The sequence below is a fragment of the Gossypium hirsutum genome, chromosome D02 (assembly GCF_007990345.1).
Source record: "Gossypium hirsutum isolate 1008001.06 chromosome D02, Gossypium_hirsutum_v2.1, whole genome shotgun sequence".
Lineage (NCBI taxonomy): Eukaryota > Viridiplantae > Streptophyta > Magnoliopsida > Malvales > Malvaceae > Gossypium > Gossypium hirsutum.
The window spans coordinates 22387586-22459674 of NC_053438.1; the positions used below are offsets into that span (position 1 = coordinate 22387586).

General features: G+C 33.8%; 4 protein-coding genes across 13 annotated transcripts; 1 reads left to right on the forward strand and 3 right to left on the reverse strand.

Annotated features, from left to right (window-relative positions):
• The first annotated feature begins 16019 nt into the window (after nt 1-16019).
• LOC107910721 (B-box zinc finger protein 21) lies at nt 16020-17566 on the forward strand. The gene is made up of 4 exons (XM_041088766.1): nt 16020-16183; nt 16256-16471; nt 16548-16952; nt 17065-17566. The coding sequence occupies exons 2-4, from the start codon at nt 16283-16285 to the stop codon at nt 17332-17334; spliced, it is 864 nt and encodes a 287-aa protein (XP_040944700.1). The 5' UTR covers nt 16020-16183; nt 16256-16282; the 3' UTR covers nt 17335-17566.
• Nucleotides 17567-17651: 85 nt separating this feature from the next.
• On the reverse strand, nt 17652-23234 carry LOC107910720 (transmembrane and coiled-coil domain-containing protein 4). 2 transcript variants are annotated; one of them, XM_016838688.2, is made up of 15 exons: nt 22876-23178; nt 22709-22793; nt 22143-22607; nt 21826-21982; nt 21166-21318; nt 20603-20700; nt 20353-20444; nt 19864-19934; nt 19652-19787; nt 19326-19385; nt 19148-19233; nt 18984-19060; nt 18822-18892; nt 17974-18031; nt 17652-17897 (listed from the first exon to the last, which is right to left on the reverse strand). In XM_016838688.2, the coding sequence occupies exons 1-15, from the start codon at nt 23100-23102 to the stop codon at nt 17733-17735; spliced, it is 2001 nt and encodes a 666-aa protein (XP_016694177.1). In that variant the 5' UTR covers nt 23103-23178; the 3' UTR covers nt 17652-17732. The 2 variants fall into 2 exon arrangements, with proteins under 2 accessions (XP_016694177.1, XP_016694178.1); XM_016838689.2 differs by lacking the exon at nt 21166-21318 and having other exon boundaries at nt 22876-23234.
• Nucleotides 23235-28148: 4914 nt separating this feature from the next.
• Nucleotides 28149-36436, reverse strand: LOC107910719 (lysine-specific histone demethylase 1 homolog 3). 3 transcript variants are annotated; one of them, XM_016838687.2, is made up of 9 exons: nt 36277-36436; nt 34237-36026; nt 33743-33884; nt 31330-33621; nt 31110-31203; nt 30581-30948; nt 29433-30113; nt 29272-29346; nt 28149-28821 (listed from the first exon to the last, which is right to left on the reverse strand). In XM_016838687.2, the coding sequence occupies exons 2-9, from the start codon at nt 35805-35807 to the stop codon at nt 28741-28743; spliced, it is 5304 nt and encodes a 1767-aa protein (XP_016694176.2). In that variant the 5' UTR covers nt 35808-36026; nt 36277-36436; the 3' UTR covers nt 28149-28740. The 3 variants fall into 3 exon arrangements, with proteins under 3 accessions (XP_016694176.2, XP_040944701.1, XP_016694175.2); XM_041088767.1 differs by having other exon boundaries at nt 34237-36134; nt 36277-36426; XM_016838686.2 differs by having other exon boundaries at nt 36273-36426.
• A 30488-nt stretch (nt 36437-66924) lies between these two features.
• LOC107910718 (bZIP transcription factor 29) lies at nt 66925-71282 on the reverse strand. Of its 7 annotated transcripts, none has more exons than XM_041088772.1 (6): nt 71119-71282; nt 70840-70885; nt 69327-70552; nt 69095-69227; nt 68915-68999; nt 66925-67527 (listed from the first exon to the last, which is right to left on the reverse strand). In XM_041088772.1, exons 3-6 carry the CDS (start codon nt 70535-70537, stop codon nt 67265-67267), a joined length of 1692 nt encoding a protein of 563 aa, XP_040944706.1. In that variant the 5' UTR covers nt 70538-70552; nt 70840-70885; nt 71119-71282; the 3' UTR covers nt 66925-67264. The 7 variants fall into 7 exon arrangements, with proteins under 7 accessions (XP_040944706.1, XP_040944708.1, XP_040944703.1 ...); XM_041088774.1 differs by having other exon boundaries at nt 69327-70555; XM_041088769.1 differs by having other exon boundaries at nt 71038-71273.
• Between the last annotated feature and the right edge of the window lie 807 nt (nt 71283-72089).

Sequence of the window (72089 nt, forward strand, 5' to 3'; positions counted from 1 at the left end):
CTTGCTCTTTTCTGTTGTTATAATTCAATCCTTTGGTTTCCAGTTCATGGTGTTTCTCCCAGGTATATTCATTAATGTTTAATTTTTCCAATATTTCCATAACTTCCTTCTGAGGTTTCGTCCAAATACTTCCACCCATCATAATGTCAAATTTTTGTCTATTCTAACTATCCAGCCCATAATAGAAATGTTGCATCTGAATTGCAAAGTGGATATTGCCGCCTAATATAGTTTGGAGAATTGTTTTAAACCTTTCCTATGCTTATCTCAATGTCTCAGAAATAAATTGCTTAAAATGAAATAATTGTGTATAAGTACTTAGTACCTTTGTCATGGGTACTTCTCAGTGAAAGAATAGCTGCACAAACTCAACCCAAATGGTAATAGTGTCTAGGGGAAGCGCTTCTAGCCATATTTTTACTTTCCCGTCCAGTGCAAATGGAATTAATAACAATTTGATAACATCTTATGGAACGCCTACGTAGGTAATGGTACTACATATATGGTCAAATCTCTGTAAAAATGTTTTAGGGTCTTCAATTTTGTGATCAATAAACCTGACATTTTTAAAAATCCATGTTAGTAAAGAAGGGTTTAGTTCAAAGTGTAAGTTATGAATAACACGACGAGAAATAGTAGATCGTACGCAGTCTATATCGAACAAGGTTCCTAATATATGTATAATGTTAGTAATTTTACATACAGATAGGTAAATCGTATCTATAACCTAAAATTTTATTAATTATTATTTTTGAAAGGAAAAATTAAAATCAAACGAGTGATGTTGCCTCCCCAGCAACGGCGCCAACAACTTAACCGCCTCTGGACATACTGACGTCCAGAGTGTGAATACTGCAATAAAAGATATATTAATGAGGCGTTATCTGCAAGCATATGGGTCTAGTTGTAATATAGTTACAATGGAGTAGGTGAGTACTCCGAGGATCATACCCAAGGGAGGCGAGTGCTAGATTAATTTTAACCTAAACATCAAAAGATCTAATTAGTACTTTAGTCAAGTTTATAGTACGAATGTAAAGTAAAAAGAGTTTTTAAGGTTTTTCTTATAATAATAAAAATAAAATAGCATAAAAAAAACTAAATTTAAGAGTTAGAAGGATAGAAATAATCAAATCTGATTATGGGTGATTAGCTCACTTTGGTAATCCCCATCAACTATTGCTTTGGGTTTCTTATCAATCAACTAGTCGCTATCCCAGTAGGATCTTTCGATCTTCCACTCAAATAAAGAGTCGGCAATGACTACTTATCTTCCGACCTCACAGTCTAGATCAATTTAGAGTGAAGGTATTCACAAATGGGCAATACCAATTCTAGGTTAATTCCCACCTTGATGACTTCCCAGGGTTGTCAAGCTTAGGGTTTGTTTCACATTCTTCCTTTCCCAAATAGTTGATCCGTTGAGTTTCTCTACAAAATAATTAACAGATAATACCTCCACTCACTAATCCCCCATAAAGGGATTATTTCCTTATGATCTCTATAGACAATATAAAATCAATATAAAGTTTATGATAAAACCCTGATTGTATTAAGATTTATCAAAAATCTACAAGGTTTAATTGTTTCCACAACTCAAATCTTTCAAAATAGAACAAGAACAAATGAAAGGAAATATAACCTTAGAAAAATTGAATTGAATTTAAAAGACTAATTCAATGCTAAGTGAATGATGTCATTTACATGTAAAAAAAAGAGCCTATTTATAGATTTTAGGTGGTCCTCGTTCTTCACCCTAGGTTAGCTAACATTATTGAGTTTTAAGTTTGATTATGTGAACCAAAACACCCCTGGCTCTTGTTAATTTCTATTCCAGAGTCGGTGTTGCGACACATTAGGATCTGTGTCGCGACATATCATGTAGTGTACTCTTTCTGGAACACCTTTATGGGTATGTTGCAACATCTTTAGGCTATGTCACGACATCGAAGGCAGTTTCACGATTTCTCCATTCTGCTCTCTATGTTGCAACATTGCACATTCTGTGCTGCGACATAGTGACTTGTATCTATCTATTACACCTTTTAGTGGTCTCCTACACATTTATATAGTTCATCAGCTCACTCTTAGGCCTTATTCAGCCCCTAAGGTCAATAAAAGACTAAATTTTCACATTTTATTCACTTTAATAAAACTTAAGAAAATAGAATTAAAACTTACTAAAACTACTTGTTTTCAAGCTCTTAAAGTGTGAAAATTAGTTTAATTTGCTACACTGAATTACGAAAAATTAGAGATTTCGAAAATGTAACCTTAATAAAAGAGTGAATTGCATTCATACAGAATAAGCAACCTCCAAAAATGAACGACCCCGGGATCTTTACTATACCTTGTAACATTTGAGAATCTTACTGTGGTAAAGCTCTATGTGATCTAGGAGTGAGCATCAACTTAATGACAATGTCTATTTTTAAAATGTTGGGTATAGGTGATGTTTGACCAACAATGATGACAATCCAACTGGCAGATCGATCTCTAGCACACCCGAAAAGAAAAATCGAGGATGTTCTGGTACTTGTAGATAAGCTTATTTTTCATGTTGATTTTATTGTTTTAGATTTTAAAGCAGATAAGGAAGTGTTAATCATCTTAGGGAGATCCTTTTTACCAATGGGGAGAATATTAATAGATGTGCAGAAAGGTGAACTCATTATGTGAGTTCAAGATTACCAGGTGACTTTTAAGGTTCTTAAAGCCATGAAATTCCCTGATCCGATGGAAGAATGCTTAGTAATAGAGGAGTTAGAATCCTTAGTCTCTATAGAATGGGAGAGCAATTATGTCGAAGACCCCTTGGAAAACACCTTAGGGTCTGAGCCATTAGAAGATGAACAAGATAAGGAAAATATGGCTTTGAGGGAAACAAATCCAAATGGGTATGTTCGACCAACATGTTTTAAATCATTGGAGTTAGAAGCTCAAGAATACGCACCACCGAAGTTGCCAATTGAGGAACCACCCAAACTTGAACTAAAGGTGCTACCTTCTCATTTGAAATAAGTTTATAGTGGTAACTGTTCAACTTTTTCTATTATTATTTCAGCAGAACTAATAGGTTGCCAATACGAGTAGCTGATTAAAATTTTGAAGAAATTCAAAAAGGCGATCGGTTGGACTTTAGCTAATATTCAAGGAATAAGCGTTTCCTTTTGTATGCACATGATTATATTAGAGGATGGCAAGAAAGTGAGAATTTATGGGCAAAAAAAAACTCAATCCTCTTATGAAAGAGGTAGTTCAAAAGGAAGTTATCAAATGGTTAGATACTGGAATTATTTACCCCATCTCAGATAGTTCAAGGGTAAGTCTGGTACAGTGTGTGCCAAAGAAGGGTGGAATCAAAATTGTAGAGAATGAGTGTCACAAAGTAACCCCGATGAGGACGGTCACGGGCTGGAGTATTTGTATAGACTACAGAAAGCTGAACAAGGCAACCCGAAAGGATCTTTTTCCACTGTCTTTTATGGACCAGATGTTGGACCGACTGGCAAGTAAAGAATATTACTGCTTTTTAGATGGGTATTAGGGGTACAACCAAATAGTTATAGCCTTGTAAGACCAAAACAAAACAAATTTTACTTGCTCGTATGGTATGTTTATTTTTAGACGAATATCTTTCGGTTTATGTAATTCACCTATAACATTTCAATGATGCATGATGGCAACATTTACTGATATGGTTGAAAATTTTGTTGAGGTATTCATGGATGATTTTTAGTTTTTGGTGATTAGTATGATATTTGTTTAAGTAATTTGCTAAGGTACTGAAAAGATATGAGGAGACAAACCTTGTCCTTAACTGTGAGAAATGCCACTTTATGGTTAAGGAAGGGATTATCTTAGGACATAAAATATCTAGAAGAGGGATCGAAGTTGACAAAGCAAAGGTGGATGTAATTGAAAAGTTGCCACCCCCAATCAATGTTACAGGAGTTAGAAATTTCTTGGGGCATGTTGGTTTTTACCAAAGGTTTATCAAGGATTTCTTGTTTACTTTATTAGAGAAATACACTACTTTTGAGTTTAACAAGGCTTGTTTGGAAACCTTTAAAGAATCAAAAATTTAATTAATCTCAGCACCAATAATTGTTACACCAGATTGGAACTCTTCTTTTGAGTTGATGTGTGATGTTAGCGATTTTGTTATGGGAGCTATGATGGGACAAAGAAGAGAAAAAGTATTTCATCCAATCTACTATGCAAGCAGAACTTTGACAAGAGCCCAACTTAATGACATGGTAAGAAAAAAGAACTTTTTGCAATTGTTTTTTCTTTTGAAAATTTTTGTTCATATCTTATTGGTACAAAAGTCATAGTCTTCACGGATCATTCAGCCATTAAATAATTACTCACAAAGAAAGATGTTATACTAAGGTTGATTCGATGGGTACTCTTGCTCTAAGAATTTGACCTTGAGATTCAAGACAGAAAAGGAGTTGAGAATCAAGTAGCGAACCATCTATCAAGATTGGAACAACAAGAAGTAACTCACTCACTTGCTCCTATTAATGAAAATTTCCTAGATGAGTATACTTTTGACGTAAGTTGCATTCATGAAACTCCTTAGTTTTCCAATTTTCCAAATTATTTAGCATGTGGAATAATGCCTCCTAGAAAGACATACCAAGAAAGGAAGAAATTCCTTCATGATAGTAGGTATTACTTCTGGGAGGAGTCATTTCTATTTAAGCAATGTTCAGATCATAAAATTAGGAAGTGTATAGCTAGAAGCAACATAGACGAGATCCTATACCACTGTCATTCATCTCTAAGTGGGGGACATTTTGGTGGTTCCCGCACTGTAGCAAGGATTTTGCAAGCTGGATTTTTCTGACCTACAGTGTTTAAAGATGCATATGCATATGTGAAGAATTACGATCGATGCCAAAGGACTAGAAACATATTAATGAGGAACGAGATGCCCTTGACAAACATCCTAAAGGTAGAACTATTTAACGTTTGGGGAATTGAGTTTTTAGGCTCGTTTCCTTCTTCTTATGGTAACAGGTACATCCTAGTGGATGTTGCTACATGTCCAACTGGGTAGAAGCTGAGGCATACCAAACAAATGATGCTAAGGTAGTCATGTGATTCCTACAGAAGCATGTATTTACAAGGTTTGGGACTCCTAAAGCTAGAATAAGCAATGAAATATCTCACTTTGTAAATAAATGGCTTAAGTTGTTACTCAACAAGTATGTGAAACACAAAGTAGCGACTGCCTATCATCCATAGAAGAATGGGCAGGTTGAGCTTGCAAACCGTGAGATCAAAAGAATTCTTGAAAAGGTGATTCGACCTAGCAGAAAAGATTGGTCCCTAAGACTCAATGAAACTCTATGATGCTAAAATATTATTTCAAATACAAACTCTACTCTCACGGATTCTTATATCGGCTCTAGCGGCTATCATATCGCTAGTTATATCGTATCTTTAAGTTGATCTAGACGACAAACTTGGTTCGATAAAGAAAATATCTTAGATTACCCAATAGAACTCGGATGACTTTAATACAAAATGTGAGAACTTCCAGATTTGGCGGACACTTACACCACCCATAATTATATATATGCCAAGCTTTATTTTTGACCTAGTAAATTACTATGGCAGATACATCACTCGAGTACACTGCCAAGAAATTTTTCAGAAAATGCCTTAAAGGCATACACAAGCTTTCCAAGTAAATCACCACAAAGGCTTTATAGTGGACTAGCTACAGAGGCTTCACGAAAACTGTCACGTTTGACGATATGAATTTACCTAAACTCAGCATCACCTAAGGTTTTCCCATCATCACCCTTGGGACACACAGGAACCCTAGTAGACAATTGTGGCTCATTCGCCATTTCCAAAATATGTCGTGGACGTGGTCTTTTTACATAATTGTCACACTGGCCTTTTCTCGTGTTCACTGTCCCGGCAGACCTCGTGTTTATGGTCTCGACAAACTACATTCCACCATACTAGCCTTCATGTTTACTGTCCCAATGAACGTCATCAAAGCAACACTGCAGGGTCTATTATCGTATCACATACTTTTCTGACACTCCGTCTGTACCCCCTTATCGCCAACCATACTTTGTCATGCGTCACTCAGATAGCTGAATGGACAAATTTACACATATTTCATTCGTACTCTTAACAGAATCTTACTTCCCAGCACATGATTTCCCATACACACTTACCACATATCGTAATTTTCATGCAACACATCATACACGTCAGTACATAGATGGAGATGCTTCACAAATAACATACAAACATCCTTACATACTACTACTCCTCAAGAAGATATACTTATCTAAATGTGTGACAATCATACAAAGAATCATGATAATAAAATATGTATAAGTCAGGTCCAAAGACTCACAATTACCTATGTCTAGGGCTTTTGTTTCAATTGTCTGTCCCAAACCAGCAATAGCAATTGCTTAAAAGATCATAAAATTTCTATTAGAATCTCTATTACAAATAGTTTATTATCGTTCAACCGCATATGACCCCCAAGCAAGGCCTTTCACTCATACCCTATTGTTCTTACACCCTTTGACATCCTTACCCTTTAATAAGTGTAACATACAGAGCTATAAGACTTACCAAATAGTTGAATCATCCACTGGATAAATGAATCTTAGTTCTACCTTAACGAATAAGAAAAGAACATTTTGGTTAGAAAGAAGGACCAGAATGTAGAGTAGAAAGAAAAGTCATCAAGTGTCTTCCCCATTCACTAGATATAAACTCTATGTCCCCCTACTATGGAATTTAACAAGTAACAATGCTTACCTAACCCAATCTCCTAGTTTTGCCACAAAAATCTGGGGGAAGGTAAAGAAAATCTGACTAAGATCTTCATTACGATTTGACTAGTCATAGGAGGTTCAACTCAATCCAATTGACTCCCAACTAATCTCGTCACGAAAACAAACTTGGATACTGCTCAAGCAAACTGAGTATACTATACTTTTGGTGATGACTCGCGTATGACGTAACCTTAAAGACAATTAAGTCTCTTGTAGCATTCTCACACACTTGGTAGGCTCTTTGTGCCCAACCAAAACTCGAATGCGTACTCTTCCTTAGGCATACCTGTTCTTGTGCAACTTATTTCTTTACTTAAAGATACCCTATAATTAAATCTTTAGATACTGCCAATGGGCAAATACTTTAACGTTAATATACGCCAATACTCCGACTCACCATCAGGCAAATAGGGTTGCAAATTATGCTACCACAACGCACCAAGTAGTTTACAAATATACTTTACTCATCTTTTTGGATTCAACGTCTTTGGTGTGTGACATGTGTTTATACCGAGAAACAAGTTTGTGGACGTTTATGGTTGTTGGGGATGAATTTTAACTGTTATAAGCATTTGTTTCACACATTTAATGCAACCTGCATCAATATGTCCCAAGACATAAACCCTTTATCTCGAGACATGAAGAAAAACATGACCTTTATATAGTCATTGGCAAGTTGTGTCTCAAAACATTTGGCCATATGTCTCGGGACAATTACTTAAGTGTCTCGATACTTGGCTCCCTTGAAGCAACCCTTAGCTTCAATGTTTGTCTATGACTCGAGGCATGTCTGTGTCTTAAGGTAAGACTCACTTTATCTCGAGACCAAAGTCTCTAAAGTAGAATTTTTCATTCAAACTTTCATGTCTCGGGACATATGGTCCTATGTCTTGAGACTTGCATACCAAAGTCCCTTAAAAACATTTTAAACACCTTAGAACACTTTGGCATTGACCCAAAAAACATTTAGATGATTAAAGCACATTTAAAACAAGTTTTTTTTAATATATTACAAGCCTTTGAAAATGTTTGATAAAATTTTCAACTATATTTTCGCGAAATGATTTAAGAAATATAATACATATAAAATTTATTTTAAATGTTGTTATATCAAAAGCTTGGGACATTAAAGCTAACATACACTAACCCCTAAAATTTTGGCATTCAATTATCTTTTCTTGCTTCTAGTTCTCACAACAATTATTTTTGCCAATTTCTCCAAGTTCGCACCAAGGCTTCTAGTAACTACCTTTGATGAACCTTTAATACCAACACCACCAATTAACAATGTATTTTTTGGATCTAGTGCCCTGAGGGTAATATATTCATTTGTAAACTTGTAATTTTTTCAAACAGATTGAATAATAAAATAAATTCACGGATTACATTAATATACTTTATATGATTTTCCTCATATGGTTTTTGCATGCAAAGTAAAATGGAAGCAAATGTTGCTCATTGGTTGTTTAAACTAATACTACGCGGTATTTCGTGTTTGAATCGCAATACGGAAAGACACTTATATTAGGAGACAAACCTAAACATGTACTTAGTTTAATCAAAAATGAGGAAATCGATTGAAAGACTAATATGATGTCAATCAAGTCTAATTGGGGAGATACTTTGTCTTGAGCATCGGAGCATGTGACTCCTAAAAGATAGAGACATAGATGTGACTAACTAGACTGATAGTACATCAAACTAGACCCATGAAAAATAGATTCTTAATCCATTTATGGATTTATTCACTTGTGACATTCATAGTGTGGGATACCTAAATCTTGAGTGGATGGCAGACTATGTATGCACGACTCTTACACTTTGATGTAAGTAAAAGCATGAGTTTGAATAGATAAGGAATCAAAAGTTGGTGTATTGGGTGTACAACTTCTATAGTATGTAGCATCATTCACAATAGTGTAATTCATAGCCCAAGACATAGGTAAATGATATCCTCTCATTAGCATTACATGGTTGATGAAAAGTAAATGTGACCACGGGTAGTTCGTCTTTGTGATTGATGACTTGATCTATTTGATAGTGATTAAATTTTCATAAATGAATATGTAATTGATATCATGAAATAAAATAGGATCATATTGGGAGAATGGGTATTATGCCAAAGAGATTAAAAATATCCTATGAGGGTAACACACTTATGACAAGGTCATTAGATGAGCACTAATCAAGTTGCTTTCATAATGGTATGTCGTTGGGGAGAGCTCAGTCACGATATTATAGTGGAATGACTTTGTGACTAAATGAGTTCATAATTAATAGGCGAAAAGTTGGAACTTAATTATAAATCATTTGAGCCTCAATCGTATATGTCCAATCGGTCTCTCCGCTAGCTCGTTGAAACAAGAAATGAATTGCATGATTGAATCGAATTAACAGATATGAATAGAAATGGTGAAATGGAAAAATATGAAATATTTGGAAATGATTAAGGCTTTCTCCAAAATGAGAATGGATAAATGAAACCATTTCGAAATGAACGTCGTTTGAAACCTGAAAAATGAATTTATGTTTTTCAAATTAAATAAAGTTTAAATTTTGAATAAATCATTTGGTCATAATGAACCATTGAATGTGAAAATATTAAATATATTTTCTCATATATTCTTTTACGGTAAAGTCGTCATGATTTTAATGGAATTAGAATTGGGTTGAGAAAATTATTTAATTGGAAATATATTGAAGTTTATTTTTGGGAAATAGAAAACAAATATTGGGTTGGATCAAATTATAAAGTATTAGATTAAAAACCCGGGAAGTACTTCTAATTGGACTCGATATGGAATAGGCTCAAAAACCCCTTATGTAATAAAAGGGGACGACAAACCCTAGTATAATTAACTAAGGTTGTCGCCCCCTACGTCCTAGTTGAACTAGGATTTCATTTTTCTAGTTGAAATAAAATTCTAAAATTCAACAAGGGTTCTATCATCTCTCCCTATAAATAGATGGCATCGATAGGGTTATTTACATAATTTTCAAATATCGTTATTTTGCCTGAAAATAGACCAACTTTTATTCTCTAAGAATTAAATATATTTTTCAAAATAACTTTCTATTTGAGAAGAGAATTTTTGTTTTCACCTCAAAAAGAAAAGAAAACTATTTCTAGTTTTGTGTTTTATTCGAATCATTCAAGCCCACAATCGAAGCAATTCGTGGTACGAAAATAGTGGAGAAGATCATTTGGTTGAAAGTCAGGAACGATAAGGATTCGTCTATTCGAAAATACAGGTGCGAATTCTGTATAGGGTTTATTGCTATAAATATCACAAACCATGTCTTTTTAAAAAAAATCCATTGTGCAAGAAAACCGTTTTCGAACAAGATTTTTTCCAACAATATTTTGTGGTGAAGATTTCATGTTCCCATAATCTAAGCCATTGTTTCCATTCTTAGTTTGGAGAAAATCAAAACTATCAAATAGTCCATTTTTTTAACGAAGACACCCTCATATAGTCCACAAGTTGTCTTTACTTAGTCACCTCTATTGGGATCTAGTGTCCTTAGCGTAGTGATTTCGTCCATATATACTTGTAATTTTTCGAATAAATTGGTTTAATAAAATATTCATCAATATCATTAATATCTTTGTATATTGTCTTCAATGGTTTTATTCACGCAAAGCAAGATGAAAGTAAATATTAGCTCATTGATTATCTAACGTTTAACTAATATTAAGTGGTATTACATGGTCGAATTATAATATGAAAAGACAATTTATATTAGTAGATTATCTAAACATGTTCTTAGTCTAATCAAAATTGAGAAAATTGATTGAATGACTAATATGTCGTATATCAAGTCCAAATGGGGAGATACCTTGTCTTGGGTATCGGAGCGGATGACTCCCAAAAGATAAAGAAATAAATGAGACTGATTAGACTGAGAATACATCGGACAGAACCCAAGTAGAATAAATCTTAGATTCATTTATGGATTTATTCACTTGTGACGTTCATAGTGTGACATACCTTAATCCTAAGTGGATGGTTGACTATGTATGTGTGGCTCGTATACTTTAATGTAAATAAACGCATGAGTTTAAATAAATAAGGAATCGAAAGTTAGTAAGTTGGGTATATAACTTCTACAGTATGTAGCACCATTCCGCAACAGTGGAATTCATAGCCCAATAAAGGGTAAATGATGTCCTCTCTTCGATATTACATGATAGATGAAAAGTAACGTGGTCACAGGTTATTTGTCTTAATGATAAATGATTGAATTACTAATTGATCATAATTGACTTTTCATGAAGGAAGATTTAATGGTCACCATGAGATAAATTAAAATCATACTAGAATAGCAAATTTATCTCGAAGAGATTAAGGATACCCTATGAGGGTAACACACTTACAATAATGTCATTGGACGAGCACTTGAAACGTAGCTTTCGTAATGGTATATGATAAGAGAGAGCTCAATCATGATACTTTAATAGAATGACTTTAGGACTAAATAATGTTGCAATAAATAGGCGAAGAGTCCATAACTTAATTACAAATTATTTTAACTTTAATTATATATGTCCAGTCGGTTCCCTCCTGGCTAGCTTGAGATAACTAGAAACAAATTACAAGTAAAACCAATAATATGAAATGAATGAAAATGATGAAGTAATAGAAATAGATCGCATGTACCACTATCTGCAGTGGATGCATTTTTTTGCTAAGTACAATAGATGGCTTAAAAATTAATTTAAGTTCTTTGAATTATTACTTAATTAATTAATTAATTAAAGTCTGAAGTGTGAATTAAATTAATTAGTCATCACGGATTTATTAAATAAAGTAATTAATTATATTTTCCTCAAATATTCTAATCCGGTAAAGTTGGCATACTTTAATGGAATTAAAATTGGGGTGAGAAAATAATTTAATTGAGAAATTAATTTAGTTAATTAAATTAATTAATTAATATTTTGGAAAATATAAAATAAATATTGAGTTGAATAAATTATAATAGTTGAATAAAAATTCAAATGTCACATATAATTGTACCTAATATATGAAAAGTCCAATAAAGCCTTACCACATGCAAGGGACAACAAGCTCTAGTGAATTAGAGGGCATGTCGCTATCCCTTAATCTTTTACTTAGAGTAGAAGTTGTGTTTTCTATTAGAATATTATTATTTAATTAAACATTATTCGAAAAGAACTTTTTTACTAATTCTCTATAAATAAAAACTATGTGTTGAACTATTTACACATTTCACATACGTCGTTATTTTGTCAAAAAATAATAGTAATTTATTTTACAGAATAAATTCTATTTTCTGAAAAAAAATGTATAATTATGATTATAGAGAGAATTAACTTTTCTACAGAAAGTTAATTAAATTTTTCATTTTGTGTGATTGGTTCAATATACTTTGAACCTACAGGATTTGAGAATAGCGAAGAGACCATTCAATAGAAAGTTGGGTAGACTTTAAACCGCCTCATGTAAAGTATAAGTATAATTTCGATTAATATTTATTGCTACAAATATCATATGACTCGATTTCAAAGAAAATTTTTAATTAAAAATATTATTTTTTAAAAGTGATTTTTTCAACAACCTCCCGATTTGATTCTCCAACCCCACAACTTCCTTATGGTCGAACAAGCGCAACAGGAGCAAACATTGGAAGCCTTTCATACTTCATTAGTCTATTGATAATTTTTCCATCCTTCCCGGTGAAGGACGAAATATAACTATATAAATTAAAATTATTAGCCTCAAAACAAAATTTATTTTAAATCAAAATTAACTTAAATATGACTATATGCATTAGTAGCAAATAAGGTTAGCAAATCTCGATTCGATTCGAAAAAATCTTTCGAGTTAATTGAATCGAGTTATTCGAATTATTCAAGTCAACTTGAATAAGTAATTCGAGTTTCGAGTTTGAATCGAATTAAATTTTACAATTCGAATGACAAATTTGTGTAAGTACTCTTTTAGTCCCTGTCAAGTTTGAAAATGAGTAAATTGGTCACTCTCTCAACAAAAATTACAAAAAATTCAAAATAATTTTCAAAAATTCAAAATAATTTTAAATTTTCAAAATATTTATAAAAATTCAAAATATTGTATTTTTAAAAAATTATAAATATTACAAAAAATTCTAAAAAACATATAAAGAAAGTTAAATAATTAAAAATTTTCTAAAATAATAATTTTGGGACCTATATAAGTTAATTAGTGATTTAAGTTTTATCATACTAAAGTATTTTTTTATTTTTTTACTTTGAAAAATTTTTCAAATATACATGGTTTCAAATTTATGTGCTCCAATATGAGATTAGTTATATTGTAACAAAATTTTAATTTGACATGTTTAATTTTTTAATTTAACTTGAACATTTTACTCGACTTAAATTTCACTTCATTAGACTTGATTCGAAAAAATTTTAAATCGAGTTAAGTTGATCAAATAGGGCTCGTCAACTTAATTAACTCAAAATTTTTTTACTCAATTTAACTCGATTCAATCGAACACCCACTTTAATGGCAAACATTGAAACGTTTCATATTTTAGTGGTCCATTGAAAACCTTTCCATCCTTCCCCGTGAAGTATTAAAGGTTACTAAACAAAATTAACTTAAAATATAACATGCATTCAGAAAACGAATAAAAAAAAGTCTATAAAACAAATTATTAGCATTTAAAATTATATTTATAATATTTTGATCCATGAATATAATACAAATATATATATGCACGAATATTGTAAAATTAACACTTTTATTATAACTATCAATTTCTTTATGTTCAATTTTTGTCGATAATCATAATAATATTTTTTTTAGAAATCTTGGCACATTAATAAATTTTTATGTAGATTTTAATAATTTTTTTTATTTCTCTTATTAGGTTCATATCTTACGAAAGGACGCTGACTGTTTCAACTAAACCTTTTCTGTCAAAGAAAATGTACAAATTTTCATTAGATCAAAACATTTAATTGAATAAAAGTAGCTGAGAAAAAACTTGAAAACTAAAATGATATTTGATCAAAGTAAATTTAGTAAGGTAATGATGGAAAATAATATCTTTTTTAGAATTTAATTAATTAGAAAATAATTTCACCATTTGGTATGTTAATTTTTTTTTTAATTTTGTTTATAAATTACTTTCCGATTAACATAATAATGTGATTTTTATAAGAAAATTACTTTTCCATGAAAAACAAAAAGCTATTGCCTCCTTTCTCCTTTCTCCTTTCTACTAGGGGGTTCATAGTTTGGTTAAAATCAAATAAATCGATCGAACCGATCTAATTCGGTTTACCGATTGGTAATCGAATTTAGTTCGGTCGAAGGTCGGTTAATAATTTTTTAGAATTTCGATTATCTGTTAATTCGATTCAAAATCAGGTAATTAACCTAAATAAATAATATATACTATATATAATTGTTACCTTTTTATTTGGTTGTTAACTTCTAAGATTTATGTAGTGTTTTTAATGTCTTTTTTGTTGTTTTCATCTCCATTTAAAATTTTTTGAACTATTAAAAAAATGAACATTAGTAATGTATTTCTTATATGTTTATACTTATTTTAATCAAAATACAAAAAAACATATAAATTTCGGTTAATTCGGTTAACTGATCGAATTAATCGAAGTATTTTGATTTGGTTAATGTATTTGAAACAACTTCAGTTTGGTTAACGGTTAAAGATTTTTACATTTCAAGTAATTCGGTTAATGATAATTCAATTCAAGTATTAACCGAACCAACTATTTAAACACCCCTACTTTCTACTACTTGGTTTTCCCTACCAATTTAGCATATTCTTTAAAAGTAAGTTTTTGTTCTCTAATTTTATTTTTTGTATGCATATTCTATTTATTTTCTATTTTTTTATCTTTTTGCTTTTCGGTATATTAATTAAAAATCTAATTTTATTATAGTATTATGAATATTTACGAGCAACAAAAAAAAAAAGAAATCTAAATTTTAGGCTTAGCTCTAAGATTGATTTGATCATAACCTTTTTGCATTATTTACTTATGAATTATGGTTTGTTGATGTGATTGAGAATTCTACTATAATGATTTTTAAGAATGAACAAATGATTGAGAGCCCATTTAGAAGTAACATAGATAAGACAAATGATTAATCAAATTTCAAAGCAATTATGTATTATATTCAAGTAAATTATGTGTTTTCCAATATCCTAAGTAAATTATGTTACATTGGGGTTTTGAAAAACTAATATAAAAATTATCAATTAAATTTTACAATTAAATGTTTAATTCAAATATTTGTTAAGAATAAATTTTATTATAAAATTAAATACATGAATATTATATTTTATTTAATAAAAGTAAATTCGTAAATTATCATTACATTCCTAGGAAAGTACTTAGTAAATCAAATATGATAGTGTAACTTTTCTCATATTTTAATCAATACCTTCTCATGTATAGCAGACATTGTAAAGTAACTTTTCTAACAATTGCATTCTCAGGAATCACATTCTATTAGAATCATAACATGAAAAAGAGCCGAACACTATCTAAGTGTCAATTCACTTGACATTTTCAAAAAGAGAACATAGGTTCGAATCTTAAAGATAACATTATAATAACGAACAAACAAATGCACATAAAAATAATATAAAAAAATTTACCAAAAAATAATTAATTTCAAGAAACAACTAACAACCATACAAGTCATTTGCGAAAGAATAAAAGAAAGGAAAAAAGGAACAAGCATACAAATTATAGAATGATTTACTAGGAAAAAAGGAACAAGCATACAAATTATAGAATGATTTATTAATAGGCAGCTACCATTGCATTATCAAATTAAAACTGAGTCTTTTAGTTGATCATTGTCCCCTCAAAATTAAACTTTACTAGCAACTTAAAACCCACGGTTGGAAATAAAATAAAAATAAAAATTGAGAATAAATTCTTATAATCCTTATACTTTCAATCTTCAAGAATCATATTCCATTAAAATTGTTAATTAAACGATTATATTTTATTTTTATATGTAATTATGAAAAATAAAATGGAGATGGGCACAGACTGAATCGAACTAAAATGCTTAGATATCCAAAATAAAAAAAAATTTGTTTTAATTTAATGTTAGAATGAGATGTTCCAACAGGCATCACTCCCTATCATCAAGTCAGAGTGATAAAAATGGTGCTGCTTTTTTACATCATTGCTCAGAATTTGAATCTTTTATCATCTTATCCCCTTTCCAAAATATTAATATAAATCTTTTTAAAATCTTTATCAAATACTTTGCACTCAAATTGGTCGTATTTTCAACTTTCTAAGATTGTCATTGTAACGTAAGACTAGACTATATATATATATAAAATAAAGCAAGGTGCCATCCTTACAGCATTGACACTGTAGCTTATTCTTGCAATCTACTTTGATTGATATTCCTCTCTTTCAGGAATTGGAGCTGAAGATCGAGAAACAGATGAAGATTCAGTGTGACGTGTGTGAGAAAGAGGCCGCCTCCGTGTTCTGCACCGCTGACGAAGCCGCCCTCTGCGGCGCCTGTGATCACCGCGTCCACCATGCCAACAAGCTTGCTTCAAAACACCAACGTTTTTCCCTTCTCCATCCTTCCTCTTCTAAACAAGTCCCTCTCTGTGACATCTGTCAGGTATCTTTTTGTGTGTAGAATTGTGTGGACGATGGTGTTTGTGGTTGATTGATTCTGATGTAGGGTCTTTTTATAGGAGAAACGAGGGTTCGTGTTTTGTGTACAAGACAGGGCAATTCTATGTAAAGATTGTGATGTTCCAATTCACTCAGCAAACCAATATACCCAGAAGCATGACAGGTTTCTTCTTACAGGGGTTAAGCTCTCTGCTACCTCGGCTCTCTACGATGGTGATTCCCTTCCTCAATTCAATTCTCAAAAATTGGTCAACGATCCCTTCTCTGTTTCTCCAGCGAGTTTCAATCCATCTTCAGCGGCTATGACTACAACAGCAACAGCAGCAGTCATTAACAAGAACAGTGGAGATAATAACCTCTTACCAAGTGAAACATGTGCTTCAGTGAGCAGCATATCTGACTACTTGATAGAGATGCTTCCAGGGTGGCACGTCGAAGATTTCCTTGATTCCGGTTTCTCTAAGGTTGGCATTCAATCCATCACTCATCTATTCTAAGAAGCTCATGGCACTGTATACAAATATGATTTTCTTTGGGATCTGAATAATTGTTTGGTTTTGGGTCTGAATTTGTCAGAGTGATGATGGTCTGTTGCCGTTTGTCGACGCTGATCTTGAGAGGAATACGACTACTTTCTCACCAGAAAGTTCAGGGCTTTGGGTTCCACAGCACTCACCATCTTCCTTGTGTACTCCCCATAATTCTTCACAAATAGGAGGGCAAACTGGGTGGTTCAAGGAAACTATCGGCATCAAAGCTAACAGGAGATGGACGGATGATTCTTTTACGGTTCCAGTGATCACCCCTCCCTCCACTGCCTCTAAGAGATTTAGGCCTCTTTCATAACATATCTTCCTATGTTTGGTAGTCACGATGGCTCTCAACTAAATTCGAAATCAAGCTGACCCCTAAACAGGGAATAAGCTCCTAACAATGCTTTTCTGTTCACAAGACTCAAACCCAAAAACTTACTTAAAGGGTATCGAGCTCTTTGCCACTCAACTCAACAGACACCGGTCAATACTACTACTTTTGTAACTAAATGAATATCAATGAAAAGTTATCAGTGTTGCTTTTACCTTGTAATGGTTTTTTCACCTTCAATTGGAGATTGGAATTTAGCAAATGGCATATCCTTTTAGATAAAAACCTCAAGACAACAATTGAAGCGAAGCGTTTAATTATATTATATATATATTATTAAATTCTATATAAACAGTCAAGATTTCCTTTTTGTTCTTTGTTTATATGAAAACTATGTTTGTTTGTTTGGTTTGGTCTTGCAGGGGTTTAGCCTGCTGGGTAGTCCTAAAAATAGCATTATAGTTGTCTACATCAAGCTGTCTCAAGATTTCCTTTGTCATCCAAAGATAAGAAGAGTGTCCCTCCACATATTCAGTTGCATCAACCTGCAAATTTGATTGAAATTTCATTTTCTTTATACCATCCAAATTGAAAAGGAACTAGCAAGAACTCACTACTTACATTTTCAATCCCTCGAAGTTGAACAGGTTGAATTCCGGCCAATCCCGTGGAAAGTACGCTGCTGACAGGAAAATTGACAAAGTAAAAATAAAAATAATGGAGGATACAGGGTTCCGAAGCCTGACTAGTAGTAGATTCAGCTTTGAATTATGTGCTTCGGCCTTGTTATTTTTTCAAGTATCCGTGTTCGATACCAATATTATCTCATATGCAGCTATGGACATAAGGATTTGACACTCCAAGATTACTCCAAATACATGAAATAAAATAAAATAAATCAAATATAACCATATCATATTAGTGTCGGAGTAACATAGGTTTTAAATATTAGGGTGGGTGATCATCCGTGGAAGAAATCCTCTTTCACTGATTGTTGACACACGGTATCAACAGAGGTGGAGGAGGAGAGGGGGCGATGTCGAGAAAGGCCGATTCACCCACTCTAGAGTTGAGAGCCAAAAAAGTAGAGGGACTCAGGTAGAGAAGGGTGATGACTTAGGGTTTTTGGGAGAGGAGACGAGTCCCCCTACAATGTTGATACCTTAGGGTCTTTATAGGAAAGTCGTGATTCCCGAGTGGTTCCCCTTGAGGAGAGGGTATCCATTAATATCTGATGGCTTAACAGAAGGTCCCACTGGGTGGTAAAGGATGGATGGTCCCTCCCATTGGGGTACAAGGCACATGGGTAGTCAGTCGGTGAGTGACCATCCGGACGGTACAGAATGCAGGGCCGCTTGCGGTGTCTCTCCGGTCAGTTCTAATGTTTCCTAGTGTCCCAATCAGAGTAGGGGAATAACACTGACTATTGCAGAGTATAAGTTATCATTAAGTATAGACCAATCACTTGCCTGGCACGAAAAATGATTCCAAGTGTCCAATCATTAGTATGGTAAACATTGACAAATCTTCCTGCCACCATCTGCAAACCAGCAATAGATGGACAGATACTTCATGGTTTCCATAAAAAATATGTGCAAATAACATTACAGCCTGAAAGCAATCAAGAATACCTTCCTGGCATCTTCCCATTTTTCATCTTTTATTGGAATGGGAGCTCCAAGAAGAACAACTCTTTCAACAAGTCCAGCTGCAAAAATATGGTTGAAGAAAACCTATCAAACGGTCAACCTGACATTTTAAAAATGATGAAACAGATTGTGGTTGGTGATCTCACCATTATCTCCTTGTGTTTCAGCCAGACACTGGAGACATTTCAAGATTACTCTGGCACCCAATGAGAAACCGACGAGTGTCACGGGTCTGAAACAAGAATATATATAAACCAAGGTGATTACTCAACTACTTTCATGGTGCAAAAAGATCAGATTTTCGCTTTGATCGTATGTGGCTACCTGTGTCCCTGCAATCCACTTATTAACAATTCAGCTAGCAGCTTTCCAGCTTTATCAGATCTGAGTCAATATTCGCAAAGTGTCAAGGAATGGACAACTATGATGCAAAAAGTGTCCAAGAATGCCCAAGGGAGAAATAGGAGAGAAACCAGTGGCATTATCTAAAGACTAAGGGAACTAAGATGTTGGTCAAAATGTTGTTGACAAAAAGTGCAGAAGGTGCATGCCACGCGGTATCTACGTCTAAAAAAATGTAGAACAGTTTCTAGAATTATTCAACTTAATTATACATCTAAGGTTATCATTTCCAATAAAGTAAATATAACCTGTCAACAACAATTGCCCATGCACTGTCGATAAGATCAGATGCAGCAAGCAAAGCTGCTGGCAGAGGTTCTTCTGCTAGTAATGTACTTAATACAGTCAGCATGGCTCCTCCTTGCAATAAGTTTGATGCAACTTCTGCAAAATACCGCTAGTTTTCAATCAATATATTTTGCCAGTTAGCTAAATTTGATGGCTAGTGTTGAAGTAGTACTCGAAGTAATCCACTCCATTATCCCAGCGTTCAATGCAATCAGATTCTTAGACTCCCACTTTAGCACATACCTGCATATTTGGAACAATAATAATGACTAATTAACTATCAAGAAAGGGGGGAGTAGCTTCAAGAAAATTGAAGCCTACATCACATGGCAGGCAGAACAAGGATCAATAAAAAACAAATTACAATTTACATCCAATATGGAACTAATTTGAAATTCCATGAACATAACGGAACCCATTTCCATTGCCCTTAAGGATGGAACTTTTTCATCTCAGAGAGATCAACAGCAATACCAGTTAAGTTCAAAAACCAACTGGATTGCACCACCGAGACGCAGAAAGTTTGAAAATCGAATAAGTTGTTGGTTTTAGATTACAAAGAAACTCGAAACAGGCTGAACGTTGAAGCATGAGAATAGAAGGAAGGGAAGTTAAACACAAAAAGCAGAAAAGCAAGAGTCAGTCTTGTTTAACATCTTACCTCTCCAAGTTATCATTATAATTTTCCCAAGGCCTTAAGAAATCTTCTTCTTCAAATGCAATTCCAGAAATCAAGATTCCAACTGCTAGCCGCTGAAAAATTGCAGTTATTTAAAACCGGTAAGTAAATTCATGAAATAAGCCAGTAAGAAAACAGACATCATTGAAGAACCAATAATTAGTAATTCATAATGTAGCCTACTCAAGCCAACTACAAAGCTAAACATTTAAATAAATTAATGAAAACTCACGCCTTGGTTATGATATAACCCAGTTTGTATGAATTCGAATTCATCAAGGTCTTCAATTCTTATAACCGTTCTACTTCCTGCAAGACCAGCTCCAGCAGCTGGGATGCATAGAGGATAAGTTAGTGGATCTAGAGACTACACTACTACAGTTAAAACGAATAAGGAGTGTAAGTTAGATAACAATCATCACAACTAAGTCTGTACTTTAGCAGCAAACAGGTTGTATTTTACATCCTTTAATTGTTAAGTTCCCTACAGTTTTAGCCCGTAAAAGTTTTTAGCTGTTCACTCAGCTTTATCATGTTAAGCTAAGTTTCCTATGATATATATATAAGCTTGGTTTATTGACAATTCAGTCAGGAGACTAACAACATTTTGTTTTACAATTATACTGCTCAGTATCGTTGAAGGGTTGAGTATAAAAAAAGTGCTTATAGATCACCTAATATCCAGCATTATATGGTTCGGTTATAACTACGAGTACCAGATAGCTCTATAAAGTTCTGAAGGAATAGCACCAAACTTAAACAAAAGATCAGGTAGAACGCCCCTCCAATCAATACCTCCAAATGATGCAGCAACAGCAACTGAACCGGAAATTGGTCCTGTAGCACTAGCGGCTAAAGCAAATCCACCTACTCCAACTGCAGGAACAATGCTGCCTAATGTAGCAGCAAGGGCACCTAATCCGTGTCCAACAACTGGGGCAGCTAGGCCTATTGACGCAGGATCTTAAGATGTATTTTATTTTATTTCATTTAAAGTATTAGATTTTTTTTGGACAGCTAGGATTATTATTAGTTGAGAATTAAGTCTAAGATTATTAATAAAACTTTATTTGCAAGAAAGTATAGAAACTTTGCTTGCAAGAAAGTCTATATCCTGTAACAGCTTTACAGCAGCAGGACTTTTATTATTATTATTATTATTATTATTATTATTATTATTATTATTATTATTATCATCATCATCTTTGAATTTAGTAAAGAAACCCAGAGGAACCCTAAGGTCTCTAAAGTTCCATCTTCCTTCTTAGTTCTTACTAAATTGTTCAGCCCTAATTTCTTCTTTTACTACTGTTTTCTCACCTAACCACATCACCTATTATGAAATTATTCAATGGTGACTTTATAACTTCGCTTATGCCCTAAAAAATGGGGGCGGGGGGGTTGGATCCTTGAGGAAAAAATATATCTGTATGTACAAACTGAGGGATTCCATACCACCAGTAAGGGCCACCAAGGATCCTCCTGTTAAAGCAGAAGCACCAATAATGCCTGCCTGTTTCCATTTATCGTTCTTACTCTTTCCAAATTGCTCTGCATCTTCGTTCTTCAGCCGAACAATGAGATTGCAAGCAACAATTATCTCCATAGCCTCCTAGAAAATGGAATTTCCTTAAAAATGATAGAAAGGGTCAAATGTAGTAAATTACTGCTAACAGGATTTGTATTGTTAAAAACCAAATTCCATTAACAATTCATACCTACAAAGCAAAAGGATTTTTGCATCAAATAATGAGTAGTTTAAGCACACAAACCATTTTTGTCCATTTGACATTGAGCCAAGTAGCTAGCAAACGAAGAGCCACTCGGTGCCGAGCATCATAGCCCTTTGATCCGCCATCAGTCACATAATCGGCTACACAAGATGAAAGAAGCTCATAAAGAACCGTTAATTTCCTCTCCTCTGAAAGCAATTTTCCCTCTTCAATTGGTTTCTCGAAAAATCTAAATCCTGATCCATCCACATCTTCATTATTGGATATATTGGGAGTAGTCCTTGGGATTCTTCCATTAGGATCCGTAGCTGTAGTTGTGTCTGGATAAGCGCACCTCTGGCGGCAATGAGTTTCATAGTCACAACTCTTATCGCTATCCTCAGAAAGAACGAGAGAGCTTTCCATGCTAAGCATTGTAGCATCCACAGCCTTAAGTAAAGCAAGTTCCTTTTCTCGGATTCCTGAAGAAACCTCATCATTTGTCTCTGACAGTAAGGTCATGAACTGTGCCAAAATCAAAACCGTTCTCAATAAAAAAAAAAAGAATCAAAATGTTCCATAATCCGAATATTTGGATATGAAGATAAAAGGGGGTGGGGGCATACTGATCCAACGTGATGCCTTGCTTGAGTAGATACTCCGGCAGTTTCTTTGAGCCCCTCCCAAGCTTGATCCTCCACTTCCATAAACCTAATCCGTAGAAAATTTGTTGGAAATAAATTAGATAGAGAAAGCGAAAGGAGGGGACTAATATTAAACATGTAAAGTAAACCTGAAGACAGGCAAAAGTAAACCGGAGTTGTCATGGATCCAAAGGTGGGGGAAATCAGAGACGGAAATGGTGCTGCTGTTGCTAGCCCCTTCACCAATAGGCTCTTCTTCAAGAGAAAGGAGACGAGTGGTTGGGCGTGTTTGATGAAGCTGAGAATGGTGAAGAGCCACAGCGAAGAGAGCTGAGGCAGCGTATTTCTGTGTTGATGAAAGTAATGATATTTCCATTGAGAAAAGTGAGAACGAATTTGGAGGTCTTCGCTTGTTTTAATCATGAAAGTCGAGAGGCTATTATTGCCCGACTTTTTCAAAAGCGCGCAGCGATTTCCCGGGGACAAATGAAACGGCTACTGCAACCTCATATCACGTGACGTGATTACACTTGTTATGGACCCTATAACATCCCACGTTTCAAGAGCAGCCCCAAATTTTTTAATTTAAGCCATAGGACCCCAACTTGTTTTTTAATTTATAATACATACATTTTTTTTACCTAGCATGTAATTTATATTATAAAAATTAAAAAAATGTTATAATATAATGTAAATGTTAAAAAAAACATTGCTTATATTTAATTTTTTAATAAAAAAAATATGTATAATATAATAATAAAAGAAATGTATGTATACGTGTATATATATATATAAATATGAGTTAATATTTGATACATTACAAATGAAATATTTTAACTCCACATATAAGCTTCAAATATTGTCACAAGTTCTATTTTTAATACTTAAACTTTTTTTTATTCTTTTACTTCGCCCTAAATAAGATGAATGTCATTCTTTGAATTCAACTTATAGAGTCTAAAAACTCTATTAAAGCTTTGCTCAATAGGGTAGAAAAAAATTGAAAATATGAAAACTTGAAAGGATAAAAAAAAGAAAGATGGAAAATATTTTTTTTATTTCCATAATTGTGCTAAGTAGGAAAATAGAGGTATATATAGGTTGAGTAGGGCTGATCCCCAAAAAGATTTCATGCCCAAGCCTATTTTTTAAGCCAACCTAATCCAAAAACCGGTCTTACTATTCAAACATTCATAAAATATAAAAAAGTATTTTTTTTTATTTAAATTGGGTTGCTCAACTTGACATGCTAAAATATCTATCCAAGTCTAGCCCAAGTTGGGTTGAGCCTACTCTACTCAAATCCTTGGACTGGTTTAATAGGAAAATAGAAAATTGGAAAAAAAATATTTCCACAGGTAGAGTTGAAAAATAAAAAAATAAAAATAAAACATCTGAAAAATGTATAATTTTGAATTAACATGCATGTCTCTCTTATTTTCACTTCTCTCGTCATTCCAATTTGAAAAAAATTGGCTTTTATACATCTGGATGGAAAATGACAATCTCTTATATTTTCTTTCTTCTCACCTTTCTTCTCTACCAAGCACACTTAATTTTTTTTTTCTTTTCACTTTTCCACTCCCTCCTCCCATCCTTTTTCTTTTTCATCCAACCAAGCAGACACTAAATGTATCAAATAATTTTCCTATAAATATTTAAAACATGATATATTTTTAAAATAAATTAAAATATAATATGAGTAGTTCTAAACAGACTTGAGTTAACCATTTATAAATATGACAAGCTTGAGCAAAATTTGAGACTTATTTTTTTTTTAGGTCGGGTTAACCTAGACAACTATAACATGATATTAATACCATACATGGACTTGACTCGAACTTAGCCAAGCCGACTCATGAACACTTCTAGTTAAAATATAGAAAAGGATGGCATGATAGGAGATTGCATTTTTTTTGCATTGAAATTGAGGTAGTCAGTATTGTACTAAACATATCTTTTTTCTATTAGTACTAATCTGTTTTGGTGTACCCTTTAAAATTTATCACTACTTTTTCAAAAAATTTGATATGTGTAGAAAGTTATTTACAAATATAGAAAAATGAGATTAAATAAATTTCAAATATAAAATATTCTTCAAATATATAGAAATCATCTTTAATAAAATTCACAAATACAATTCATCACTAAGAGTATGCTTGTTTGGGTGGAAAAGTGGACGGATGAGAGAAAGGAAAGCAAAAGTGAAAAGAAAATAAATTTTGAGTGTATTTGGTTGAAAAAAAAAGTGAAAGAAAAGAATAGGAGAAGTAATCATTTTTATCCTAATATATAAAAATCAATCTTGTCAAATTGGAATGATGAGAGAAGAAAATGAGAGATATGTGTTTGTCAATTCAAAATTATATATTTTTCTAATGTTTTATTTTCTTTCCTTCCAATTTTCACTTCTACCAAGCAATGGATGACAAGAACAACCATTTTTTTCATCTCTCCTACCAAACACACCCATGGAAAGAAAAATAATGTTTTTCATCCTTCTAGTTTTATATTTTTTCAATTTTTCATCCTTCTAATTTTCCTCCCACTCTATCAAGCAAAACGTAAGGGCCTATTTGGTTGAGAGAAAGAAAATAAATTTATGCTTGGTAAAGAAGAAAAGTGAGAGGAAAGAAAATAAGAGAAATTATCATTTTTCATCCTAATGTAAAAAAAAATCAATACTTCCAAATTAGAATGATGAGAGGAAAGAAAATGAAAGAGAAATGTATGCGTTAGCTCAAAATTATGCATTTTTCAAGTGCTCTATTAGAGGTGTTCATGGGCCAGGCGGCCCGGCCTGGCCCGTCGGCCCGCCCGAAATATGGGAGGATTTGGGTAAAAATATAGGCCCGAAATATGGACTTGAGCAAAAAAATGAGGCACGTTAGAAAACGGGTTTGGCCTCGGGCATCACTTTTTTGGCCCGAGCCCGGCCTGACCCGGCCCAAATATAATAAATATATTTTTTTTATTTTTAAAAATATTTTAAAATACTTTTTTATTTTTAAAATATTTTTAAAATACTTTTTTTAATTTTCTAAAATTTTTTTTGGTGTTTATTTAAAAATGGGCCGGGGCCGGGCTAAGGAATTTTCCCCCGGGCAGGGCCTGGACAAAATTTCAAACCCATATTTTGGGCCGGGCCGGGCCTGGGCCTAGGGCTCAGGCCGAAATTTTTTATGGGCCCGACCCGAACCCGGCCCATGAACATCTCTATGCTCTATATTATTTCCTTTCATTTTTCAACTCTACCATTTCTTTCTATTTTTTCATCTTCCCTACCAAGCGCACCTATAGAAAGAAACTTTATATTTCTCATCTTTCTATTTTTCTATCCCTTCAAATTTTCATCTTTTTAATTTTCTTTCTACTCAATCAAATAAAGTCTAAATGAATTCAAAATAAACTAGAAAAAAAAATATTATTCTATACATTAAACAATAAAAATCCTTCAACAATCAACATATAACAATCTATTATTCAACAAATCCAAAATAAATGGAAAAAAAATTGTTTCACCCACCTACATGTGAAATCAATTGATACAGTTGATATTAATCAAATTTTACACATAAGTAAAACCTAAAATTTGTTAGCTTACTATCTGAACACTAGAAAAAAAATAGGAAGGATGATTTAGTAAACAATATTTTCAAGATTATATTTTATTGTATAGACTAAATAACAAAATCTTGCATTCAAAACACTTGAATCAAACACAATAATCTAACATTATATAGATAATATTCTAAGTAATTTAAAATAAATAATTTTATTGCTAATCAAGCATTATCCAAACCAAATATCGATTGAAAATTATAACTTACTAAGTAATGAAGGAGAATCATATTCAATAGTTACATCCTTGGGTAATTTACATTGCAAATCACTGAATTTAAAGTAGAATTTTCATTTACATCACAAACCCTTCATTTCTTATTAATTGCTCCCTAAAGTAAAAAACATAGATGGCATTTTTTGTTCTTTTCATATTCGCATTAAATAAAAAAGTTGAACTGACAGTTTGTTGGCCCAGCCAGACAAACAGGTCACGAATACATGATGATTCAGCCTTTTTTCTTCATTGAATTTATTAACTTAAAACAACAAGAAAAGTACAAGCCATTTATTAAATATTAAAAGTAAAATCCGAAAAGAAAATTCAAATGCATTAAAACACATTTCTTCTCTTATTTAAGAGTTAGGGAATGTTTATGGATATATGGATTTATTTTTTAAGGAGAGAAGAGCAATCTTTTATCCAATTTTTAGCATAAGGCATTCCTCGAAGCTTAACCTCCATGTGAGCAACACATTTCCCCCAGAAAATAACGAAGACACCCAACACTTTCCAAATATGGCTTCAAACATCCCCTCTTCCTTATGGGTGAACTTTCACAAGCATTAAGTTTTATACAAACAACAAATGATAAAAAATTTTAACCCAAATTCAGATAATCATCATTAAAAAGAAACCTTCCAACTCATTTGGCCTTCAAATCTGTATCACTTCCCCATCTGTAGGCTGTCGCCTCCTTTGTACAATGTATATGTATACAAGGCAAAGCAAATTTTCAGGTAAACAGATTAATTTGTAACTGAATGACCCTAAAATCATTCAGGTGTCAACTGTAAGCAAAATGCAAGATCACAGCACAAACCTACCATAGCTCCATTAACCTGGAGATAAGGGGATAAATCTTCAGAAGCAACCAAAGTTCCATAGAGTACCAGTGAAGATCTCTACCTTAATGTTTGATGGGGACCAAAACCATCATGCTAAAGCAGTTGCATCTAGTTTGTTCTATTGCTTATGAAGTCAATGTTTAAAAACACACACACGCACAAATATATTTGAGGTCCAGCTATATTAATTTGAGTTTTGCAATAATATAACCCAACCTGCGGTCGCACAATAGTTTCCACTAAGAATTTAGCAGGTTTAAGAGGCAAAAGAGCTCATACCTCGCATCGGCCACTGGCCAGCCGCAACATTTTACAAATCTGGAATTCCAAAATGAGGTGTTAGCAATGAACTAGTAACCGAGAAATGACAAATATATTCCATTGACATTCAGCATAAAGAAGTATATAAAATGAAATGGCCACCTAGTATTCCATAGTGCATTCCTCTAACTTACCCAGCAGATGTGATATACAATATTAATATGTGTCCTACAACTTCAATACCATCTAAACCAAAACCAACGGGCAAGCAACTCATCTAATAATTTCAATGTAAATGTCATATAGGAAATAGCTTAAAGGCTTTTATCATGGAATGATGAAAACAATATTTCATGTGTACTGATTGCATGCAGTTCAACCCGTCCCCACTACAAAAAATGTAGTTATTGCCCCTTGGATTTATTTCATGCATGTAAACATCATTGCTTCAACAATGAATTGAAGAAAGAAATTGAAGTTAGCAATTGATGCTCAGTTAAAAAATCAGGATAACGTTGAAGTATTTCCAGATAGATGATCTCTGTATGCTTGTCATCACTAAAAGAATTCTAAGCTGTACACATCAAAATAAAAAGGAAAAAGAAAAGACAAGTAATGTCTAAACTGTGGGAATCCAAGAATAAAATTTTGGATCTTAACCACCACCCTTTAAAGTATTGCCTTTGTGCCAATAATACAACGATCTTGATGTCATCTTCAATGCCAATCAGTTTCCCAAGAGATGCATAGCCACAATACTTTCACTGATCTCATTTATAATAAAGAAACTAATTCAGCATCCAAAAAGCTTCTACCATATTCCGGTACCAGTTCTGATCAAATATGCAATAAGGCTTCAATTTGAGCAACTTTTGCTTTCCTCTTTGAGAGTCAATCAAGACTGCAAAACACAGAACCATGTTTTTTCTGTTCTATGGACACCTGGATCATGAACTGCAGATTGTATAACTCTTTCCAGCATCACCATAATTTAAGGCAGTGAACTCAAGCAGGGAGAGGCATTTATACATCTTGCAGAGAAGCAACCAATAAAGCATAACTAGTCAATCCTTAACAACATCATAGTTCATGGTTGGCTTCATTGCCATGTGCCTCTCAATCAATTTGTCTACAAAGGGACGAATCTGCATGTTAAAAGCATCCAAATTAAGTTTAGTTACAAAAACAAATCATATAATACCATTAAGTATCCATTTTCACAAAGGAATATAACACATCAGTAAGAATGAAGCATCAAGGTTAGCTATCTAATAAAAGAAGCAGTTGTCCTGTTCATAGTAAAAGGGAAAGCAAGAACTTATCAGTTTAGCAATGAAAGTCTGTTAAAATGATTGTGAAGAAGAAAACTATAATAGTAAGAATCATAAATAAAAGTTAATGTACAAATGAAGCATAACAAAAGCAATAAATCCCTGGCTTTAACATCTCAACAGCAATTACAAAGCTGGTAGTTTGTGTCAGAGAATATTTAAAATTGGGGATGAAAAAAGGAAGAAAAAAAAACCAACAGGTCTATAGGTAGCCAGGGTAAATAATATAAGCTAATACAGGACATTTAAAATGCATATGCATACCTTGTTTTTGCGCTTGAAATCAAGAAATTCAAAAACAGCCATGTTTTTCTCTGCATCTGTTGCCTGCTCCATTACCTGGTACAAGATCAAAAACCTAAGACCAGACTGGAAATAGAGGCAACAAAAAAATTGAGAGCTAATGAGTGAAAGAAAAGGAAAACCTTTGTTGCAGTTTTTTTCATTATCGATTTGTATCCCTCCTTATCAATTTTTCTTGCCTTATAAAGGGGCATTAGCAATGATGCAACATAATCAACGACAGCCTGTTTAATACAATCAGCTCCATGGGGATGATTTTCAAATCGCTCCTTGTTTACAGAAACTTGGGAGACGGAGCTCTCATTTGCTCGCCCATCATTCTTCCAGGTTGGTTGCCTTGAACTAGTATTTGAATCTTCCTCATCCTTGAAATTTGTAGGATGGAAGAAATCTGGATCAGCAGCAGCTGCTTGAGACTGCCATCTCTCAATGGCATGATAATCCTTGATCCCCCCATTACCAGCAGTATCAACCCATGCTTTCATGAAGATACTGCTATCCACAGCCAAACTTTCTCCAGAGTGTTCTCTGAGTTTCAAGTGGCTCCTCTGAGACAGGTTATCTACTGACATTCCGGAATTGTCAAGGTTAACACAAGCAGCAGAGAAATCAACAGACCAGTCCCTGACTCTGCAGTTCCTAGAGTCTATTTCTGATATACAATCTTGTCTTCCAAAAACACCACCAGGCCATTTCCCTTCATCCATTTGTGCGTATTGCTCCCTTCTGGCAAATTTGTGAAAAGAAGGAATCTTAGGAAGCTGCAGTAATTTGTTGCAGTTAGCTTCTGTGGATGCAAGTGCCTGCGAAGTACAATAGTTAATCTCTTTTTGAACACAAGTCCATGATCACAGCAGAAAAGAAAGGAAATATTTTTTTATTGAAGATGAAAAAAAAAATGTACATGACTAATTTGATTACTGCAATGTTAGGCAACTCTTTGCATTTTTAAATTAATGTCAAATAATATCATAAGTTATCCCAAATTCGACCAGTCAATCAACTTGATAGAAAGTAAAAAAGAGGCATTCATTCAATTCTTTCACAATAGAAAGCCTTAAGGATTGTCGAGAAGGCTGATGCTGAAAGAGTTAACACCAAAACAGGGTATAAGCTCTATAAATCTTTTGGTGTTTAAAGGAAACAAGATAAAGCCAAACATCCAAAAGCACAGAACAGACGTCTGCAAGTGGCATCCAAGTAACAGCTGTTCAAGGACAATGCATCAATATTAATATGCCATTGTTGAAAGGGTAAAAGAAAGACATACCTCTGCAGCTGCTTTTGCTGCAGCTCGGGCAGCTGCTTCAGCAGCAAAGGCAGCCTGCTCTTCCTCTGACATTCCTTGGTTGACAGCTTCCACCTCAATATCAAGTGATTTGCCATTCTCCTTTATGTTTAAAGGATACTGCTTTCCAGCAGAAAATGGATCCTGCAAGCTTTCTTTACTCTCAAAAGCACCATGCTGTGAGTGCAGAGGTGGCTTTCCTGAAGCTGGATCTTTAAGGGATTTTCTCTTTGAAGAAGCTTTTGCCTTACGGAAGACTTCAAGCCAAACATTAACCAGCTGGCTTGCAATAGCACGTATATCACGACTTGTATGCACACAAATTTTTTCCTTCACAGTTTTCCCTATGCCTAAAAGATGTTAATAATATAATGTCATTGTAGCTACTTTTGTCTTCATATACTACTAAATGGAAAAACCATCATAAAATTAATGTACAAACAAAAACTTCACACATACCATGCAAGTACATTATGAAAAAATACTTACATAGCACAATATAAACAAGTACCTGATGAACGAACTGCAAGTAGATCAGTTGAAACAAGCACAAGAAGACGAACACAATGGCGCAACAGTTGCGTCCCATCTTTCCCCATTGAGTCCTATAAATTTCAATGTGAACACAATAAATATCAGTCATTATTTAATGCCATTAAATACATGCATTAGTAGAACAAAGCCATATTAGGAATCAAGGACGGATAATAAATAGTGAAAAGCAATAATACCAGCATCCATGAGTTGAGTGTGCTAAGCCCTTCCTTTGTCCCAGCAAAGGATTTCAAGGATTCAACTGGGAGACCTAACAACTTCTTGGCTAGATGCAATCGTCCTGCAGTGGTTTTCACATTAAAGAACATGTCCCGCAGTAAAGCTTCCCTGCTTAAAATCCGAGCACGATCCAAAGAGTTTTTGTACAAGACATTAGAAAGTTCAACTGCTTCAAGTCTCTTAATTATGTCCCTAACTTCATCCCTTCCTGATTCTGAATGTCTCTGGGCAGCCTCCATTGCCTCTACTTCGGCTGTATAATCATTTCCAGTGGTAAATATGTCAATTAATCGCACAGCCTCCCGAAGCCCACTCAACATTGCACCACCAACTGTGTCAGGATGCTCCTTGCAGGTAGCTTCTCCAGCAAAAAACAAGCAGTTCTCAACAGGCCTGGCCAACATATCATAGTCTTCTCCAGATGCTCCTATGGCAACATAGGAGTAAGCGCCATAACTAAAAGGATCCCTTCCCCAATCAGTAACAACTGAGGCAACAGGATCAGGAACTGAAGCCTCTCCAAAAAGTTTACGGAGAATAATTACAGCATGGTTTACATGATCTGATGCGCTTATATTTTGACCATCAATAGCTGCCTTACCAGCCACTAAGGCGATAAGAACAGGAGCCCCAACAGTTTTTCGGACATTCCAAAACATAAAACAATGGCCTCTACTATCTGTTTCCTCAGCAGTCACTCCAAAGTAATCCACAGTATCATCCCAAAAAACTTCTGGGAATTCCAAGACGACTTTATTAAGTACTCCAAAACCAAGCTGCTGTATGGAAGAATGTTTCCATTGGGGCAACGGAGGAGAAAACTTTATGGCTCCTGCTTTCAAGCAACCAAGTGGCACAGTGATAAGCACAGCATCTCCTGAAAACTCACTGCCATTTGATGTGGAAACTTTGACCTGCCTATGATGACTATTATCAACCCCCGGGCCCTTTGGGCTGTATGAAATATTTGTGACTACGTGGTTCAAGTGGATCAGAAGCCCTTCTCCAAGAGACTCAACCACCGTACTGTAACCCCCTTTAATCATACAATGGGCTCCTCCAAAGCCGCCATAAACATCATCCTGATTCCAGTTGGGAAGAGAAACTTCCTTAAGCGAAGCAGCACAGCCATACTCCAAGTGAGCATAGTGCCAATTCATGACCCTTCTCTCAAGAGGACTCAAAATCTCCTCTTCGGAACATTTTTTTCGAGGAAATCCAAAGATATTGCTAGCTTTTGAGTCATAGAAAGCATCCACTGAAGAATGTGATTCTGTTTCTTCAATATCTGCTCCTATTTCTTCCATCCGATGCCTTTTTAGGGCATATTCTAAACCATCCTCAAGAGACATTGTCATTGCTTTTTTACCTTTTTGAGCAACAAGAAACACCATATCGTCAAGAAGACTATTGTATTCAGCTTCAAGAGCATCATCCAGGTCAGCAGGAACCTTTTGACCAGATACAATGTCATAAAGAGGACAGGAACTATTCAACACAGTTAACTCTAGCCCCAACTGTGCACAAATCAATGAGGATGGATCTGGTCTTCTATTAGTTGACACATCAGCCTCAACTCCAGTAATAATGCTAGCCCCAAGATCCACAGGTACTGAAAGAGAGGAGCAATCAGTATAAACACGACCTCCTATCCTATCCCTAGCCTCAAGTACAACTACAGAAAATCCCTGACGTTTCAAGTGGCGTGCAGCAGTCAATCCAGCAGGACCAGCTCCAATAACTATGATGTTCTTTCTGACCTCTGAATCATTCAGCAGCTGATGATTCCCGTCAGGTTTATCATAAGTTGCAGATTGAACATACTGTGAGTCATTCCTTTCTTCTGGAGTTACTACAGGGGCTACTCCAACATCAGTTGCATCACAAGATAGATCAGTACTAGAAACCTGCGAACTAATCAATCCAGTGTTCAATTTTGCACTAAAGCTGCCATTTTGCTGGCATTTATAAGGTAATTCTGGTGTGATTGAATCAACCAATACTTCAGCTATTGCTATTGTCGCTTCAGATGCCTGGTTTTCATCAACAACTCTAAGACCAGTCTTTGCATCCATAGAAGCTTTAGAATTCTTGACCTGACCAAGGATAAAGGCAACTCCATCCTCTGAATCAGCAACAGAGGCAACAGAATTACCATCACTTTTTCTTCCCTCGAGAAGTTTGTAGTTGTCCTTAACACTAAGCTCAGCCTTCTCTTTCTTTGAAGAAATTCCAAAGTTTATGTAACCCTGCAAAGAGAGGTTATCCAAACTTCAACATAAAATCCGAAGTTACTAAAATATGAGCAAAAAAGATATCCATCAACTAACATATAGATAAATTTTCACTCATTTCAAAGCAAACACTTACACCCTGATCAAGAAATGCATATATCTCCCTAATTAGGGAAGCTCGGGATGGTTCACCCTCTGAAGGAGTGTCACTAACACCGCAGTCAACAAGAGGCAAAATGCGGTTAACATCTTTACTCCAAAGACCTAAGATATGATTCCTGCAGCACCAAGGAATTAAATTCCATTGAAGAAAACATAATTATAAAATAGAAAATCCGAAGGCAGCACATTGGAAATTAGAAATCATATCAACTCCTATTAAAGGAAGTGACTAAGTACAAATCCTTAAATTTTATGAATGATTCTAGATGCCAAACCACAGATCATAAAAGTAAAAATTACTACAAAAGATGCTACCTGGCAAGCTGGCACCCAAGGTCTCGGTGTAATTAACAGCTATAGTTTATCGTTTAAAACAAAAACAGAATATGAACATAAAAAGGAACCAATACTCATAAACATTCATAACAATTATAAACAGCAAACAAAACTATATACATATTCACAAACCTGCATTCCAAGTATTCCTGTAGACCACCTCTACACTTCAACACCTCCTTAAATTTGATCTTCTCAACTGGCCCCACAGCACAAGCTTTCAGTCCAGATGATATTGCTGCCTCATCAAACTTCTCTCTTGCTCTAAAGGAATGATCACTGTCTGCAAATTGTTGATTTCCAAAAAAACCTTGCTCAGTTAGCAAATTTTCCCAATCAGCATCCCCTTCATAAGCCATATCTCCATGTCTACGCTTTTTAATATTGCGCCCACCTCGCTGGAAAGCTGATGACTTGCTGTTTTTTAGTTCAGAACTAGGGAGAGAGACTGCATCTTCATGGCAACTTTCATTTTCATCAGGTGTTGAAATGGGAGAGTCAACATTGGCCTTTTTGCTGATGAAAACAGTATCATGGATGGGACCACAAGCACCAGGGCTTGCATCTTCAGAAGGTTGATGCAGAGCAGAGTTGCACCTCTGAATGGAGGCAACAAGTTCATTGGGATGAATGGAAGTTTCTAAAGAGTATTCCTCAGCGCAAGAATTTGGAACGTCAGTGCAAGTTTCTTCCATCTTCAGTGAATCAACAACAGACAGCGACAGATTAAGTTTATTTTGTTGTGAACTTTCAGTTCCTGGTTTACTCCTCAGGTCAATTGCTGAGAAATTGTCCCTGAGCTCAATGTTGGAATGACAATATCTTTCCTTGTCACAAACTTTAGATGACCTACATGGATATTCTGTAGGATCCTTTTGAACAGTTAAGTCACCTGGTTCCAAAATGCTTTCTTGTTGATACAAACTGTGGTCAAATCCTTGATTCTCAGCTGTGTTGCATTCTTTGGAGGATGAATGTGAGAAGCTTGAACTAGAAACTGAATGAGAACTATCACCACAATTTCTGCTAGGATTCTTTGAATCAGAAGCATGATGAGCAGCCTCGCAATTATGTTTCAAACAAAAAATTGGGCAAGATTTCCCTACTGAACCAGATTGTGCCTTGTGAGAACACTGATACAAACCTTCCCCAGGCGACAAACCTCCCTCATTCTGATCTTCCTCAAGTTTAGCTCTGGATTCATCATCAACCTCACTGGGCTTGGCTTTTGAATCTGACTTGGTTCTCCTTACTTTCCCTGTACGCTTTTTTCCAACAACTTTATCAGTAGCCACATCAGACCTGTCTTCACCAATATCCTGACCTTTCACATCAGTGTTCGACACAGATTTCCCATCCAAAATTCCACCACCCTCCACAGACTTATTCAAAGAGTTACTCCTTACCCTCATTGCCCCTGGATCAATATCTTTTTTAGGATCCTTTAACTTCTTTCTGAAGCTGGCCAATGTATCATTCATTCCCCCAAAATCCTCCTCATCTTTGTCCACAGTTTTACCTGCCTTAACTTCAACCTTTTGGCACTTCCCCGCACTGCCTTCCAATCCAGCCTTATCCTTTTTAGGATTCTTAGGTCTCCTTAACTTCAACAAAGACAAAATGGGCTCATCATCATCTGAATCAACACCAACCTCCACCGCTGTGACCTTTAATCTTTTCTTAGAGCCTCCACCACCATCCATTTTCTAGTTCCTAACTTTCAAAGGAATTCTGTAATGAAACCTTTCCTAACCCTAGCTCCACATTATTCCCAAATCAATTTGCAATCGTGGACCTGCCTTCAAGTTTGAACCATCATCACTTTCCATCTCTCCACAACCAAAAACGCAAAGCTCATAATTTCGAGTCCTTCATACAAGCAACTAAAGCCATAAGCCAAAAGTTCCAAGCCTCAACCAATCCTGAAATGTTCACAAAAATTCTATTTACAGCTAAATATGGATAGAGTTTCTTCCGATTAAAGAGTTTTCACAAACTATCGTCAATGCCTAGGTCCTACTCTCCCTCTACTGCACGTAACCCAATGAGGAAATAAGATTTCGAAAAGAATGAATGAAAAAGAAATAACAAAAATCTAGGGTTTCCAAAATAACTAAAAAGACCTCAAGAAATAGGTAGAGATAGAGAGATTGGAAAATAAAACAGACCTACCAGAGGGACGACGAGCAGTGAAAACGGTGGCGTTAATGGAATTTGTCGAGGAGAGTGAGAGGCGCACGTTAGCGGTCGTTGTTGCTGGAATTCCCCCTATACATTGCGCCCGCAACCACTGGCGTAGTGCCAAAAAGAATTTATTACTACAAAGAAATCAAAGTTTTGAAAATTTTAATATATTCTTTCAATAAATATTATATTAATCGTCTATAGTAATATGAATAATTATTTACCAAATTATTTTTCCATCTAAAACACTTACTGAATAAAATTATAATGGAATAGATTTGGTTTAATGAAATAGAGTAGAGTTGTAATAATATTTTTGTGTTTGGTTGAATGGAATAAATGTTGTAATAACATAAAGAAAAAAACTTAAATGACCAAAATACCCTTAATATAAATTTTTTTGTAGGTAGATGATAATTGCTATTACTATTAAATTTTAAAAAATTATTATTAAATATAATTTAATAAAAATAAAAACAAATAATTTAATTATATTTTAACATAATTATTATTAAATATAATTTAATAAAATAATATATAATTTAATCATATTTCAATATATTTATTTATATAAATATTTATTTTTATCAAACTTTATAGTTACTGACGTATTAAATTATATTAAAACATGATTATTTGTGACAGATTTTCTCTCCCCCTTTTTTCCCCATTTTCTTCTCCCTCTACCTCTACCTCTACCTCTACCTCTCGAGTCCCCTTCCTCTCGAGTCCCCTTCTTCTACAATTTTCCAGAAACCTACAACTTACCACTATTAGGCATTGCTTCCCACTGTCACTGGCTCACTATTGGTCGAATGTTGGCCCAAAATTCACCGTCATTTTCTATTTTTTGATGTGTTATTTTTCTTTCTATTATCTTCCTTTTCCTCAAGTTTTCAAGTATGAAAGCTCTATGAAAACACTCAAATTCATAATCATATTTTTGGCCAAACAAACATGAATCATTAAGGAGAAAAACGAACTTTGTAGGAAAAGAAAGAACAAAGATGGAGGCGAGATCGCAAGCTTTGTTGGTCATCAATTTCAATTCCACCAAATCTTGTGAATAAGGAATTCAAGCCTTGATATAGCCAATCTGATAGATTTGTTTAGATTTGTCTTTCTAAACTAAATCCAAGCACTTATATCCTCTCTTTTTTTTAACTATTTCTTTTATTATTTTTTTCTTTTTAATTTGCGGGTTATGTTGTTGCAAGATGTGTTGAGTTGGGTAAAACGGGAATTTTTTTTGTTGCATTCCTAGAAGCACCAAATAGTCATTTGGAGGGTGATGCATGGCTATTCAACGATTTTATTGAATTAGGTTATAATCACTTATTCGTCTGAATGATATTACTAACAACCGAACTACTGAATGGAGGGACCGTGTCAAATATGGCTTGAATAACATTACCATTCATATGAACCAAATATGCTATTAGATTCTAATTAGGATTTTATTTCATTAAAAAATATTGAAATAAAGAGTAATTTTTTCAAAACAATTAGTAGAAAGTGGAAACCTATTTGCAATATTTTTACTGATAATATTTTTAGAATTTCTTCAAACTTAATTAAAAATTTTCAAATAAAAATCAGAAAATTTATAATAATAAAAAACTAATCATAATTAGAAAGAAACACTAAATGCATATTCTTTTCTCCCTATAAACACAATGACAAATTTATAAATTAGCACATGGCAAAAAAAAATTAAAAGAATTTTTGCACACACCACAAAACAATAAACATGTGATAATTAAAAAACTTGTTAACCTCAATATATATCAAGAGGAGGTGAATTGATGTTTTAAAATTTTGAAATAAATAAAAAGAGACATCTCATAAAACACCAGAAAAATTATATTATCACATTTCGCTCACTAAGCATCTTCCTAGGAATGTAATGATAATTTATGAAATTACCCTTATCATGTCCTTAATTTTTATAATAAACTTTATTCTTAACAAATATTTAGATTAAATATTAACAATAGAATTTAATTGATAATTTTTATATTATTTAAATTTAAATTTTAATTATTTCAAATTTTTTTGCATATATTTCTAAATATAATAATGCACATATAAAATCATATATATATATAACTTATTTTGGAATAAATTTAAAAAATCATGCAAATAAAATACTCGCGAAAAATCCATTGGAGTAGTAGAGAAAATCAAGTAGTAGGAAAAGGGAACGAAGCGATAGCTTTTTTTTATTTATGTTTATTAATAGACTATGTAACACCCTACACCCAACCAGTTTGTCAGATCTGAGATGTGAGATGCCACATTCCTTGCTGAAGCAACTTTGATTGCAATTTAATATCAAATAAACAAGTCATACAAGTAATCAAGTTTCTAATCTTAAAAAAACACATTATTTATTCAAATCCGAGTTATCAGTGAACTTATGAGAGCTCTTATAAGACATCGGTAACAAATGAAGGACTAAAACGTAACATTTACCAATATAAGGGTTAAGTCACGACATCGAAGGATGAATGTCATGACACTAAGGGTGGAAGCATGATGTTGCGACTTCAACTGAGGTAAGTTGCAACCTTGAAAACAAGAATTTGACATCACGACTTCAACAAAGAAACATCGTGACCTTGAAGACATGAGGCTCAATGTCGCGATCTCAGCAGGGGAGAGTCGCGACTACAAGAACAGAGGCTTGATGTCACGACACTATCAAGCACTAATACCAAATGGTCAAAGTGACCTAAAAACTCATCACTTAGCATTTTAGGCATTAATTCAAATGTCAATTCATCATTCTCAACATATGAATCCCTTATAAGTGCATGATCTCAAGTACATACCTATTCGTTCTAAAGTCTAGCATCACAATAATTTACTTGGCATACAAGTAACTTTTCAAATTAAAATCATAGTATCACATAACTTGGATAAGAAAGCATATCATTATATCATTAAATTAACACTTATATGGTCATATTTAAGTATAACATTTCCAAACATAAGTATCAAAATGACAACTCAAAACTAAAGACCAACTCAACATAGGTACATGTCACTTGCTATTAACATATTGAAATTGTACAAACTTGCTAAGTCAAAAGTTGAATCTAGATGCTACTGATCACCTGGAGACTTTGAAATATACAATACTTGCGCACAAAATAAACAAATCGTATGTTGAGCAATGAGGCTTAGTGGTGCTAACATTATTTAAATAAATAATCAAATAGAAATAAGATATCAAATACAATCAATATATGATCCAACTATTAAGTAAATCAAGCTTGCATTTCATGTCTCATGTGCATAGCCTCATACCATATTTCATTTGATGTTTCATACATGAACATATAATCCCTTTTTATCATCATATCCAAATTTCATATATATCATAGCATATCATAAAATCCATTTTATTTTCTCATTTCTATCTTTAATCCACTTATTCATTTTACAATTGGATCGACCCTCAAGGTTCGTAAAAATCAGACCACATGGTACTTCACATAACATCTTTAACATTAATACATATAGGATACATCATTCACAATTAGCATATCATATCAAATGTCAATAAACAAAATATATGTTCATTATCCCTATTAATCAGACATAGACTTAAGATGGATATACAGATTATCCAACAGCCACACCAAAATATCTGACACTCAGTGCCTCATCTGTATGTTCGAAGTATAATATTTGTTTCGCGCCTCATCGATATAAACCAAAGTAAATAAATGTGCCTAGCATCTCATCGAAATGTACAAAGTATAATATGCGCTCCGCGCCTTATTGGTATAAACTGAAGTAAAATCCTGTACACTAATCCTATGATATGCTAACTATACATGATCACATATCATAGTTTCATACAATACTAATTTATATCAATTCATATAATTTCATGTCATCATATGCATATCACCACATTTTTCACAAGTTATCTACCATATAATACTTACCGAATCACGAGACAAGTAGGGCCATTACCTTAATCAAGCTAGTTTGTAACAAGCCATATAAATATATATACATATATATTTAATTCAAATCATGAAAGCACAAATCGTAATAGGTACTCATCTATGGTTCTCACCTTTTCTTTATCTCGGGACGACCCGACGTTGTCTTTAGCTATGTATGATAATTCAATCATAGAAACGATATTAGTTTTCAGCCAATCACATGAAAAACACATAATTAAGCATAGTTTGCATTTTATTTATTTTAGTACCTATATCTGATATACTCATATTTTTTATATTTAACATCAAATTAAAATCAAATTTCGTATTCTTTTATTGAGGACCTTATATTTCTAATCTATAGCATAATTTCTTAGCAACTTTCAATTTATTCAATTTAGTCTCTAATGTCATAAAATTAATTATCAAGCTTAGTTAAATTTCTAATCAATTCCATCACTTTCCCCAACCTTCTAACTTAGTGTAACATGCTCAAAACTCATATTTCAATTTCCTATCAAAATCAAACTCAATTTTATCAAATATCCATTAATATAAACTTGCATTTAACTTAACAATTTGAAAATCTAATACATGTGCTAACTTAATCAAGTCTATTAGATAAAAAATCTATAAAAAAATTCAAAGAAATGACTTAAGTACTTTAGGGATTTTGGACCAAATTGGAAAAGAAACAAAAATGATTTTTCTCCCTTCCTTTGGCTAGGGACGACATAAAATAAGGGAGACGATGATGAATGTTGTCATCTCCCACTCACTTTGCTATATATACTTTAATCAGAAATGTCATTAAGCTTAATTAACTGAATATTTAACCATTTAATTTGCTTAATTTGCTAATTAAGCTTACTTAATGAAAGATAAGTGGATGGCATCAAATTCAACTTATTCACAAAAATTTAATGGTTAAATAACCATTAAGCCTTTTAGTTAATTGTCAATTGGGTCCTCAAGCATTTTTCAAATTAAAATTTAATAATAATTAAAATTTTACAATTTAATCCATGAACTATAATTAATGATTTTCCCAATTTAATTACTCAATCAAACTTTAATACATTTTCATGCTAAATATGAAAATTCTTCTATTCATGATTTAATTGACTCAGTTTACGAAATTGAGTTTCAAAATCGTATTTTTCAACCTGTTCTAAAATAAGGTCATTACAATTCTCCCGTCCTTTAAGAAATTTTGTCCTTGAAATTTACCTGAAAAGAGGTGGTGATATTGTGATTTCATCAGCTCTTATGCTTCTCAAGTAGCTTCTTTCACACTATGGCTTCGCCATAAGACTTTCACTAATGGCACATACTTTTTTCTCAAATCTTTCATTTCTCGAGCTAAGATTTCTACTAACTCTTATTCAAAGGTCAAATCAGGATACATTTCTATCACTTCCTTGAGGTTGTGGTGCAAAAGGTATCACTTGAGGTGGGAAGGGAGGAGCTAGAGGTCGGGGACCTAGAGGAACAGCCCCGATAAACTGATGATACCATTCGTTCATCATTTGAAGAAGTCTTGTAACAACTCGTTTTTTAGTATTGTTAGAAATAGTAGTTTTTGGACCACAAATCCGACGAATAAGTTCGTATTATTATTTAATATTTCGAGTCAATTATAATATTATATTGAATTTTGGCTTAATATTTTATTTTTATAAATTGAAAGAATAAATAAATATAAGTGGTTCAGTTCAAAAGTAAGTGATTTTTGAAAATAAGGTATTGAGATCTCATTTCTGTAATTTAAGGCCTTGCATATTTTTATTAAATATTTAAAAAGTCGTATTATAGGTGAATTGAAGTTTGGTCCGGTAATTTTGACGACTGGTTGCTTAATTAAGGTAAAAGGATTAAATTATAAAAGAGGTCAAAGTTAATCGCTATAGATTTAAAATAGTAAAAGGACCAAAATGGTAATTAAACAATGTTCAAAAAGTCCAAGCGGTGGTGGATATGATTAATCCACGAACTTTTGGGCTATTTTCTCATTTAGTCCTAATTAGTTTAGGGTTAAATTGAAATTAAGCTTATTTAGTTGGAGTTTAATATAATTGAATGACCAATTGTGCAATTAAACCGTCATTGAATGGTAAATTTACCATTGAGGTATTAAGGGACGGTATAAGTGATGGAATTCATGAAATTTCAATTATTTTTAAAGGTTAATTTTGTAAATAGGTAAAAAGGTAAGTTAAACTTAAAGAATAACAAAATTAAAAAGGCATCATCATCTTTATTTTTTTCATCTAAAAATCAAAACTCCATTTCCAAGGGGGAAGCAAGCTTTGGTCACTTAGGGTTCCTTGATTGGGTAGGTAAACCTTGCATGTTTTTAGTAATTTTTATGTTTTCGAGCTCATATTAGCTTGATCTAGCTAACCTGGGGACTAATTTGCAAAAATTTTAAATGTTATGAGTTATGCCATTAATGAGTTTTGTATGTTCTTGAAGTTTTATGAAAAATTATTGAGTTTGGTTACTAGATAGGACTATTTTATAAAGTTGTTTTTGATGATTTTAACGTTTAAGAACTAAATTGTTAAAATAATAAAATTACTTATACTTGATGTGATATAATTGTAATTATGGGATTTAGAGAGGCCTTATACAATTCAACTAAACTTGGTTTTGTTTAAAATTGGTTAAATTGCATATTTTGGGCTTAGAGACTAAATTGCATGAAAGTAAAATATTAGGGGCAATTTTGTAAAGATGTCAAAAAGAACTTAATTGCATAAAATGAGTTGATTTTGCTATGGAATTAGTGAATTGAATGAAATTATTACTTTATATAAAGAATCAGTGGAAAATTGAGAAAGAGAAAATTACAGAATAGTCTCTATTCTTTGTTGTTGCTGTAGTTTAGTCTGGTAAGTTCGTTCGGATAATTTTAATTTATTTTAAATTTATATTACATAAACTTGATTTTAGAATGATGGATTATATTGATGCATGTAATTGAGAATGAAAATAATGAATTGATATGGTATTGATTACTGATTGAAATATTTTGAGTCGATGAATGTAGGATAGAGTACGATTGGCATGCCGATAGGTTGTAGTGCGCTATACGGGATTAGTATAAGATGAGATGATGATTCTTGTGTATTTCCTGTCCACTGAATATACCGAAGTCCAGCATTTTTTGCGGACTATCGTGTTAAAGTTACAGTGTTTGGAGTGTTATCGAGGGCAGATGTAAAGCCTTCAGGCTTGGCACTTGGTGCCAAAGCATGTTACAGGGGGAATGTTAGCCTACGGGCTAAGCACTTGGTGCCGAGGTGTGTTATCGGTTGGATTGGCTTGTTTGAGTGTTTAGCATGTTCCAGATGGATAACCATGTACTCATATCCTTATATCGTTCATCAAGTATTATTTATTGATCATTGAATGTTATTGAAATATGGAAAATGATTTGTACTATTATTAAGCATTTATCACCTGTTGTGAGCTATGATTAACAGGAATTCTGATAATAACTCTGTTGACAGGAACTCTGTTTATTAATCTTGTTATTTGAATTATTATATTTAATTCATTAAGCTTTATCGTTAAATCAACGAACTTACTAAGCTATATGAAGCTTACTCATGTTATTGTTTTGTTTCATTGTAGATATTATTTTGTGGAAATTAGACGATTGGATCAACTCGAAGAATCACAATATCAAAGGTTCCTTGGTAGATTATGAATTCAATTTGGCTTATATGGCATGTAATAGGAGCATTTGGTTATGTTTTATAATGTTCATAAGTACTTAAATTGTATAACTTGATGTCCTTATAATGTTGTTGAGCTAAATGGTCAATGAATATGCGCATGCATGATACAAAGATGTGGTTGAATGTTAATGGGAAATGGTAAGTCTTGACATGAATTTTGGTATGGTACTCTAGGTGATTATTAATCATAGGTTATAAACTTGTGAATTAAGATTTAACTTAAATGGTTGAATGTAAATGTTGATTTGTGGAGTCATTGATGACACATTGGTTAGGCACTTAGTTTGTTTGTTTTTTTTTTGGCATGGTTTGAGTGTTTTTAAATGTGTTTTGATGGCTTGTGATCATGTGTTATAAGTTGGTTTAGGTACCTAAGAATTTGAATGTAAATTAAGCATGTTTTGGTTCATTCTCGTGTCATAGGCCGTGTGTCACACATAGGCAACCCACACAGGTGTATGCCTTGAACATGTTAGGCATAGGTTTCAAGAATGATCTAGTATACAACCTACGAACGACCGTATAAGGGTATTTCGAATGCTACACGAGATAGCACACGACCTGCGACACGACCATGTGAAATTATTTCAAAGGGTACATAGTATGTCACATAGTTGGCCACACGGCCATGTCTAGAACCACACGGTCTAGGCTTTGTCACACGGCCTGGACACATGGTTGTGTGACCCCTGTTTTGAAAATTTTTAGTTTTTCCCTATACTTTCTAATTTATTTTGAATTAGTCCATGATTGTTCCTAAATTATTTTTAAGGCCACGTAAGCTTGATTTAAGGCCCATAAATGAATATATTACTCCGATATGAATTATTATGAAATTCTATTAATTAAATTGGCAACTTGATGCTATCTATTATTGACTATTCTGGATTGTACGGTAATACACTGTAACCCTAATCTAGCGACGGCTACGGGTTATGGGTGTTACAAGGCTTCTCTTTGTGGTCCCTCAGGTGCAAGTGGCAATTCTTGTGCCGAAGGTGGTTGATTCCTCCCTTGCTCCAAGTTTGGAGCATTACTTTATACTTCTTCGCCAACCATTTCTTTAGAGTCGACTAACATTTTAAAATCACATTTCAGATTGTTCGGGTCAAGATCACAATACACCATTTAATTTCCTTATGTGGCATATACTTTTATATGTTATGCAATGTATCAGTATTGTCCTAAAATCGACTAAACTTAAGCTCTGATATCTCTAAATGTAATACCCTCACCTGTCCTATAATAGCTCGATTTTTAATAGCGCTAGAAACGATGGTTTCGGAACCCTGTATTCTGATGATCTAGTTAATAAATAGTATTTATTAATATTTACGAGTTAATTATATTATTATATTAGATTTTGGTCTAATGAATTTGTTTAGTGGAAAATTACTTAAGGTATAAGTGTATCGACTTTAAAGTCAGTGGTTTTGGAAAATGAGGTATTGAGACCTTGTTTTTTGTAACCTGAGATAGATGAATTGAATTTTGGATAAGTAATTTTACCGAATTAGTGACCAATTAAGGTACAAAGATTAAATCGTAAAAGTGGTAAAAGTTATTTGCTAAGGATTTCTATTTGTTAAAAGACTTAAATGGTAAATTAACCAAGATTTATAGTGGCAATTAACCACTTCTTAAAAGTGGTGGATGGTTGGTGGGGTTTTAAATTTGTTAATAATATTAAAATGTTATTTTAACTTAATGTAATAAAATATATATGATATATCATAATTAAAGGAAAAGAAAACCATTCTTTATTCCATGTTCAGTTTCTTGATCAAACCACCAAAAAGAAAAGAGGAAGCTATTGTTTTAGCTTCAAGAAATTTCGGCTCTTGTATGGTAAGTCCCTCGAAGTCCGTTTTTCGTAAATTTTAAGTTTTTGATATCGTTGTAGCTTAATCTAGCTAGCTCGAGTATTAAATCGTAAAAATGTTAAAGTTTTAAATGTTACCATTGATTATTTTTCAAAATTTCGGTGTTTAATTGTTAGTTTTTAAGCTTAAAAATGAGAAAAGAACTAAAATATAAAAGTTTAAATGCTAGTTTTGCATAGAAGGACTAAAATGAATAATTGGTGAAACTATCATTTTTGTTAAATTTAGATAATAGAGGGTTATAGAAGGATGAAATTGGAATTGAATTGAAAAATGAATCTTGAATTCGAAAAATATAACTATTTCAGTTGTAGGGACTAAATTGAATAAAATACAAAATTTTAGGGAATTTTTGACAAGTAAAATTGAACTGAATTATAATTATAATAGGATAATATAAGGCTATTGAAATTGATAAATTTTAATCAATTATTGTAGATTGGGATTTGAATAAATCAGTAGATAATCGTGAAAAATTAGAAATTTTATATTAGTCCCTGACACCTTGTTTGTTGCGATTTTCCCAGGTAAGTTCATATGGAACTTATTATACCATTTTATGTTATGTTTGAATTATACTATAATGTATATTAATTTAAATTAAACGTAATTTCAATGAGTTGTGGCATCAAATGGACTAAATTGTAAAATATGAAATATATGGTAAAAATGAATAGATACATGGTATCGTGTAACAACCTGTTTTTCAGTGGTGTCGAAAATAGTGGTTTGAGACCACCAAATTCGGTGAGTAAGCTCTTAAATTTTATTATTTAATATTTATGAGTCAAATATGGTTTTAAAAAGATTTTTGAATTAATACTTTATGTCTTATAATGAATTATTAGATTCGAGTGATAAAACCCTAGTTCAAGTGGTTTTAGAAAATGAGGTATCGGGATATTATTTCTATAAAACGAGCCATAAATATTTTTATAAATATTTATAAATATTTTTATAAATATTTACGGAGTGTCAATAAGGTGGTATTAAAGTTTCGTTGAAAAATTTTAACGTTTCGATAGTTAATTAATTAAAAAGTATTGAATTGAAAAAGGTGCAAAACTTGATAATTATAATATTTAAGAGATTAAATGGATTGATTAATAAATAGGAAGGACTTAAGAAGAAAATATGCCTAAACTAAAATGATGAGGCGGCATAAGCATGGAAAATAATAAAATAAAAGGATTTAATGGCGAAATGGTAAATTGTTTGAAATTAAAACAAACAAATTGAATTTTAATGTTTCTATGCAATTCATCTTCTACCTTGTGCTTAAACCGACATGGAGGGAGAGCTTTAAGTTGGTTTTCATATTTTGCTGCAGGTAAGTTCAATTTAGCCCCGTTTTCAATAATTTTTTTTATGTTTTTGAGATCGTTACAAATAGGTCTAGCTAACCCGTACCTTCGATTTTGAAACTGTGAAAGATTTTGAATGTTTCCATTGATGAATCTATATGATTTTAGATGTTAAATGGTGAATTTGAGATATTGGTTGATATTTAAAAGTATTTTGTTAAGTAATTTTGATGAATTTCCTGATTAGGGATTAAATTGTTGAAATAGTAAAAACACAAGGGTTTGTTGTGAAATTATTGCAAAAATGGACTATATTAAATGGCATGAACATTTGGCTAGCTTGGATTTGTATTAAAAATGGTTAATTTGCATGTTTTGAGTTTAGAGACTAAATTGAATAAAAGTTAAACTTTAGGGGTAATTTTGTAAAAATGTCAAAATGACTAAATTGCATGAAATGAATGGTTTTATCATCTAAATTAATATATTAAATGAACTTATTAATTTAGATTGATCGGGTAGAAAATCGAGAAAAATAGAAAAATTACCAAAATACCCCTAAACTTTAGTATTGCTGCAATTTAGCCAGGTAAGTTCATGTAATTAAATTTTATATTTATATGTTTGAATTTAATGCTATGTACGTGAAATGTATAAAATTTTCATGTATAAGTATGAATCACATATCTGATAATGCCTAACATGTGCTAAGTCCTGTTTGAACAAATGAAATACGATGGATATAGGGTTCCTGAATTGGTTGTGGTCCTGCATATGTTGCGGACACACCACAACTTGCATGAGCATCCCGTTAATAGCTCTTACGAGCACCCCAATTGGTTGTGATCCTGCATATGTTGTGAACACACCGCTGCTCTTACGAGCTTCCCGATATTTGGATATCACGAGCTTCTTGTTATATGGTTCTTGCGAGCTTCCCGATAATTGGCTCTTAGGAGATTCTTGATAACTGGCTCTTATGAGTTTCCCTATTAATGGCTCTCCGGAGATTCTCGATATTAGCTTGCTTGAACTTCCCGATATTGGCTTATATGAGCTTCCCGTTAATGGCTCATCGGAGCTTTCCGTTATATGGCTCGAAAAAGCTTCCTGTTATGTTTTCGTATGAGCATTCTTGAATATGTATTGACGGATAATACATGAATTGACGGTTTAAAGTTTTGTACACTTCGTGTGTACTACCCATGTATCCATCGATATTTTAAATGGTTCAATGGGCAAAAGTTCTAATATGAGATAATATGGGTTCGAAATGAACTATTACCTGAATAAATCTGAAATATATGGAAATGATAGTACATGATATATTGATATATTGAAATGGATGATATATGTATATGAAGAAACGGAAAGAGAATGATATGTATCATGACATGTACATATGTAAATATCTTTGATATGCTGATACATGGAAATTATGTAATTTGAGATGAGTAATAAACTCAAGTGTGACATGTTGAGAAAATAAGTTTATCAATGTTGAATTTATATGAAATATGTTCAAGTACACTAATAAGTGTTGTTGTTTGATGCTTAGGCAAGTGCCAAGCTATTGGTTAAATGGTAATATGTTTATTTATATGATGCATCGAAAGGGTAAGTACTCAAATGAAAATATGCTAGTGCACATGAAAGAGTGGTAATGTTTAAGTTCTGCAATTTCTTACGAAATAACTTATCATGTGATTAATTCGAAAAAGGCTATGTTTAAATGCACTAGCTTGTGGCTATGGTTGAATGATGTGATTATGACTGGTGTGTTATGCATATGGAATGAGTGTGGAAAGTAAAGAAATGCAAATGAAAATAAAGAAATTTGGAAGAGTTAAAGTTGTTTAAAATCCTATTATGCTAGGAATAATATGTATAAGTGGTGTTGTGGATTTATTCACCTTGTGAGTTATTGAATATAACTTCACGAGTATTGCGGTGTCAATATTGGATTATTCTTGATATGTATAAATTTCATATTTGAAATGAATTAATATGATTAAAGTTTATACGAGCTTACTAAGCATTCATTGCTTACATAATTGTTTTCCTTTACTTTCCAGATTATCGGAAGCTCGATCGGGTTGGAAGCTTGTCGGAGATATATCACACTATCCATCGGTTCTATCGATACTTTCAAATGTTTTGATTTTGGTTATAATGGTATGTATTGGTATTCTGGTTAATGTTGGCCTATATGTGTTTTGTTAAAATTAGTCACTTATTTGGCTTGTGTGTTGGCACATTTTGGGTTTGATGCATATTTGCCTTATATGATTGATGTGTGATTTGGTTTATGATTGTATGGTAAAAAGGTAAGATATTAGCTAAAAGTGCATTTATATACATGTGTTTTAGGATGTGAAGAATTGATCAGGAATCGGTACCTTAACATATAAGGTATAAATATATTTAAATATATTAGTATTTAAAATACATTTTGGCACCAGATGGTATGTTTTGGTAGGTCAGTGACTTGGTTTGAAATAATGCAAATTAGCTTGGTAAACCTTGGGTACAATTATGCATATATGTTAGTTGTACATATGAATATATTGAATACATGAACACACTTGTTATAATTTGTCATCTGAGGTGCCTAAAGGAATATAGGTTGTATGTTAAGATATTTTATATTTAAGGATTGATTTTTACTTGTTTTGAATGCCATAATATGGCTTTTTTGTATGTATGATGATAACTATAGGTACATGCCTTATTGGGTGAGAAAAATGGCTTATAAAATAGCCCATTTCCGTCCACACCGGTAGAGACACGGGCGTGTGTCTCAACCGTGTGTGACACTTAGCCAGATGACACGGCCGTGTGTCCCCTGTATCTTTCAAAGAATACAAGTCAATATATTCACACGGCTTGGCACATGGGCATGTGGTTTGGTCGTGTGACCTAAGTTAGAGAGCTCATAATTTTGGACACGGGCTAGGACACGGCCGTGTGTCCCTATTTTGAATGCTCACACGGCCTGAGACACGGGCGTGTCTCTTGAACGTGTAAGACACACGGCCTAGCCACACTGGCGTGTGTCCCTGCACCTTTGAAAAATTTTGATATTTTCTAAAAAAATTCTCTGAGTTTTTGATATAGTCCCGATTTGTTTCTAATGCTTAAATTGGGCCATGAAGACTCGTATAAGGGACAATATGTATGATTTTAATTGGTTTTTGACATGAATGCCATATGATATGAAATGTTTTCATTTTCTGTCTGTTTGATTTGCAAACTCTGGTAATGTTCTGTAACCCTGTTCCGGCAACGGATCCGAGTTAGGGGTGTTACATATCGAATAATGTAAATTGGTATATGTATTTGAATAGTATGTATGTGATGATTTTACAATGTTTAAAATGTATATGGATTGTTATTCGTTATGTGAAAAGTGTTAATACAATTACAGGGTTGAAATGATACAAAAATTGTAACAGTGCTTGTATGAATTTAGTAAACAATTAGAATACGAATGAAATGTCATTAAGGTTAAAAAATAAATTGGGTATTGGTCAGGGATTTCGCTATTGATGGCTGAGATCCAACATGAGTTGCGTATTCTCAATAGCTTGAGTGAGTAGCATCGAATAAAGTTTGGAAAAGTAAACCTGGCCTACAACTTATGTGAGCAAACTGAATTATTCTTTAGCAATGGCTGAGATCCAACATAAGTTGCGGATTCTCGATAGCTTGAGTGAGCAGCATCACATTATATTTTATTGATGGTTGAGATCCAGTACGTGTTGCAGATTCTCGATAGGTTAAATGAGCAGCATCAAATAAAGCTTGTTTAAATAAACGACTCTACAGTTTGTGGAAGTAAATTAGTTTCGTGTATCCGAATCTAATAATCTAGTTCATCGGGCTAAATAGTATAAAAGAAAGCATATATGTGTGATGGTATATGTCTTATGACTAAAAGTGGATATAGATTAAATTGATATACATGGTGAATATGTATTAATACTTCTAATTGAGCAGCACTGATTCGATTATGCTAAATATATTGAAAAGTTATGTGAGTTACATATGTTATAGTCACCTTATTTATGTGAACTATGAAAATATAAAATGTAAATGGTGACTAAAATGGAAATGAAATGGTTGAAAGGTATGATCATGAATTGAATGGTTGTGTTTATAGTCTGAACATAATTCAAATAGTATATGATGTATAATAAAATAGTTGTATATGTATATGAATTGAGTTTCAGGGTTTTGTTGCAAATAGACTAACCTCTTAATGTACTTGTTAGCGTACATGTGAAACTAACAGGATGCCAAAGGATTTTCACGTTAGTCTCAGTATGTCTTAATTATTTTAAATTGTTGATTGATCAAGGTAAGTTAAGTGAATTTTTACCTATAACTTACTAAGCATACAAAATGCTTATTCTATTTCGCTTTCTGTTTTTTGTAGTTGGCATTTTACAGAACGGGAGGATCAAATCAATACAAAGCTCACACTACTCAAACTTCATTTTGGTAGATTTTCATTTGTTTTGAACTTGCTTATGTGGCATGTAAATGGGACTTGTTTTGTACATAAGTCCACTTTTAATGTTTTGAGCTTGAACTAGGAACAATGTGAATATTTGAATGCTTGTTGACAAGTATATAAGTAAAGTTGTTGGCAAGGGGGTATGATATATATTTGATGTATTGAATGTGAAACGATTAAACCAATATGTTGAGAATGTTTAGATATCTGATGCTTGAGTATAAGCATTAATGTGTATAGATGTTATCTTGATTGGTAAATGAGTTGTGTACTAAATGTGTATTTTGGCATTTTTGTCAAGTAAAGGTAGAAGTTTAAATGACATATGTTGGTCATGTTTAGATTTTAGTTTGAAATGTTAAAATGTTTGGTGTGCCTTGTTTGTGTGATTGGTGAATATATAGATTATTAAGCTTACCAAAATGTTCATTACATGTGGGAACGTTGGTATGGTTTTGTGGTTGGCTAAAATGATGAATTAGTATGTGTTTAGATTGGTTTTATGCATATTTGAATGGCCAAATGTGCACCATTGAGCCATTAGTTTGGTTTGGCATGAATTAGATACTTAATGACACATTTTTGCACACACAGGCTAACATACGATCGTGTGTCACACACAGGCAGGTGACACAATTGTCTGCTCACTAGAAAATAGGTAGACTTAGAAACAAACAGTTCCTAATTGTTACACGGCCTGGCCACACGCTTGTGTGAGTACTATATATTTGGTCACCTAATTTTTCACATGGTCTCAGTTTGTTACACGGTCCAACCACACGGCCGTGTGAATTTTGATGAAATTTTACATTTTGGTCCATACGGTTTCAAAGTGTTACATGGCCTAGACATGCGCCCGTGTGACTTCTGTTTTGCATTATTATCTTCAACTTTTGAAAATGTTGCAAATTAATCCTTATTTGTTCTCAAGTCAACTTTAGAGCTCAGGTAAGCTCAAAGAAGACTTGGGAAAAGTTTTAAATGTTATTTCATAATTGATTTGATTAAAATAATTAATTTTTTATTGTTAATTATTTACAACTATTTTGTTTTGTATTGTAGCATATCGTCACTCGATTTCGACGATGGGGACGGGTGAGGGGTGTTACATTTCCCAACATACGATACGATTGGGAGGTGTTACCAGAACACTTTCCAAACCATAGTCAAAATTTTCCTTTTATAAAATACCATTTGACAACCTTATAGAATTTATTTAAAACAATTCTGAATGTTTAAGAAAGAGTAATGTACAATTTTGAAATTATTTTGAGTAATTGAAAACATGTTAGACCCATTTAGTTCATAGACCATATGTTTGAGGCTTATTGGCTGAAAGCGAAGTAGTTTGGGTTTAGGGAAATAAGAGTTTTACTAAACTTGAAAATTTAAAAATATTTTCATAAAATCATTGATCCAAGTTTTGATCAATTAAAAGACTTTAGAGATAATTTAAAATCATTTTGAAGATGCTCAGGGGAGGTTGAAGGTGCTCGACACCCAAAATTGACCCTAAAAAGTAAAAAAAAACTCAAAACTGTGCAGTTTCTTGAGTTTGGGGAACTTGTTGCTGTAGAAGTGCCTAGATGTACGATAAGAGTGCTCTAGACAACCATTGAGGCATTTTGAGTCACCCGTGGTGATACCTCTGAGCCCTTCTACCAATACTTTGGAATCTTAAATAACACATTTTATTAGTCGAGAACAAACACCAAAACACCTCCAAACTAGACTTTTACAAACCACATTTGAAAAATAGATTAATAGTCATAATCTATGCTTATGTAACATGTTCAAAATGAGGTATAACATGTCATAACAACCAAGATATTAAGCTAGCCTATTAAGCTTATATAAAATCACCCAAAAACCAATCTAAAGTGTCGAAAACCATGGCTTGTATGCATAGATTCAAAAGTTATAGAATTTAGCTCAAGGCTAATAAAAAATAAACAAAATATAATTAGATACTATCACCATTATAACTAATAATGATATGAAACATTTATATATGTATCCCTAAATGACTTTTCTAGAACATGCCACTGGGTACCAATTGCGAATACAAATATTTCATACTCTTCAATGTTGACAATGGTGTTTGCTTGTGATACCCAATATGCATTGGGCCTTGATTCAGAAGACCTACGTGCAAAAACAACAATGCACTAAACTTAAAGCTTAGTAATATAGTATGGATAATACCTTATATACTCACATTCAAAATTGAGATTTAGGTCATGTACAATATTATATAATATGCTTTGAACTAATGTGAATGGCAACTATATGCCAACTTAAAGAAACAAAGAACAACTTAGTACCATGAAAAGACATACAAGAATTGCATCGAACAATTCAAGTATTTGTGTTTATCATGCTAAAATCAAGCTATTCTCAAAACTTAAAGCTTGTTAACGTTATCCCTTAGTGTGCCTAGAAAACAAAGATGGGATGCTAATGACAAATTATTCGAAATTATATTAACAGGAGCATCGAAGAGAAAGTGTCCAAAGGCCATATCAGGATTGTACCAAAGTGCCAGGAACATGAGCACTGAAGTATAAGTAACAAGATTACTAAAGTACAAAGTAGGAGTCCCTTATTGGCATGCCAATTGTGTAACAACCCGATTTTTAGTGTTGACAAAAAAGGTAGTTTTGGAACCCTATTTACATAAACTAGGTCTGTAAATATTAAATCTAAATATTTACGGAGTTGGTATAAAAATATATTAAAGTTTGTCCCATCAATTTTGTCTATTGATTATTTAATTTAGGTGCAGAGATTAAATTGTAAAAGTTTAACTGCTATAAGTTTTTAATTGGCCAAAGGCTTAAGGAATAATATTGCAATTAGCTAAAGGTCCAAAATGAAAATTAAACCATTTTGGAATATTTGATAGTGAAAAATGATGGAAGATTCCAATAATTTCTAACTAATGGTTAATTAAGCTAGTTAAAACATAATTAGTATAATTAAACTAAGTTAATTAAGTTTTAAACATAACATAAATGAGATATTTAGTGGACTTTTGTAATCACTTTCATCCTCCTTGCCGTCCAAAGCTTAAAAAAACCTAATGAAAAACCCTTTTGAAGCTTCAAACTTTCGGCCAACATTAGGTAAGCTAAATTAAGTCATTTTCTTGTAATTTTTATGTTTTTAAGGTCATGGAAACTTGATTTAGCTAATCCGTGTACCAATTTGTAAAACTATTAAAGTTTTTTTAAAGTTATCTTTGTTGATTTCTTGAAAAATTTGGTGTTAAATTGATAGATTTTAAGCTTATGTTATGTAAAAGGGGTAGATTGTAAATTTAATTGTTAGTCTTGCATATAACGACTAAAGTGAATAAAATGCGAAATTGTTGTGAAATTTTGGTATAAATGGATAGTAGAGGATCTCTAATGAATGTAATTAAATTCGATCTTTAAACTGAGGCTCAAAATTAAAGGATATGTTTATTTCGATTTTAAGGGCTAAATTGAATAAAATGTAAAGCTTTAAGGGTATCAAAAAATGAGATTATTTAGGTTCATTCATGTCATGGAATAATTTATAAATGTTTGATATTGATGGATTAAATGGAATAATTGTATAGATCAAGAATTGGATCAAACCGGAAGTAATCAAGGAAAAGCTAAAATTGTCGATTAGTCATTGAAGGTCCAACTTGTTTGGTGTTTTGATTAGGCAAGTTCATATGGTATTTGTTTATATAGGTTGTTGTATACTTGATTTGTAATTATATAAGTGTTTGGTTGTGAATTGCTTTAAAAGGCTAGAATTGGATTAAATTGAAAAAAAAATGTGTACATATGTTATAAATTCCCATGTGAACTTAGTAAAGGTTAGGATACGATTAACATGCCAAAAGGGTATTATGCATGCTTGTACAAGATTTACAGATGTTACGGAGGTCCAACATTTGTTGCAAATTCTCAAATATGTGTGACACAAGTTTAGCTCGGACAAGTAACCTGATGTCATTATAAATATTTAGCTCGGACAAGTAAGTTGACATGCTTATATATTTAGCTCGTACGACCAATAGGTGTGGTGTAGATACCTATGTATTTACTAGGGTTCATTGGGCGAAACAATTTATATGAAACAAGCAATTGAAATGAGATATAATGATTTTGATGTTCATATGGAGAAGTATTGAATTGAGCTTGAATAATGTATTAGAATATTGACTTTGACATGTATGCAATTGTATATTCCTTAATTGAATAAGTTTGACCTTTGTTAATTAAAATGACATAAATTGACATGATATGTGATTGTGGTATCATATGGTTAAGTTACAAGTTAAAACTCACCTTGTTGATGTTTGATTTGTCATGCATAGCCAAACTATATCAAGTTATGGTAGTTTATTGTATTTAGATAAAAGATAAGGTAAGTTTTGTTTAATACCTATGGACTTACTAAGCATCTTATATGCTTACTTAGTTGTTTTCCCTTTTCTTTGTAGATCGTCACATTGCAGAACTCATCAAGTTGGATTGTCTTGAAGCTCATACTATCCTACCACTGAACCGGTAGTTATACGATCATTTTGAGTTTAAGGTTGTGACATGTATATAAATGACTTGATGTGTTTTTAGTATGTAAAGAGATGTTCACAAACTTGGCAAACTTGACTTAACTATTCATATAACATGTTTGGTTAGTGTTTTGATTCACATTTGGTGTTGACAAATATGTATTTATGCATAAAGATATGATGATCTATAATTATGTGTATGGCATGTGGAATGACATAGATTAAGATAGAAATGGTAACTTGGTTAGTAGATGATTGAAATTGTTATGTAATTGATAAGTTGATGCTTTGTATGTGTTAGTAAAAATGTGACATGATCTTGATTGTTGAAGTCCTTGTTTAAGATCTAAAAGCTAATGACATGTTTATGTGCATAAGTGTTTCAAATTAAAGTGAAATGGCATGTTAAAATATGAATTGGCTTAGATAAATATTGGTTTTTAAATAGTTGATTGGTTGTTTAAATAGCATTTGATTGAATGTAATGAAGTAGATGGTTTGTAATAGGTTGAACTCATATTGAATTGGTTTTGATTAGAAATGGCTAAATGACTTATTTTGTTATGAAGTATTATGAATTTAGAATGTTTTTAGGTGATCATATTGAATGGTTTGATTGGAAACTATAAAATAGGTACCAAATTGTACATTTTTGTTAAAACTAGGATCCACGTCCCGACGACCATCCTCCCTCGTCGCAACATCGATCAACAGTAAGTGACATCGCAACGTATGATGTGGAAAAGACTAACAATTAACTTCAAAATCACTCATAAAGTTATTATCTAGCCATCAACCACACTTTCATAATCATTAATATTTATATATTATAACATATTCAATTCAATATTAACAATAAATCAAGTATAAACAATATTAATTTTAAATAAAAGATTTCATAAGTTTTCCATGTATCTTACCACACAAAATACGCAAAAGTTGTTTGAGATGTTTAGTTCCATCTCAATCTACTAATTTTTCCTTTTCTTAGCTAATGATAGTATTTTCTTCTTTAATTTCTTCATAATTAAAATATCATAAATAGTAAAATATTAAATAGTCATCAATAAGGCTCAACAATACCCAAACTTAAAATAAACATGATTTTGTGCATAAATGAGATGGAAACCATAAAACCCACACCTTATTTACACCCTTTCACCCTTCTAATACAGTTTCTCACATTAAGGCTCTGTAACACCCCAAACCCGGCCTGGGAGTTAGGGCCGAATCTAGTGATGTCACATGGTAGTGTGTTAGAAAACCGTAGCTTTTTTTAAAACATTTTCCGTTTAGAACTCCTCAATATCTTTTATTAATTCTAAAATCGTGATTCTTATTCAGTCGTTAGTTTTCAAAACATTATGCGTTGTGAAAGCTTTTTAAAATAGTTTGTGTCCTTGTGGGTATTTTGCTAAAACACATGCATTTCTTCTAAAACTAGTATTTGTCCTACCTTTAGCAGATATAAAACATAAAACAATATAAGTCCAAATTTTTTTAAAAAAATTCATACAGGCCTTTATTACAGTAAAATACCCCAAATAAAACTTTAAAAACTTAATTAAATACGAAACGGTGAAAAAAGGGGGTCGTGTGGCCACTGCGAAGTCCTTCGCCGCTCTGATCCGCCTAAGTCTAGGAGTTACCTGTATAGATAAAACAGAAGGGTAAGTTTACGAAAACTCAGTGTGTAATCCCCCTATAAACAAGCAAAAAGAAAGCAATAATAGCCTGGGACTAAGCCCATTTGAGTAACAGTTTCAGTTAGGGCCTTAGCCCATTACAATACAGTAGCAATCATGTGTTTGGACCTTGGCCCATTACAGTATCCATAATCAGTACAGTAACATATATGCAATATCAAATCCTACCCAGCCAGCCTCTACACTCCAACTCCGTCCAACCCTACACTCCATGTGGGGATATAATCAACCTACCCATCCCTACACTCCAAAAAGTATCGAATGCGGCACTAGACAATGGTTTGCAGCTGAACTGCCTGTAAATTAGGCTCGAGGCCTTTCAGTGCACTTCCTCCTAACAATATAAACCCCCACCCCAATGCAATGCAATATACATATATGACATGCTAAAACATAATATCATGCAGAAAATCATGGCATACAGTATCAAACCAATGGAACATCGTCATGCGTATTAACATGCATAATCGTATCAGTCACACAGACATTTCAATCAATTAGGGGTCTAGGCAAGCTTACCGACCCTACAGTAGGTCCACAGTCGACTCGGGAGACCCGTGTAACCTTAGCCAACAAATAGTGAAAATAGGCCCACAAGCCCATGACATTTGCCCGTGTGGCCCACATAGCCCAAAAATGGCCTCGGCCATGTGGATCACACAGCTTGGCCCAATAATCCCACACGCTGGTATGGTTCACCCGTGTGGGCCCACATGCTCGTATGGCCCATAAGGCCCAATTCGGTCCGGCCCGTGTATCATACACGACTAGCCTCGTCGATCACATGCCTATGTTCAGTCACACGACCTACCACACGAGCAACCACACACCCGTGTGGCGTCGACAGTCCAACTTTTTGGCTTTTCGCCGATTACCAATTTTCAGTGTTGTGTTTGCACACCTGATACGATCTTTGGTACGCAATGCTCCTGAGATAAACACAACTAAAACAAATGGAAATTCCATGTCCAACATTAGTCACACTTAGAACTAATATCATTAAAACAACAACAATCAAACTTCATTTATGATGCTTACCCCCACTGCTTTAAAAGATGTAGCCTACGATTTAGCAGGTAAACCAAGTTCTATACGATTTGATGCTGTCAAATCAAAATTAGACACAACGGAGGGTTAGGAACTTATCACAATTAAACAAATGAAATTTCCCCAAATCAATTGAGGCATAACCCCCTCTTACCAAAAGACTTACCAACCGAAAGCAGCCCACGTTGAATAGGAGAAACTAATTAAGAGAGAAGTCGACGGAAAAGGGAGAATAAGGGGGAGTCAAGAAATCAGCCAAGGGAACCGAGAAGAAGCAACGCTAATTTTTCAATTTTCAGAGAGAACTTGAAGAGTTAGAGTGGAGAAAGAACAAGGATTTGGCGAAGGTTTTTGGGGAAAAGAGAGATCGAGGTGAGTAAATTAACAAAAGAAAATGAATCAGTAGGGACAGGAAGTAGCAAACCGGCAGCAATGTTGAAAGAAATAAAAGATATGGTAGAAAACACCTAACAAAACAAAAACAAATTCGGCACTAAGGAACACAGAACAGTCGATAGAAGAAAAGAAAGTTTGAGAGGAGACAAATGCTAAGCCGAAATTTTTGAGAAAATGAACTCCCATTTGGCACAACCTCTAAGCACTCCCCTTAAACATATCTTCAAAATTCTCCAACCACTCCACTATCCAAAACCCTTAACAACTGAAAACACCCTCATTATCTTTCTATAAAATCGACCACAACATCCCCACACTCCTCATACTTAGAATTTCGGTCAAACTATAACACTCATACGGCACAAGCAATAAAAATAAACCACCTTAATCGCACAAAGATTCAAACACAAGACCTCCAGCATATTTACACCCCACTTAACCACTAAACCAGCAGACCCATTCTAACATATTTTACCAACATTTATTTATAAGCTTACTGATTAGAGATAGGGGTTTATTCATTAAAAAAACAAAAATTTGCCCAAGCTAAGGCTTGAACTTAAGACCTCCCAAACACTCCCAAAACACATAACCACTAAAGCCAACAGATATTTGTGTCACAAACATATAAAAATAAATATATAAGGGATTTTTGGGGCGTTACAGGCTCAAACCATAACTTCTTGGATAATGGAGTTGATGAGGGATATGACTCAACAAGGGTTTAATAGTGAAGGTTTTACAAGAAATTGTTGAAAAATGATAAGCATTTGGAAGAGAAACGGGTAAGTAGTGAAGAAAATAGAAGAAAAATGAATAAATATAGAGAATGTTCTTCTCCTTTAAGGTGGCTTGCTAATGTGGAGAAAATATGATATATTGTATCTTTTTTACTTTATTATTATGTTTAAGAAAAATATGATCAAAAGTAAACAATTTTTAATAATTCAAACATGTGATTAAATTTTTATTTTAACAGGTAAAGATCAATTTAAAAAGCTCTATCATCACCTCATCATCTCATCATCACAAATTTAAATTTATTCTAAAATTTAATCTCATGTATGTTTTAAATGTCTAAAATACTCCTAGTAAAAAAATATTATTTTACCCCTAATCTCGGATTTTTACTCATTTGAGTTGATAATAGTCTAGTTACCTAAAATTGCCTTCTATAGGCTCCTCAATGTTAAAGTAAATGTAATCCATCAAAAATTTAAAATTTTCATATAAAAGTTCTACTAATTCCTCGGTATATCGGTATATGAAAAATTAAAAATTTTAAGGTATTACAAGATCTATCAACTCCATGGTAGATGAGCTTCTTAAAAATGGATATGAAATCAACTTCAACTATAATTTCGGAGAAGCTCAACTCTTTGGGAAAATGGAAAACTCTAAGCACAACGATGCTTTCGCATGAAAGGTGAGGATATATGCAAGATACTCCCCATTAATGCTATTAAGAGTTTACCCAAGCAATTCGTAGCTACAATACCCACGCCACCATTCATCGAATTAGCGCACAAAAAATACACGGAAACCCATGAAGAAAATACAAGAAAATCAGATAGAAAATTTACATGAAAAACTCTTTTGAAACATGAAACAAGAAATCCTGTGAAAAGAGAACTCAAAATTCATTCTCGAAAAACTTGAGCAACAACAATCAGGGCAATTTACCAATATAAGCCCTTTTTTTTGAAAAATTACCGAAATGGGCCCATTATTTAATTATTTACCGGAATGATCCATTTTTCGGTAAATCGCGTCCACGTAAGCACGATGTCAAGGGACGCGCCAGCAAATCGCGGCCACGTCAGCGCGCTATGTTGACATGGCAACAAATTGCTCCCTCTAGGACGCGATTTGCTGCCACGTCAGCAAACCTCGTTGACGTGGCCGCGATTTGTCCCGCGCATGATCAGTGCTGCAACGGTAAAAAATTTGACCGTTGCCCCCCCAACGGTCAAAAAAAGACTATAAATACCCCCACCCTTTTTTTTCACAAACTAATCCTCTCTCAAATTTCCTCTCAATTTCCTCTCAATTTGCTCTCAAATTCCTTCAAAATTTCTCTCAAATCCATATTTAATTTCAATTTGCTCTCAAGTTCTTCTTAAATTTCTCTTAAATCTCTATTTTTGAATAATTTTAAAAAAATTATTTTTTTAAAATTTTTTTGTACCGTAAAATTTTGTACGATTTCAGCAATGGCCGGAGAATTGATTCGTCTTGATAATCATCACATATCGGTAGAACAAATGAAAATGGTAAGCGTTAAATATAATTTTTAAATATAATTTTAGAATTTTTTTATGCATTTTTAGATAATTGTTAATTTATTATTTGTTATAAAAGTCTGTAGATCGGGTATTAGAATGTAATATCCGGAATATGCATGCTCCTCCATCACCGCTGGTAGAGAACTACCTGCGGGACGCGGGTTTTTGGTACGTGGCGACGGTAGGCCGGGGATGCAAGGTGGACCCGAAACTAATTAGTGCGTTGATCGAAAGGTGGAGACCCGAGACGCACACATTCCATCTTCCATGTGGAGAGTGCACTATCACTCTAGAAGATGTCAGTCTGCAATTGGGATTGCCGGTGGATGGGTACCCAGTCACCGGGTCTGCCCAATCTAGCGATTGGGAGGCGGTGTGCTACGAGCTTTTGGGTGCTATTCCGGAGAAAATGGAGGGAGGTAAGATCGAGATGGGCTGGTTACGTGACACATTCCCTGATCCGGATGAAGATTCAACCGAAATTGAAAGAATCCGATATGCTCGGGCATACATTCTTCAATTAATTGGAGGTTATCTGATACCCGACACGTCACAGAGCCGCGTACATCTAAGATGGTTGCTGAAACTTGTTGATTTTAGAGCAGCCGGTGAATTGAGTTGGGGGTCTGCCGTCTTGGCAACGTTATATCGGGAGATGTGCGGGGCGACGCGACCAAGGAGAGCAAAAATCAGAGGTTGCCTGTCACTACTGCAGTCATGGGCACGGTTTCGCTTTCCATTTCTACGTCCTCGAGTGGACCACCCATATACATTCCCACTCATAACGAGGTAAATTTTATACTAGATTTTACAATTATTATGTAGATTTTAAAAAATAAAAGTATGCTAAAAATTTATTTAATTAGGTGGAACCATCCGGCAAGTCATGCTCGATTACCTACCTTTCTTGAAGATATACGGCTTCTATTGGACCAACTGTTGGAAGCACAAGTATGTATTAAATAAAATAGATATTTCCATACATTCGCTAGTCGATTGGTACTTAGTATTTAGTATTATGTATATAACTAATATTTCTATCATGTTCATATAGTTTCAATGGACACCATACGAGGATCCGGCAATTTGGGCAGTAATTCTGGAACAGTTCTTACAAAATTCACAAGCTTGGCACGTGACAGTCGTGTTGATCAACTATGCAACCGTGGAGCTGCACCAGTCAAACAGAGTGCTACGACAGTTTGGATGTAGACAACCGATTCCCGTGGACCCTGAGGTGTTTGACGATCAACACAAAGTCGACCTTCGGCAATTGAATACGGATTGGCCGAGATACTAGTTCGAATACATGGAAATGTGGGAAGATCGGTATGAATATATACCTACACGGGAACCAATAATCGTTCTGGAATTAGCGTGCATTCCAGAATACATGCCATGGTTTAGGATCCACGGCAAGCTGTATTTACTAACGCCAGAGGAGAGGCAGCGGCAAATACGTGTCGAAAGGGAAAGGCGCGGGCCTCTAAATCCAAGACGACAAGACAATGAAGGCAGCCCCTCAACGAGGCCCAGACATTCACCCGTCAATTTGTACCAACGGCTTGCAATATGGAAATGCATCTCGGTATTGCTTAAAGGTCCAAAACAGGCGTTTGAACACTTGGCATCCACGTAGCAATCGGCCGTTGTAGTACGCATGTTCCGTTTCAAGATCTGTGATGGCATCTGTGACGTATCTCTCTAGCACCTGACACCACTGCCATATTTCATTATATGAGGCGTCCCACCCACTATGCATATTCTCCAACGCCTTTTGCTTAGCTATCCAAGCTTTGCGGTAAGAGGGCGTGTACCCCATTTGGCTACGAAAGTCCTGGGATCTACTTTAACCGTAGGCAGTATCAAGCTAGCTAACATAGCTGAATCCATCTTGGGATGATCTTGTGAAACACCTATAAACCGAGTACATTAAATAATGCAACATTGCATAATAAAAGTATTATTTAGAAACCGTCAATACTGTACCTGCAGCACATGTATGTGGACCTTTGTACTTTTTAATCTCCCACAACCCTATCATTTTCCTTAATGAGACGTAGTTTTTTCATGAACATGTGCCGTCTTGGACCGCACACTTCGCCTTAAACTTATCAGATTTGGATTTAACGACGTGGTAGTTAACGCCGTTTTTGATGCTATGTTGTTTCAAAGCACCAATAAAACTATCCTTGTTGGTAAACTGATTACCAACTTCAAATTCACCCGAATCTAGCCCTGAACTTGTACGATCACGCAACCGGTGTGGAAGATCTGGAAACTCTAACGCATCATCTGCAGACAGATCGACATTATGCATGTGGGTTGGAGGTGAGTATGCTCTGAATCGTGGATTTTCTTCTTCATCTGAACTCCTTTCAGCATCTTCAGGTTCTGTTGGAATAGGCTCCGGTTCAGAAAATAAGCCAACTTCTGCACCATTGGGCCTGGGCTTTCGAGGTGGATCCACATCGGAGTCATCTTCTAACCCACAATCATCGACAGCGTACGAGGTCCCCTCACCGGTTGACGTCGTAAGGAGTACATTATCCCTTCTTCTGGGGATTTCATAACGTCCCCAATTGGATGTAGATTGCCAACCACTAGAACTTGATGCCGTTCCCCAGTACGTATTTCCAGCATCAAACATCGAGCCATCGACGTACATGTCCTATCTACCGACAGAGTATCTTGCAGGGGATGTGGATTCAACACCGCTACCAAACATGGGATCCGTGTTTTGTAACCCGCTAACCGAATGTCAGCCAGGGGTCCTGTATACATTGTGAACACCGGTCGCAAGTACATCACTTGGCGATGTAAATTGTACATATAACTCAATATAAGGTGCTCTACTAGCAAGATGAGTTTGCACCATTGCCTCCAAGCTACAAGCACCTTTTATGTCGAACGAGTCATATGTCACCGGATCAACAGAAGAACAGAATCGGTACGTAATAGACAGAACTTTCATTGGCGTCGTTCCAAAAATTTTACGCCTAATTATTTTATGAAGTTCTGTCAAATCTATGTTCTGGTTAAAAACCAGTCGCACCGTATTCTCCGACAAAAAAATAACACCATTCTCGGTGTGGCAAACCTCACCATCGTAGTAAATAACAGCACTAATACGTTTACTCATATTTGAAACTCTAACATTCTTAGCCTCTCTAAATTGTTTTTGCTATGACTTATGCATTCTGAGAACATTTTTTGCCTAATTTATAGCCTCAGCCCAAACATGCTACTGTAGCAAAAGCGCGTCCACGCGGGCGCGATTTCACAAATTCTTCTCAAATAGCATCTTGCTAGAAGCGATTTTATACTATTTGCTTAGAAACGTCAAAAAAAATTATTTCTTCCATGACCTACTGTAGCAAAAACGTGTCCACGAGGGTGCGATTTCACAAATTCTTCTCAAATAGCATCCAGCTAGAAGCGATTTTATACTATTTCCTCAGAAACGTCAAAAAAAATTATTTTTTCCATGACCTACTGTAGCAAAAGCCCGTCCACGAGGGCGCGATTTCACAAATTCTTCTCAAATAGCATCCAGCTAGAAGCGATTTTATACTATTTGATCAAAAACGTCAACTCGAAATTATTTCTTCCAGGACCTAAAAACCCTAAAAAGCCTGAACCCTAAACTTTAAAAGCCAAAAAAACCTAACGTGGGAAAAACGACAAAATCACGTCCCCCGGAACGCGCTACGTGGCATGAAATTGCGGCCACGTCAGCGCGTTTTGCTGGCACGTCCCCTAACATTGCGCTGACGTGGACGCGATTTGCTTGAAAATGGACCATTCCCGTAAATAATTAAATAATGGGCCCATTTCGGTAATTTTTCAAAAAAAAGGGGCTTTTTTGTGTAAATTGCCCCAACAATCAATCGAATTTTGTAGAGAGAGAAATCGAGGTACAACAAAATTAAGCATTTTCAAGTCTTGTTTAAAAGAAGAGACAACTTAGTGGCTTTTTTTATAAAAATAATATTAAAAAATTAATTTAATACAAAAATATGATAGGGAATAAATTAATTACGAAGATGAGGTGTTTGCTACAGTAACTTTGGGTTCACTTGACATATTGACAATATCGATGAATTTTTTTTAAAAGAAGAAAGGTCTGACAAGAAAAAAATTGAAAAATGAAAACAATAATTTTTTTGTGGTACCGCTTGGCACATTGGCGGCACCAGTAAATTTAAAATAAAGAAGTTTGGCAACACCGATAAATTTTAAAAAAAGTTCATTGATACCGTTAATATATCAGACGACACCTAAAGTTACTATAGCAAACACTCCATTTTTGTAATTAATCTATTCCCCACCTTATTTATGTATTTAAATAGTTTTTGAATATTATTTTCATAAAAAAGCCCAGCTTAGTAGACGTTGGAATGAAAAATGATGAAAAAAAAAGAATTTTGTTCTCTTTTGTTTGGTTGGCGGAAAAATACGAGAAAATTTGGTAAATTCTTGAGAAAGCTGGTAAATTTTGATTTTATGATAGAAAACTTCTTTCCTTTCCTTTCGAGAGAAAATGTGAAAGTGAATTTTATTTTATTTTATTTTAGCTTCCGGATGAAATCAACCCAAGAATTTGGAAAGGAAAAGAAAGTAGAAAGTCTAAAAACTTTGAAATACTAAATTCAAATTTCACCGCATGTAAATATAGTACGATTCTATTAATAAAAAAAATATGTATATATATATGCTAACCTTGATCGGATTGAAAGGTAAAATAGATTAGATTTTTTATTCTCTTAATATGTTAAAAGCATAATTTTAGTTAACTATAAAGTAAATAATAAATTGAAAACATGTATTTAATTGAATAATAAATGATAGTTTTAATATTAAATAGAATAAAGGCATACCTTCCTAGCTCTCAGTTCAATCATGGCGAAATACCGAAGTAGATGGTAAAAGCAACGATTTTCAATACAAGGAATTGAATGTGATTGGTACGTAATCATATGGTTGCTCCCATTAATAATCCTCTAACCTTTGCCATCTTTTTCACTGAAACAAACAAGACAACATTCAAGCAATTAAGCTCCAACTCATTCCTACCCTTTTGCACAAACTGGATGGATTTGTTTAATCCATTATTGGGTGTTGAATCTGGGTATGGCGGGCAGACATGGCTTGAGAGGAAACTGGTCTGCCAACAAATTAGTAAAATCGCCATAAAGGATGGAGCAAATATAGAACAGAGGAAGCAATGGCATGAAGAACCCTAGGAAAGTGGATCTATTCATAGCAAAATATGTAGTGATTACTCCTTACAAGCTGAGAATGCATAATATAACCATCAAATATAGACAATGCTTGAGATTGTTTGTGTCTACCATAAATGAATAAACAGAGCTTGAGTTTAGCTTCAACCCTTCAATGCCTTGTCAAAGACAAGGCATCTAATGAACAAAAAATGGTTAAAGTTTACTAGAATAAATAATATATATATCTAATTTATGTAGAAACCTCTTAAACCATCACTGTTATTTTGAATGTAGTTGAATATGATAAACATGGCTGCACATAAACTGATGCTGGAATTTCGCTGGTCATCACTTGGATACATTTGCAGCAGAAGCATCACCATTTTGTTGCTGGGTCTGTGACTGGTTATGGTGACCCTGCTGAGGTTGTTGGTGTTGTTGCTGCATCTGATAAATGTTTCGCTGCTGCTGTTGCTGAGGCTGTAATTGGAGCATTTGATGATCAATCGAAAGTTGCTGAGCCATACAGTTCGAAAGATGAACCTCTCCACTGAACTCTGCGGCAGTGAGCTTCAGTCGCTGGACTTCAGCAGCTAATGCTTCATTTAGTGCTGCAACACCAAACCCGTTAAAGAGTATCATGTTTTAGTTCAGATACAAATGTATCGTTGGCATAAACAAATAAAAATGTAAGTAAGCAACTAACCACAAGAACAGACATCAAAATGAACAGACATCAATGTCTAGCCACAAGAAAAGAAAACAATTTGGTTCTCTTCAAACATCTTTCATGTAGGATATGCTATGATAACATCATCAGAATAACAAAAATAGCTCCATTTCTAAAAATTCTAAGCAAGTTCTTGTCATCATGCCTTGCATTGCATGGTCATAAAACTTGGCGTAATTTTCACCAAAGAGAAGAACCATTAGGAGTCCTATGTTTGATAAGCCTAAGCCTCCTTCATCTCCAATTGGTGCTGGATATATGCCAATCTTAAATAACCATATGTGCATCTATAAATGTAACTTATCATATAAGTCAAGAAAGTAATGATGAGATAATATCAGAGAACTAAACATATAAAGCCACACCAACATGAATTCAAAATGCAAAGACATTTTCAGCAAATACACCTGAAGGGTGTTTGAATAAAGAATTTTAAAATTTTAGAGATTTTTAAAATGATAGTATCTTAAAATTCATCACTTCAAAATTCTTGCAATTGTAGTTTCGTTGTTAGGGTAAGCAATTGTTCTAAAAAATTTAAATCATTAGAATTTCACGAGTTAAAAAATAATTATAAAAAAGAATAATGATACTAAAAATAAATAGTACAAAATATGCAATACGAATATCATTAAATTTAGAAAAAAGTATAAATATTTTATAATAAAAATTTAAAATATATATTAGAGTTAAATAATAATATGCTATTTTGACGTAAACCATGTATATTAAATAAAATAAGATTATGAGGAATTCAGAAAACCACCTCTTTAGGTGGGATTTGGAAAAAGAATGAGTCACTCAAATCCCCTCTTAAAATTCCTTATAAAATTTGAAATCCTCCATTATTTTACACAAATAAGTAAATCCTGAAAACTAAATTCTGAAAACTTTGTTAGAAATGAAATTCCTCCTCCAAATTCCTTATACAAACACACATGAAAAGAAAATTGGAAATACTCACCTATAATCTTTGCTAGAAATGCAGGGGTATTCAATTTCAGGTGTATCCAAATTGCTAAAAGAATAAGAATAATATTTGGAAGAAAGATGGTGTAGTTGAAGCGCTATGACTAGAGAGCTGATCACATTTGACATATCAAAGAATGGTAAAATACAAAAATGGTGCAACTCAAAAAAAACCATGATAGATTTGTGGGAAACCCCATGGTAGGCCAAAGATTCATGAGAAAGAAAAATAATGTGTACTGATTAAGAAACTTCAATGAAACAAATGACATAAGATTTAAGAATGAAGAAACGTATACCATCTTTCAGTTGGGCCTGTTGCTCCATGGCCTGAAGACGAAACTTTAGCTCATTGTTCTGGCTTGTCAGCCCAGCAGAATCTCTCTAAACAAGGAAAACCAACAAAAGGAACAGATAAGTATGAATTGAGGGCAACTAAAGTTGAAAAAGGTGCAATAACATTATAACTTTATACTCACCTGTAACATTGTTAGCTGTGCAGATAATGTGGTTGCCTCGGTTTGCAAAGTTTGCACCTTTTGTTCCAGTTCTGCGATGTACTGCATCTTCCGCTGCTTGGAACGAGCAGCTGATTGACGATTAGCCAAAATCCTGTCATGAATAAATCAGAAACATCAACTATGCCCATTTGTGTGCAACACCAGAAGCAAAATTAAAAGAAAAGAGAGAAAGAGAAGCAATTTACAAAACCTTTTGACGCGTTTTGGATCTACAGATGCCATCTCAGCAAGCTTCTCATTTTCCATGATCTTTTTAAGCTCAGATTCATTGAACTCACTACTCCCAAGCTCAAAGTTAAATTTACTTGAATTTGCATCGCCTGGGCTACCAGGAGAGTGATGATTGCCATGATTTCCCGAAGGAGGAATTTTCGGTGTATCCTCATCAAATTGCAGACTTCCCATGTAACTGTCCATTGAAACACTTCTGTAGTGCCGAACAGTCGGTGCAATATCACCAGCAGCCCTCCTCTTGACACCTTCCCTCTTCTCATTTGAAATACCAGAACTCATTCCCTGTATACTGATTGGATGTTTATGTACTCTACTATCGACTTCATTGTCACTACTTTCGCCTCCATATGTCTTTGTGCCACTTGCTTTGCTATCCATATCCCTGTCCTCAGTACCAGAAGAGTTCAATGTCTCGAGATTTTCCAAATTCATGTACGCATTGAACAGGTCATCCGCAACATCCACCTCGGATTTTCTCTCACTGGTCACTTCTAAATTACTGCCAGAATCCTTTCTCCATTCTGATTCTCGTTTCACCAACTGAATCGGTTTCCCTACACCAAAAGAGGTCTCCCTACCTGAAACTGACCTATCCAACACGCCAGGATTTCCTATTGGAATAGATTGAGGCAAAGACTGAATCATGGTAGAAAATCCTAATGGAACATCGCTGCTAGACCGCCTATGTCCTTTACGCGGGGGTAGACTTGAACTCTCGCCAATGCGAAATTCATTACATCCTCCAGCAACAGGTGAAGGAAGTGAGGACCTAACATTAGAATTGGCAAACCTTTCTTCCATAGAAACATCATTTGAAGCAGGATCTGAGGCAGACGAAACAGGAGGATCTCGATAAGGGGGAGGGCACCATGGCGGCAATCTATCAAGGGAGAAGAAGGTGGGCTGAGATAAAGACCTAGAATGACTGGGTGCCCCATGTTGAGCATTGGGACGAGAACCAATGATCTGTTGCGAATAAGGCAATGAAGCAGTAGGGTTGTTGGGGTGTGAAGGAGGTATCCCAGGTCTTTTAGAATTGTTGTTCTCAGGACTCAAACGCATATAAGAAGGAGACGGAGAAGGAGAAGCCATTTGTGAGGCATTGGAAAAGGGTATATCTAAGTTGCTTTGAGGCTTAGGAATTGAATTTGAACCCTCCATTTTCATTCATAGTTCTTTCAACTGCTTCACGGAAAAATAAAATCAAATGAAAATATAAAAAAGAAACAAGGAGAACCAAAGTATTTCTATAAATATATATACCTGGTTAACAAAACCCTACCTTTTTTATGCAGTACAATGAATGAAAATGAGGAGGCTAAATATGCAAAGTGAATCATAATGATTTCCCAATATTTTAGCCAAATATGGCGGCCATTACACAGTCCTAAAAATCTGATCGAAAGACTATGAAATGAAGAGGAGGTTCTTAAAGCTAAAAAAAAACAAAAGAACCATCTAATTCTTACCTAAAGTCACAAGTGAGAAGGAAAATCATAAAACAAGCTCAGAACCCTAGAAATGAAAATACGAAGACAGTTAAAGCAAAAACTCACATTGTAGGCAGAAAAATGAATCAAAAGCAGCTAAATAATTGAGGCGGACTTAAAGCAAAACAGATGATCAAACCCCCAAAAAAATGTGAGTAAAGTAGAGAAGAAGCTCACCAGTTGAAGAAATTGAGAGGAAAGGAAAGAGAATCAAAAGAAGAAATCTGTGGAAAGGAGGAGTAGAAGACGAATTTTTACCCTTTCCTTTCGTGTCCTAAATCCTTTGAGATGTTTTTCTATTTAGAAATTAGACTGCCTGTCTCAGTCTACGTTGGTTTGGTTCGTTGATTTGGTGATCTCGTCTCTTGATTTTCCATTCTCCTCACCTTCTTCCACGGCGGGTGGGATAAATACTAATTTTAACCTTATAATAATCAATATAAAAGTAAGGCTCGTTTTGAATTTTTTCTATTTTTTACATTTTGTTGCTCAAATTTTAATAAATTTACATTATACCTAAATGAATTATGTAATATATTTATAAATTTTGATTTAACGGTAAAGACTAAGGCCTATTATATATATATTTATATTTTCTAATATAAAAGTAAATAACACTCTTAAAATAATATAATATATTTTATAAAGTAATGTATTTTTGTCATTACTCAAATGAGGTGGTGCTTGATTGACTTGTAACATTAACTCAATCGGTGTTTAATATATAGTATATATACTATATACGTTCAAGTCAATAAATTATTGGTCTAATGGCAATAACTTGAGAAGATTTTAAAGGCTTAAAATATGCTATAAGTTAATCACAAGGATTATGTGAGATGGTAAGAGTTTTTTTTATCTTAACTAGTAGTCGAGGGTTTGATTTTCATCTTGGGTATGAAGCAACTTTAAAATTTGTGATCAACTTCCAAAATTATTTCATAAAAAAAACTGAACTATAGAAAAGAAGGGGAACGAGAGCTTTCGATAGGTATAGACAGTGCGAATAGAGAAAGTTAAATTTCAATTACTTAAATAAAAACTTTTAAATAATTCAGTGATCAAATTATAACTTTATTTAATTAAGTGACCAAAATAAAAAACTTATCAATAATTTAGCAACTAATGATGTAAGTGATATTCAAATAAATTACAATCATATTTCTTTTTTTTGATGATTACAATGATATTTTTAGTTTTAAATAGTTAAAAAATTTTCCAATTAAAAT

What these genes read in the sequence shown, in the direction of transcription:
- LOC107910718 (XM_041088772.1), bottom strand. Translation starts at nt 70,537, where the DNA reads ATGAAAATGGAGGGTTCAAATTCAATTCCTAAGCCTCAAAGCAACTTA. An exon ending in CACAGCTAACAATGTTACAG is followed by an intron (nt 69,000 to 69,094) that starts GTGAGTATAAAG and finishes TTCCTTGTTTAG; the next exon opens with AGAGATTCTGCTGGGCTGAC. An exon ending in ACAGGCCCAACTGAAAGATG is followed by an intron (nt 67,528 to 68,914) that starts GTATACGTTTCT and finishes TTGGTGTTGCAG; the next exon opens with CACTAAATGAAGCATTAGCT.
- LOC107910720 (XM_016838688.2), bottom strand. Translation starts at nt 23,102, where the DNA reads ATGGAAATATCATTACTTTCATCAACACAGAAATACGCTGCCTCAGCT. An exon ending in TTACTTTTGCCTGTCTTCAG is followed by an intron (nt 22,794 to 22,875) that starts GTTTACTTTACA and finishes TCTACGGATTAG; the next exon opens with GTTTATGGAAGTGGAGGATC. An exon ending in ATGTCAAATGGACAAAAATG is followed by an intron (nt 21,983 to 22,142) that starts GTTTGTGTGCTT and finishes TCCATTTTCTAG; the next exon opens with GAGGCTATGGAGATAATTGT.
- LOC107910719 (XM_016838687.2), bottom strand. Translation starts at nt 35,807, where the DNA reads ATGGATGGTGGTGGAGGCTCTAAGAAAAGATTAAAGGTCACAGCGGTG. An exon ending in ATGCATTTCTTGATCAGGGT is followed by an intron (nt 33,622 to 33,742) that starts GTAAGTGTTTGC and finishes CTCTCTTTGCAG; the next exon opens with GGTTACATAAACTTTGGAAT. An exon ending in CACTCAACTCATGGATGCTG is followed by an intron (nt 31,204 to 31,329) that starts GTATTATTGCTT and finishes TGAAATTTATAG; the next exon opens with GACTCAATGGGGAAAGATGG.
- LOC107910721 (XM_041088766.1), top strand. Translation starts at nt 16,283, where the DNA reads ATGAAGATTCAGTGTGACGTGTGTGAGAAAGAGGCCGCCTCCGTGTTC. An exon ending in CTCTCTGTGACATCTGTCAG is followed by an intron (nt 16,472 to 16,547) that starts GTATCTTTTTGT and finishes GTCTTTTTATAG; the next exon opens with GAGAAACGAGGGTTCGTGTT. An exon ending in TTGATTCCGGTTTCTCTAAG is followed by an intron (nt 16,953 to 17,064) that starts GTTGGCATTCAA and finishes TGAATTTGTCAG; the next exon opens with AGTGATGATGGTCTGTTGCC.